This window comes from Aythya marila (genome assembly GCF_965140915.1).
Source record: "Aythya marila genome assembly, chromosome: 3".
NCBI classification, from domain to species: domain Eukaryota; kingdom Metazoa; phylum Chordata; class Aves; order Anseriformes; family Anatidae; genus Aythya; species Aythya marila.
In genome coordinates this window covers 14,495,737-14,567,825 of record NC_139044.1, presented here as the reverse complement: position 1 = coordinate 14,567,825, position 72,089 = coordinate 14,495,737, and positions in this window count along the sequence as shown.

Genomic DNA, 72,089 nt, shown 5'->3' with positions numbered 1-72,089 from the left:
GGTAAGGAAATCAAATGAAAACGAAAATTAAGCACTTTCAGTGGCTAGAATTGCTTTAATCATATTATGTACTCACTGTGTGACAAGGAATCACTGCAAATGGTACAGAGCTGGAGTAATTTTTAAATAAATAAATAAATAAATAAATAAGAAATGTTCTGCTAATCTTTTAACTGAGTTTCAGCCAAATTTTCAGAAAACAACACAAATGTTTTTGTATGACTTGTAGACTTCCTAACCAGAGATGAAATACATTCAATATTACATATCACATGCTTCACTTCTTTATCTCATGCCAGGGTTTCTTCCAGAACCTTCAAGCAGAGGGTAAAAAAGCTCAACTCTTTGACTGCACCTTGAAAAGTGCATGCACACACAAACATACCCTACACACAATGCCTACATGCCTACACACAAACACACCCTACACATGGTCCCTTGTACTGGGCCAGGACAGTGAAAAATGCAGTTTTAATTTTTATCCAGGCAGACTGTTGATATGAAATCTGTGCATTTCATAGTCATTACATAAGTGTTAATTATATCCTTGAAAAGAATGAAGCCAAATTAAAATGGTTTTAGTCTAAATAGAGGTTTAATGAAAAAATATGTTAAAAAAACAAAAACAAACAAACAAACAAAAAAAAATGATACCTTAAGGTTACTTGAAAAGGGTTTAATTGACCACAGAGATGTTTCTAAGTATAATAAACATGAAAGAAAATGGAAAACCTTGAGGGGAATAACAGAACTAGATTAAACCTTAAAGGAAACTGACTCTGAATTTCACATAAATTGCAACATACAAATATGTGTATTTCAGGGTTTTCCAGTCTTGCAGTTTAGATGAGATATGTTGCAAGCTCTAACTTGTATAAGCATTATATTAAATTGGAGGGTTCCAATACAGACTTCAGATGGTATGTGTGTAATATTTGGCAGACAGAAATGCTACACAGACTTAACAATCAGCAGACCATAGAGAATTCTTGATTCTATAAATTTTAACAGGCATGTAATTGTGTCTTCTCTATAGGTATTTGAAGTCATGCTTTCACTTTAAACAATGCAAATCCCCAAAATATTATTATAACCTTATTATCTCCTCTGTTTGTTTTCCATCACTTTCAGCACTGCAAGCCTCCCATTAATTCAAGCATAGCAGTTATAGCTTTTGAATTGTGATAAATACCCTTATGCTACTCTTCATGAAAATGGTATACCCAATTGCACTTTGCCTGCACATAATGAAGTTCTTAATGATAATAACCTATTACTAACACAGAACTCTTCACTTGAATGAAACTTTATGAATATTAAGTGAGACAAATTCCCTACCTGGAAGGGTTGACTGCTTAAAATAAGAAAGACAATATCCTTTTATTACAAGCCAAAAAAGCAAAAGAATCAGCTGAAAGAATAGCAGTTCAAGCCAGTTAAGAGCTAGCATTTCCCATTCATGCTCTTGCCAGTACCTATGGTTCTGAGCACCGAAAGGGAAAAACATTCTCAAAAGCAACAGCGGTAACCTTATATGAAACTTCTGATTAAGATGTAGTCAAGAATTCATGAAATTTAGATTTTTACTTTATTTCAATATTTTTAACTGTTTACTGAAGGAATAAGTCTATTGATTTCAGTGAAATTCTTGCGGTAGCAACCTGGAGCTGTTGTACTATTCATGGTAAGAATATCAGAACCTGTATTGTAATTATTTTTAATCCAGAAGCATTTGAAAACTTCATCTGAATGTAGAAAGTACTCAAGTGTTCATTTAATAGATCACAAAAATAGTTTTTCACTTTCTGCTTTCAAAACTAGTTGTACTTTGGACTACTTGCTCCTCCAGTTTTGTAAGTGACTGGTCAACAACACATTATCAGGATATTATACTCACAAAAGACAGGAGGGGAAAGCAGAGGAGGTGACTGATTATTTTTGTGAAAGACAGAAGTGAAATCAAGAAGAATAAGCTACAGGCATGAACCTCTGATTGATCAAGGAGCCTTGATCAAGGCTTATTAGGAGCCTTGCTTCATCATGTTTCTGAGGTAGGGAAAGGGCACAAGGCAAACAAGAAAGACTGAAGGAGAAAGATGCAGGGGGCATCTGTGCAACACAGGGGGTTGGAGAAAAAGGAAATGAAACAAAATAGGAAAAATAAACTGAGAATCATGTGGGAGCTAAAGTAGTTTTGTTAACATAGGATATCACAAGAGCAAAATTTTAGGCTGTGTACAGTAACAAGCTGGAGAAAAAAAGAAAAAAAAAAAAGAAAAGAAAAAAAAAGCACCTCCAAAATAGGCAGGAGAGGAATAAATTGAAGGGAAAGGAGAAACCCCTAGAGTGGGATTTAAATGGAGCATCCGTTCCTGACACTGTGGTGAGCAGTGACAGATGGGAAGAAATAGTGGGAGAAGAAAAAAAGGTTCGAAGATGATGCTGTGGATTTGAAAACAGGGTAGTCTAAAATATTTATATGAATTTCTCATGGAGAAATCAGTTTTATGACTTTATTATCTGTTTGTTGTTGTTTGTTTGTTTATTTCTAGCATATAATTGTACTGCTTTAGAAAAACAATGATAACCTGGAAAATAATTTGGAAATTTTTCTCTGAATGCATTGCCTACTTGCTGACTAGAAGCAGTTCTCAACTTCAGTTAGTAAATAATAAAGCAAAACTATTAAACATATGCTAACAGCATTTGTGGGTTTGAGATTCTGCAACACTGAAAACCAAGAAACCATAATCCCAGTGAAATATAGAAGTGTATTAATATTAAAATCAACAAAAGATCAAATAATCCTGGAATTTAAAACACAACTGGCTGAATATTCTGGTTGTTTGCAATAAGAAACCCATTTATCAGTTCCCTTGTTTCAGGAAATGAGTCCTATCAGCAATGGTCCCCTTAGAAATGCCCTTCCTGCAAAAGGAAACCTGAAGTGACCACTTTTCACTATAAATCATAAGAAACAGAACTGGCTATGGCTAAGTCAGTTATATCCAAAGAAAGTAAATTTTGACAAGACACACACATCTTGAAGGTCCTGTCAGTCATTGGGCAAATTCTGAATATTTCCCAAAGCCTAGATCCTGTCACATGGACACATGGAAAGGCAGAATTTAGTTTTATTTTCTCTTTCCCAGAACAGTCTGCAAAAATCTTTCTCTTCTTGTATCCCTCCCTATAAGGAAGAAACAGTTTTCTTACCCACATCTAGAAATATTTTCCAGGGTGAAAGAAATACAGAGAGTATATGTTTTATGACCACAGAAGTAAAACCAACCCAGAAATAGGAAAAATTTGATCATATAATAAAAAGTCCTACAATTTACAATCAGAACTAATTTCAACTATGATTTTAACAAGTAAGCTTTATTTGCAGCAACAATACTTAAAAAAGATTATCTGTATGCCTTTATTGTGACAAAGATAGTCTTCATCTATAGCCTTGAATTTAAAAATAGTAATAATAATAATAATATCAGATTATCCTCTTTTCCTCTTTGAATCAATACCCTTATTACTTTTAGTTAAAATGGAATGAAGAGGTGTGGAAACATTTAAATAACATCTGAATTAGGTGCTAAAGCTTCAAATTTTATTTTATTTTATTTTATTTCTTTTTTTTTGTAGTGACACAATATAGTGAGGCTTGTATTGCAGGCAAAGTTTTGCAGAAGTTTCAATAGTTTGAGTCTGGGGCTTTCCAAGGCATCTAAGGCATCTAAGATCATGTTTGGAATCCTTACTACTGAGAAATCTTAAAAGGCAAGATCTGCGTATAAGTTACTTTGTATAAAATTTGTATAAATTTGTATGAAATTTGTATAAAAATTCTTATCTAGTGATAACTAGCTATGATAGAGCACGTAATGAAAGTCTTTGCAGAACTTTATGCAAAGTAGGCATAATTTCATCTTGCTAACAATTTTACTAAATTGCTGCAATTTTGTAACATAAACGCCTGTGAACAATTTAAAAATAAACATCCGTGCTAGACTGATTGAAGTATCACTAGCCTGTGATAAGGACTCCTGTCTGATGGATAAAACAAAGGCACTGTACAGCATGATACAGCTCCCTGGACAGCATGTAGGTTACTTTTGCCAAAGGTACAGCTGGAATGGGCTTACAGAGAAAGCTCAAGTTGCATCAGAGAAGAAGTCAAAAGATTTTTGCTTTTGTAAATCTGTGTACAAGGATATCACAGACAGCAGTCTGTGGTCCCAGGAACTCTGTGCAGCTTGAGGAGCAGCAGTTCCCTCCTCTGGCAGTAAATGTCCATGTACATCCGTGTAATGTACTCAGAGCCACCTGGTAAAGGACATTCAGCAGCATCACCACCACAAACTCTTCTCATCTGGCAACAGTCAGCACTTAAGAAACTGTTAGTGGAATGGAAAATAAATAAACTGGCAAAACAAAAATAGTTTAATTTATAGACAGTCATTACCACTTCACGCCAGATGGGAAACACAATGAGCTCACAGGTGAGATGCTGCCACCTGTCAAAAACAGGTCATACGAAAACCTTCATTTTATTGTCACTCCTTTAGAAGCATTACAACAACAACAACAACAAAAAGTCTATGACACTGGACTTTAATTATGTATCCCTTTACTTGGCTCAGATGGATTTTTTTTCTTTCTACTCATTCCACACCCACAGAGACCAGCTAAAAATGGGTGATACAAAACATGGAAATGTTTCAAGGGACAGGGAAACAACATCCTTTACAAAACATTGACACTTTTCTCAGCACTTTGCCAGTGAGATCACTAAACAGGCATATTTAATGTATTTTGTTTGGCAGAAGTGGTGACAACAGTGAAATTCAGCGGTTGAAACTTCTAGGAAATTTGAAAATAAAGTAGCACATATAAAATGTCATCCCACAAATGTCTAGCATATATGGTACCACAAACTCAATACATTCTTCCAGTTTAGCTGGAAGGTGGAGGGAGCACAAAAGATGATAAGCAACAGTGACATGAAGGTTAACACCATGTCATAACAAAAGTACCTCAGCATAATGTGTCAAAAAATGAGGCATTTGTCCTTGGGAAAACAGAGTGATCCAGTTTTATATAAATATATCTATATATTTATAGATATCTTTATATATATGTATACACTCTGGCATACGCACAAATTGACTTTAAATACACACATACTCCCGAATAAATATACCACAGCTGTAAGCACAGCATATGATCTCAATCAAGCATTTCAAATACCCAGAGGGTTGTGAAAATCACTGGAAACCTGAGGAAGTCAAATGTTTTTCTTTCAGAATCCCTTAGAAAACATAAAGCATGGGCACATTGCATAACAAATTCAAATCCACGTGAATCTAAAACATCTGCTTTTGCTGCTGTTTCAGCTTTTCACCATAAGTTTTTGTTTGTGCATGTAGCCTCTTTTGTGAGATGGTGGATGGACACTGTCCTCTCAGGGGCTTAACCAGACTCCATGTCATTGGGCTCTTCACCTCCTCATCACACCTATCCACATCAGGTCTCTGTCACAGCTATTTTGTTTCTACATCACCTCCAGCTGTTGAATACTAGTCTCCCTGAATTTCTGACTCTACAAGTGCCAAGATTAAATTTAAAGGGTAGTTAACAAGCTTTTTGTTAAAGTGTTGCCATCACATGTATTTATAGTTTAATCCATCAACAGATTCTTGTTTCTATCTTCTCATTTTATAGTGAGCATCTTGCTGGGGAAAAGAGAATACAGCTATAGCAATAAGTTTTGTAATGACACTCAAAAACAGTATTAAAGTAAAAAAAAATCAAACCATCTATGTGTTTAATTATGCATATTTTTTTCTAGTGCTAGATCACTGAGGCTCAGAGAGCTTGCAGACATTAAAATAAAAGACTTCCTCTTACTGAAACAGTTGACACAGGTTCTTCTTAAGTTTGGGAAGCAGGAACACACATGATTAAGCACATCACTCTCCTGTAGTGCTCACTTCATATATGTACTTAGGGACTACACTCAGTTGGGATTTTTTTCATCACCTGCTGTCTGGAAGCCAAACTTGAAGAAAATATTTAGGCTTTTAAGATGATTATAGATGACTATGCAGGTTTATGAAAGGGTCTAATGGAGTTAGGTACCTCATTTCTCCTGACATTCAGCATTTTTAGGTGCCTATCTCTTTATGAGACACCACAATTTCATTTATCCTTCAGTTAGAATTTCTTCTGAATACCAAAGTGAAACACTTTCTTCCAGTAATTCTTCTAATTAAATGTTGTTTCAGAAAATATGTTGCATACATCCAATTTTTGAAAAAATAAAATAAAATAAAATAAGAACACAAGCATTTTTGTCACACATTCATATAAGACATTACATCTGTCTTCAGCACTTCCAGTACTACATCCTTTGGTTAGAAATAAAACTTTTTTATTTCTTTATATTCCTGGGGAAAAAAATCCCAAACAGTCCATTCCCCTCTAAAATGTCAACCCCTGTGATAACCAGAAGCAATATACTTGTTTATTCTTATAAAGTAGTATCAGACTCTGAACTCTGGTCCTCAATGAAATGTCTGCTCCAAGCTATCAGCTAAATATAAATCCATCATCATCTTATACATCCATACTATAATCCATACTATAGACATTTCCCACAACCTTTGGGAATGATACCTTCTTCCCTAACTCCTAAATAAATAACACAGATTTGTACCAGCCAGCTGTAAAATGTTTATACTTGATTAAAATTATGTCGTCCTTGAGCACACAGAAAACACAGCAATTGCCATATCTGATCAACTCAATGATCCATCTCACCCACTATCTCGCCTCAAGCCCTAGCCAGTACCTGAAGGGAGCATAATGAAGCTCCTTTTAAAAGGGTACTTGTTATCACTGTGCCCAGTGTGCCCCATATGCCATTAACAAAGAAGTAAACAGACTCTCCATCTTATTCAAATTACAGACAGAAGATACAGTCATTATTAGAACCTTCAGAATGTCATGACTTAAGAAACAGACTGGAAAAAACTAAGCTATATATTAGGACCTCTTTTTAAAAAGAAAAATAATAACCTCAAAATATTTATACGTTTTTTACTAACACCCATTTTGCAATACAAGTAGGGCATCAGGTAGGGACATGTTCAGATTTCATGCATGGCTTGACTATGAAGATTAAATTGTTACTCTGTGGCAATATTAAAAAAAAAAATGCACACAGATGTTTTATATACTCTGATACGTGCCATGGATTTCAGCTTTCAGAATGGCAGAATTTGCCCATAGCATTTCTTTAGCTATATAAGAAAACATTAAATAATCCAAAGATTGTGTAAGTAATTCCAAGAGGCACCAAATCTTGCTAACTCTCTCTTGAGTCACTTTGGAGGTTGCAACTTGCGTATATTAGACTAGCATAAAGCAACTCTGGAAGTAGAAATCCTGCCCCTTCCCTTCCTCCTTCTCATCTCGTCCCCATGAAAAGGTAAAGAAAGAGAAGACATTTGAAGGTAAGAGCCTGAGCATCCTTCTGTCCATCTCTAGCTGTTTGAATGCTCCTTGACAGAAGAAGAATTATGAACAGAGAACCTGCACTGCACTTCATGGCTCTCATATCAGGATGAGAAGATGTAAATATGTCTCAAAGCTATCCACTTGACAGTCTTTATTAAACTTAAAACCCTTAAATCCAGACAGTAAAAATAGTTAATCAAGCTTAAGAAAGTGGGTAGAGACATTTTAAGAAGAGATGCTACGATGAACAGTAATGGTTTCCATGAGTTACCTGCCACTAGTAGCTTAGTTACACTCCCACACCTTCATCAATGAGGCAGAGGTAGACCTTGCCCCCACCCTGGCTCAGACAAGGGCCCACAACAGTAATCAAGGCCACTGACACAGTTGCTTCCCAAATCCCTCTGGGTCTTTCAGGAGCCTGTTGTACACTTCGTGTGCATATACCACATAGTGAATATGCATCCCCTGTGATCACAAAGTTATTAGCCAAAAATATACCCTAGGAAAACACATACAGCTTGCAAGACAAAGTCTTCTGCCATTATCTCAATAAGATGTCTGTCTGTTTATTATTGTTATCTTTAGCCATCATAGAATAAAAATCCACAATGCTTACCATGCTAAATCGCATAACTGAAACTGATTCTATACTGATGAAATAAATTATGATCTATATATGCAAGTCCTCATTCCTGGAAAAAGTAGATTCAAGAATAACCTGTAATTTTCTTAATTGTTAACTGAAGGGAGTTATAGATAAACAAATGGTTTCTGTATTAGATCAAGTGTTAGAAATCTTACAAAAAATAATAAAAAGGAATATTTTCAGCCAAGATTTTTTAAAAAATGTGCAATTTCTGACATCTTAAAGTGGAAGAACATTGTTTTCACACTAAAAATAGATGCATTTAAGAGCCGTAGCTACTTTCAAGAATGGTCTAAATAAATAATGCGAGCATTTTACTTTGCCTGTGTACCAAATCTACTTTCAGTACTTGCAGTTTTTATTCTAGTTTATAATTTAAGAAAGTGTTAAAGTAACTATTTAATAGAGCCAGTGAAAGACGTGCTGTCAAGAATCCTCTTCTTGAAGACAGAATGGGATCCATGGTAGATCAGTATTGACAACTGAATTTAAATTTTCCTCTTCAAAAATAAATTTTGTGCATGCATCATCCCCTTCCATACTCTATAGACACTTGTTTTCACAGAGTGGCAACCTCTACCTGGGAGAAAAGGCAGTAAAAGAATCCTGTCCCCAGACTTACTCAGAACCAACAATTTAAAGATGAGACCCAGACCTAACAATTTAAAGATTAAAAATGCACGACATCTTGAACAGAAGCAAGCAGCAGATGGGAAACCATTATGAATCATAAGTGCAGCAAACCATTGCAACTGCCAGAAGGAGGTAAGCAACCATAACAACAGCCCAATTTGTTTTCCATATATCAAGCCTTAACAGTAAGCTGAGTCAAGAAAAACAGACAAATCCAAAAGAACTGAAATATTAAAGGATTATATTTCTAAGACAGCCTACATCTTGTAGGAGGAAACTCAGATTTTAAAGGGAGTCTTGAATATTCTGTTCATTTCTTAGCCTGCTCTTTCTAAACAGGTTTTCACAATCTAAATGGAGTAGCAAATCAATAATAGAAATAATAGAAAACAAAATGATAATATGATAGAAAAAATAGTAATCACTAATAGAAACATCCATAGGCAAATAGGTGGTAAAAATCATTTTAATGGTCAGCTGACCAAAATGAACCAGTCACTAGTTTGCAAAAAACTATGCAAAAGTGAGGAAGACTCCTGAAAATAGCGTTGTGTTTTTTTTTTTTTTTTCCTGTTTTTATTAATTTATTTATTTCCTATCTTTGAAAGAGGTTAGGAAATTCCTTCTCTAATTTAGTCACTGCATGTCCTAGGCATGACTGTGATCCATGGTTCATGTATTGACATCTGCTACGATTGAATCTACTAAGATTCTCAGAAAGGGCTTGAACTATTTTGACTACTCATTAACGATGATTTATTTGATTAAAACCCATTAAAATCAATTTTACTGTAATTTATATAACAATCATTGAGTCACAGGAAATGTATATTGTCGAAATTTGTTCTCAGAGACAACTGAAATTTGCTGTTCATACTAGCCTCCTCTGTACTGTACTGTACAAGAGATATACTTATCTTCTGGGAGTTTTACTCAGCTTGCATTCCATAGCCTGGATTATTTGTTGTGATTTAATATGATGTATTCTGTACCTAATAAACCATTTAATTCAAATAATTATTAGATTATTTAACTAAAATTGGAGCAGATAACAGTGTGTGGATTCCTCCTCTGAACTCATCCTCTCTTTAACAGTTTTCCAGAGCAATGTCATTTGAAGTAATCACTTTTTAGTGTTATAGCTAAGTAACCATAAATTATTAAAAACTCCTTTAAATGAATTAACGTGACATAAAACAATCTGCAGTGAAAGGGAAGGGTATTATTTTCAAGGAAGAAAAGGCAAGAATACTGTCTTCAGCAAGTTAGTCCATAAGTACACATTCCAATGGGAGGTGGAGCACCTATCTTTGCAAAACAAACTACAATGAAACATAATATACCAAAAGTTATTCCAAAATGGATGTGCCTATGAAGGGAGCAAAGACTGAAGAAAGACCAGAGCTAATAAATTTTCCCTCCCATATACTTCTTTTAACAGTAGCTGATAATAAGTTCTAAAAAATGAGTAGGGTGGAGATCACACAATGTAAAAGTAACTACCAAGGTACAGAAAAGATGAGCTTCCTTTTGTTTCATATTCCATAGTTTAGTCCTGAAAAGAGGTTTGTTCTCTAAAATAAAAAATAATAATAATAAAAAAAAAAAAAAAACACAACAGCATCAAGTGTTACTTCTGAAGTACTATTCAGAACGATTGTTAAGAAAAGGGTTTTAACCCTGGAAATAATACATGTACATGTTGAACACTAAATTGTGTTCTACCACAGTAGAAGGAATCTGTCAAAGTTATTTTTAAGAACCACTGCTTACAAACTATTTTCCCTCTATTTTAAAATCCCCCAGATTTTGTTATGGCTGATATTGCTGCCTCAGCACTCTAGTGTGACCTTCTTGTTGGCCTCACCTTTGAATTTAATTCCCTATGGTTGCCAAATGGCCAGCTGCGATATCAATTAGGAGGAAGCAAGGATAATGTAGAGCCATGGTGTCACAGCTTCTCCAGCTTGGAGAAGTCTATGATAATGATGAACCATATTGATGAGCCAAAGAACCATAGTACTTCAAAACATTCAAAATCATTTAGTTCAGCATTGCAGAACTAAAGAAAGAATTCCATTATAAATAATTGCTTTAGAGTTATACATGTCCAGTGACTGCAAAGTAAAACCCATCATGATATTTCCTCATTTAAACAGACTGTGACAAACATGACTGGGTGATTACAGCCATGTATATTTGGTAACCAGACAAGAAAATAGAAATTTTGGAAGTAGACTAGTGTTTGCATGAAATAAATCTAGAAGTGTGATCCATATGCAAGATGCTTCCCTCTCCCTTAAGAGGAGGAACTAAGAATGCCCTCATGTGCTACCTTTTGGACTAACAGAGATCTCTTTGGATTCAAATCAGGCTTTCAAAATAAAAATTGCAATGTTGAGGCAGTGAGCAAAGTCACACATTTTTAGGCCAGAAGAGACCATCAGTCTGGTCTGACATTAAACAAAATAGAGGCATAGTATTTTACTCACTGCTGAAAGGTTTGCCTTTCCTTGGTTCTGCAGGACAAGAAATAACCTTTCCAACTTGTCAGTGAATGTTTGGCTATTAAAAAAAAATAAAATAAAAATAATTAAAAAAAAAGGCTTTCCATAGCACATGGCAGCTACTGCCAGTTTATAGTTGTTATAGGAATAGAAAGTTGTGCATTTACTTGACAGTAGTCCAACATTTGTGCATTTACTTGACACACCAAAATCTAGAAACACTATTACAGGCTTTAGAAAGAAAGAGAACCTACGATATTTCTGAGGCATTCTTCAGGGGCTGGCTCCCATAAACAACACAGTCCAGAGACAAACAAAAACCCTAAACTCTCCCCTCTGTGAATCCATCTGTCCTATCCCCAGCTCTCTTCTTTCTGTTTCGTATTAGAATTTAATAAATCTCAAGCTCCAAGTAAAAATGTCACAGTAGAAGAGAGGGTTCATAAATGGCATCAAAAATGATGCCATTGAAATAAAAATAATTAGGAAATACACTCATTTTGGGTGCTGGTCAACGAAAGGTCAATGTTATTATAACAAAGATGAGTTTGGCTTATTACAGCCTTGGGAATGCACCTGTTTACAGGTTACCTTCATAAGAAGGAAGAATAAAAATAACATGGAGGAAAAACATTCATTGCCTCTCTCCTTTTGTCATCTTTTCAGGTTGTTTTTTCCCACACCTTCCATGATATTAATTCAATGATAAATAATTTGTAAATTAAATCAATATAATTGATTTCTTCTTATGTTCCAATACAAAGTCATGCAGAATCAACATTCATACAAATTCACAATAACAGCAGGTTCAAAGTCTCAGCACTTGGCATGGCTAAGTATGCCTCTTCCATCTTTCAGGCAAGGGAAATACATTATAATACAGACTCAGAAGATCCATACAAAAGTGCATTCTTTTTACCTACAAAATGAGTTCTACTTATTCTTAAGCAAATGTAAATTTAAAATTACATTTGCTGTAATGAGAAGAAGATAAGACTGGGGCTCTGGGAACATTTTCTCCATTATGGGAAGACATTCTTACAGATTAAATCTGCTGTAGACAAAGACAGAAGTTGACCTAGGAATGTCTGATGCCTGTTGGGAGAACTGCATGCACCCATAGATGAGACTTGCCAATATGGCTTACAGTTATAAAGTCAGAAAGATTTCATAGCTATTTTTGTTGAGTGATATATTTTTTTTTTAGTCATCTTTGCATTCTGATCCAAACAAGAGCAATTTTAGGAAACAGTGACTTTTAAAGAATAATTTTTTTGTCACTGTTTACTGGGTAAAAAGCTCTTAGTATGTCCAGGCCCAAAGGTTTACTGTGAATGGAGTCAAATCCAGTTGGTGGCCTTTCACAAGTGGTGTTCCCAAGTGCTCAGTACTGAGACCAGTTCTGTTTATTATTTTTATGAATGATCCAGATGTAAGTTAGTTTGCAGCTGACGCCAAGTTGGGCAGGTGTGTTGATCTTCATAACGGTAGGAAGTCTCTGCAGAGGGATGTAGACAGGCTGGATTGATGGGCTGTGTCCAATCGTATGGCATTCAACAAGGCTAAGTGCCAGGTACTGCATTTGAGTCATAACAACCTCAAGAAGCAGTATAGGCCTGGGGAATACTGGCTGGAAAGTTGCCTTGCAGAAAAGAACCTGGTAGTACTGATTAGCAGCCAGCTGAACACAAACAGGCAGTGTGCCCAGGTGGCCAAGAAGGCCAATGACATCCTGGATTGTATCAAAAATAGTGTGACCGGCTGGATGAGGAAAGTAATTGTCCCCTCGTACTTGGCACTGGTGAGACTGCACCTTTAATATTGTGTTCTGTTTTGGGTGCCTCACTACAAGAAAGATATTGAGTGGCTCAAGAACATTTTCAGAGAAGAAAAATGAAGCTGGTGAAGGGACTGGAAAAAGAAGACTTATGAGGAGCAGCTGATGGAACTGAGGTTGTTTGGTCCAGAGAGGAAGAAGCTGACAGGAGACCTCATCACTATCTACTACTACCTGAAAGGAGGTTGTAATGAGGGGGTGTTGGTCCCTTTTCTCAGGTGACAAGTTGTACCAAGGGAGGTTTAGATTAGATATCAGGAAGAATTTTTTCACAGAAAGGGTGGTTAGGCTTTGGAACAGGCTGCCCAGGGAAGTAGTAAAGACACCATCCCCACAGGTATTTAATTGATGTGGACGTGGTGCCTAGGGACACAGTTTAGTAGTGGACATGCATGCTTATGAATTAAATATATATGGGTAGAATGATACAAAAACAGTTATATTATTTTCCATTCCTCCTTTAAATGTAAGAAAAGCTTTCCTATACGGGCATTAGCAGAGCTGTCTTTTGAGTGAAAACTCTATTGTGCCAGGTTGTGTATCATATCCTGCAGCCTGAAGAAATAGACATTCACCAAAAATACCCAATAAGAGACTCATTTGGGATCTTCTTTCTTAGTTCTTTTGTTTAGTATATTTATTTAGTATTTTTAATATATGTCATATTTATATACGATAAGCTCAGGAAGTGCGGGCTAGATGAGTGGACAGGGATGTGGATTGATAATTGGTTGTATGTCAGAGCTCAGTGTTGTGCTCAGTGGTGCAGTCTAGTTGGAGGCTGGTAGTTAATGGTATCCCCCAGGAGTCAGTACTGTGTCCAGCCTTGTCAAACTCCATCAATGACCTGGATGATGGAATGGAGTGCACCCTCAGCAAGTTTACTGAAGACACAAGCTTGGAAGAGTGGCTGATATCCCAGAGGGCTGTTCTGCCTTTCAGAGGCACTGGCTGGAGGGTTGGTCTGAGAGAAACCTGATGAAGTTCAACAAGGGCAAGTGCAGGGTCCTGCACCTCAGCAGGAATAACTCCCAAGTGCCATTAAAGATTGGGGGCTGACTTGCTAGAAAGCAACTCTGCAGAAACTCTGCAGGGAGTCCTGGTGGACAGTAGGCTGACCATGAGTCAGCAATGGGGTCTTGTGGCCAAGAAGGTCAACAGTATCCTGGGGTGCGTTTGGAAGAGTGTTAACTTCCAAAGGTCAAGGTCAAGGTAAAGGTCAAGGGAGGTGATCCTCCCCCTCTACTCACAGAATCACAGAATCACAGAATTTATAGGTTGGAAGAGACCTCAAGATCATTGAGTCTAACCTCTGACCTAACACTAACAGTCCTCCACTAAACCATATCCCTAAGCTCTACATCTAAACGTCTTTTAAAGACACCCAGGGATGGTGACTCCACCACTTCCCTGGGCAGCCCATTCCAATGTCTAACAACCCTTTCGGTAAAGAAGTTCTTCCTAACATCCAACCTAAACCTCCCCTGGCGCAACTTTAGCCCATTCCCCCTCATCCTGTTGTAGTGGGTTTACGTGGCAAGGTTTTGGTAGCAGGGAGCCATAGGGGTGGTTTCTGTGAGAAAGATCTAGAAGCTGCCCCATGTTTGGGAAGGGCCCCATTGTTTTCCAGATCTGAGCCAATAAGCGATGTTGTTTTGCGCCTCTGTGAGAGCATATTTAAGACAGGGAAAAAAACGCTGCACCAGACAGCAGCCGGGAGAGTCAAGGGAGTGAGAAAACAGCCTTGCAGGTGCCAAGGTCAGTGTAGAAGGAGGGGGAGAAGTGCTCCAGGCGCCGGAGCAGAAGTCCCCTGCAGCCTGTGGTGAGGACCATGGTGAAGCAGGATGTCCCCCTGCAGCCCATGGAGTACCACGGTGGAGCAGGGTTCCATGCTGCAGCCCGTGGAGGAGACCACAGTGGAGCAGGTGGCCCTGCACTGACGGAGGCTGCCGCCTGTGGAAGACCCCTGCCGGAGCAGATTCCGGGCCGGACCTGTAGCCTGTGGAGAGGAGACCACGCAGGAGCAGGTGACCTGGCAGGAGCTGCTGCCCGTAGGGGAGCCAGGTTGGAGCAGTTTTCTCCTGAGGGATGGACCCCGTGGTACGGACCCATATCTGGAGCAGTTCTGGAAGAGCTGCTGCCTGTGGGAAGCCCACGCTGGATCAGTTCATCAAGGACTGTATCCCATGGGTGGGACCCCACAGCACAGGGGACGAGAGTGACTGAGAAGGAGCGGCAGAGAAGAAGTGCTGTAGACTGACCATAGCCTCCATTCCCCCGTTCCCCTGCGCCGCTCGGGGGGAGGAGGTGGAAGAGGGTGGATGGGGGGGGAAGGTGCTTTTGGTTTCTTTCCTTTGTTTCTCACTTCTCTAGCTTGTTAGTAATGAGCAATAAATCTTACTGTCTTCTTATGCTGAGTCTGTTTTGCCCGTTACAATAATTATTGCATGATTTTCTCGTCCTTATCTCAACCCTTGAGCCCTTTTCACATATTTTCTCCCCATTCCTCTTTGAGGAGGGGGAGTGAGAGAGTGGCTGTGGTGGAGCTCGGCTGCCCACTCAAGCGGAACCATGACACCTGTCACCAGGCACGTGTGAGAACAGACCAACCCCCACCTCGCTACAGCCTCCTTTAAGGTACCTGTAGAGAGCAATAAGGTCGCCCCTGAGCCTCCTTTTCTCCAGGCTGAACAAGCCCAGCTCCCTCAGCCACTCCCCATAGGACTTGTTCTCCAGGCCCCTCACCAGCTTCATTGCCCTTCTCTGGACTTGCTCAAGCACCTCGATGTCCTTCTTGTAGCGAGGGGCCCAAAACTGAACACAGTACTTGAGGTGCAGCCTCGCCAGAGCCGAGTACAGGGGGTACTCAGCCCTGGTGAGACTCAGCCCTGGTGAGGCCACACCTGGACTACTGTGTCCAGCCCTGGGTTCCCCAGTACAAGAGGGACATGGAGCTACTGGAGTGAGTCCAGAAGAGGGCTACAAAGATGACTGGAGCACCTGTTGTATGAAGACAGGCTGAGAGGGCTAGGCCTTGAAAAGAGAAGACTGAGGGGAGACCTCACCAATGCATATAAATATCTGAAGGGTGGGTTTTGAGAGGATGGAGCTGGTCTCCTTTCAGTTGTGCCCAGCAACAGGACAAGAAATAATGGGCACAAACTGAAGCACATGAAGTTCCAGCTGTATATGAGGGGGCACTTCTTTACTGTGAGGGTGACAGAGCACTGGGACAGGTTGCCTAGAGAGGTTGTGGAGTCTCTTTCTCTGGAAAAAACCCCTGGATGCCATCCTGTGCTGTAGGTGATCCTGCTCAGCATGAGGGTTGGACTAGATGATCTTCAGAGGTCCCTGCCAACCCCAGCCATTCTGTGATTTCTTATCCTCCCTTTTATTACCACAAACAAACTCTATGTATACTTGTCCTCAGTTTACTCTCTAAAATCCCAATGTTGTTCTCACAGATTTCCTTTTCCTGCAATTTTATTTTCATGTACCATGACACAGCTAAGACTATTATCATTAATGAGTCACACTTCTTTTTTTTTTTTTTTCTGGCTGCTTCTTCCAGATCACTGAACTTTAGTGGAAGGCAAACAGGCAAACTTCTATTTTACCGCTGATCATGTTATCATTATCAACAATGCTTTTCTCTCTTTCCACCAGTCTCCATCACACATCATTTGACGAGCTCTGTTTCTGAATAATACTGACATAAATTGCCATGCTCCATTATAATTTTCAATGGGAGATGGCTTACACAGAAAATAACTGCTTTTTAAAATCATAATTCAGTTTCAGTAGTAGTTATTAACAGGCTTTTTCCCTCTTCCTTTTATTTTCACACTTTAACTTTTCTATCCTATGTGGCTATATCTGTACTGAAAATTTTAAAATTCAACTTGAAAAACACAAACAACAACAGAAAGACCTGTTTTCAAATTTTCCAGCCAGTTGAGGGCTACCAATATAAATATGATTTAAGAGATTAAGTATTGTGCCATTGCTACAGCCCATTATTAATATCAGGGTATTTTCTCAGAAACAACAAACCATTAAAAATACAGTGATGAACAAACAGAAGATCAAATTCATCACAAATTTTATTTGTTATTGAGATACTAAGCAAGAAGTATTTGTCTTTCCCTTGCCTCTCACACATATCTTTAAAAACTTCTTATTGAAGTGTTAAATTCTAAGTGCTTTAATAGAAAAAGTACACTTGTCTTAGGAATCTGGCCCCAAGCCATATTACCAAGATACTTTTCTGGACTACACTAATTTGCTTATATTGCTATAAACGTCAGGAATGCTTTCGTTTCTGTTAGCAAGGCACAGTCACCAAATCTAAAAAGCTGCAGAAGAATGAATTGAACTACTTCTTAGCCTCCTTCCATCATCTCCACTCAGCAAGGCCCCATTTACCACAATTATGAAACTGCAGAGAGCTCATTCATTCACATTTGCACAGGACAGGATGTGTCTCTATAAACACACAATACTTTTATTTATTTATTTATTTATTTTCTTTCCCCAGTGAAAGAGTAAAATAACTTGAGATAACTCAGCAAGTCCTGAAAATTACATAATTTTATATCCAAGACATTTCACGCTTGGATATGTATTCTGAAGCAGATGGTAAGCCTTGGAAGAATATGAAGAATTGGGATTCAGCCACAGCTAAATGTTCTGGAAAATTAATGCAGATTATAATACAAAAAGTATAAAAGGTTGTGGAGATTGATGTATCAATTCTATGTGTTTTAAAATGAACTCATGCACAAGGTACACAAACATAAGGCTAGAACTTCATAGTCACAAAGAAGGTGTAATTTCAAATGTATGTATGGGCTCTTCTCACTCTTCCATAAATAGGAATCAACCCCTGCTTAGACAATATGGTTCTACTAATGTTTACCAAGCATAGTAATAACTGGAGGGTAACTTCCAAAGCAATCTCTTTGAGTCTAACATCTGCTGAAAACTGAAGCTTGCTCAGGTGTCATATCCAAGAAGATATAGCCTTATATTACCCTGAAATCATTACAGAAAGATCAGATTTCTCCACCTAAAGCATTTTCAAGTATCTTATTCAGTATTCTCCCTAGTGACCTATACAAACCTTAAGAATTCCAGTTAAATTGATGATGATCCATAATAGAAAAACATGAATACAGAGAGTTTGAGTAACTTACACTAAGAAATGATAAGTTTGAACTTGCAGTCCCAGAAAAGAAATGAGATTCAACTGGAAAAATACAAGCTTCTGTACAAGTAATAAATAGAATTACTGTTAAATGTTGAAGCTCATTAGGTGTCAACAATAGATGAAATGCAATAATGTTACTGGTTGACTACAGTGAGGTAGTACTATGGGAGTAGGGGCAGGAAGCCCTGGTGTTCTATTCATAATAAATTCTTTAGTCCTTGTACAGAATCTACAACAGATTTCTGTTAAAGAAGAGAAAACAATACTCCAAATTTCATAGAAGAGTAATATCCTTGTGAAGTATATCATTATAAGAAGGCAGTAATTATCTCCTACAGCAGGATTTTTACACTGCTATTAGCAATTACTGCAATGTCCTGAAATATCTTGCTTGGTAGTAGGTACAGAGGACATCATTTGGTTTTGCTCACTATTTCATAAGTCTAATGTCTGCATATAAGTATATGTTTGGTAGGTAAGCGTGTATAAGATATTTTAGTAAGACAAAGGGTAAGAGACATCAGCAGTAAAGCAGGGAAATAAGTGTCACTCACTGGCTGAGCTCTGGCCAGCAGTGGGTCCCTTTTGTAGCCAGCTGAGCTGGCTCTGATCTGACATGGGGCAGCTGTGGGACTCTCTTCACAGAGGCCACCCCTCCAATCCCCCCAGTACTAAACCCTTGCCACATAAACCCAATATACCTACCACACCAGCTACCCAGTAAGAAGAATTTATGTACTATTTGCAAGAGACAAGTGTTCAGTCTTTGACTATTTCTGTTGGAACATTTGAATGACTCAGCTAGACCTCAGAAATCCCTGCTGAACCCACCTGCTGTTTACCAACAGCTTTCTTTCAAGCAATATTCTCTCAGAATGAAGGTGTCTTGCTTCCATGTTCATCTTCCTTGAACTCTGTATTAGCTTTCAACAGTGTTGTTTGAGCTGTCCTCAAAAATATATCCTTCAAAGCTTTTTCAGCCTTTATCTCCCAACTCCTCACCTGTTTGTCTCTCTGCTCCCTCTCTTGGTATCTCCTTTGATGAATCAGTTTTCTATTTTAAATCTGATTATTTCTTCAGTGTAGCATAGACATTGTCAACATGACTTTAAACAAGCCAACTCACTTATCCAGTCTTACTGTAACAAAACAGTGCCCTTCTCAGCAATTTCCTTCTCCTCACCCCACTCCATGTTTTCATATTTGCCATATCTTGGGATTTTGATTATTTATTTTTTTTTAATTATTAATAAAGGAAATGCTTTGGCAATACTATCCTAGATCCTTTAGTTTAGTCAGATTTTTTAAACCTCCCTTCTACAAGCTATCTACATTGAAGGGAGTTAAGAGGAGAAGCAAATGAAAATAAAAACGTGTAATTTATAAATGATGCTATAGTATTTTTTCTTTTTATCTTGATTTATTTTTCTATTAATTATAATTACTATCTGTGCAAAGAGGTAGCAATAGACAGGAGACTCTTGGGCATATACAAAGACATTACAAGTGGAAAGCATTTAGTTCAGGATAGTACAGTGTGGATGCCAAAACAGAATTCATCCCACCCATCCTCACCAAAGATTTTTTACTGCCAACTTAAATCTACATTTAAGGTTATTTGAAACAAAGCCTCAGGCTTCAGTTTTGCAGCTGGAGATCAATCCTATTTGTATTAATGAGCTCTATAATTGTCTTGTATAACATAGCTTTCAAACCTGTGTACTTTCTAAAATTATTTAAATCTCATATTAAACTTACAGAAATATTTCATGGAGTCTGCTTGAACTTAACAAAAAAGACTCCTTCCTAAAATTATTTAAGCTATATTTCTTACTTAACAAGATAGTTTTAAAAGTCAAATATTGCATGCAAGTTTTTTTTTATTTATTTTATTTTTTTAATTAAGCAATTTTACTTCTCAACAAAATAACCTTAAATGTAAACATGGCACAATTTTATCCAATACTTTTCCACTCTTACAGCCAGGCTCTGAGCCATACCTCTATTATTTCTGCTGTTAGCTCTTCTTTCCAGCACATACCAGAGTCTGCAGGGATATGGGAATGAGCAAAGTCCAAGATTGTGCATGATAAACAGAATTCAGGCCAATTTACTTCACACACAGTTACTTTAGTTCAGATGTTATTTCTGGTGATATGCTGGCAAGAAAAAAAAAAAAAAAAAAAAAAAAAGTAAAAAGCTTGATTTTGAAAACATGCTTGGAAGTTAAAAAATATATATTGATACACACATTTTAAGTAAATGTTAATTGAAATTCAAATCTAAAATATGGCAATTACACACAATGATCATTTTAGCTAGCCCAAAAAACAAATATCCTTGCAGATCATCTTGACTTTAAAATGCAGAGGCTAAATGGTTAATCAAGATATTTATATAGTAACTCTGCATGATCATTTTCTTTTAGGGAAAAACAAAAACAAAACAAAACAAAAAAACACACAAACACACAAAAAACAACAACAACCTTGCAGCACTGAGCAATCAAAGCATTTTTCCTAATTTTACTACATTCATTATCTTAAGAAAAGTGTTTGATCTCAGCTCACAAATTAGAGTGACTTTAAAAAAAGCTTGATCTCATATTAAGAGGCCAGTAGCTCAGATGCATATTCCCGTCTGTTTTTCTGTAGTCTCCTTCAACATCTCTGGCTAAAACCTGGCAAAAATTCAATGAAAATAAAAGAGCCATCTGCAGAATACTGAAGTTCCTACAGAATTAAACAGTTTTTGAATTGCTACTCAACATTTTATATTTACTAGCAAAACTGGGAAAGTGCCAAGTTCTGCTCTTAGCTATACTGGTGAAAGCTAGGAGAAATTCAAATGATTTCAAAGCAAGATCCCTAGAATTACACTGACTAGAAAGCTTGTCATTAGAAACTTTGCTTCAACATTTATCCCAGTAAATTCTAGTCATCCGTACAACAGAAGATGCTCTTGTAGAGAAAACCTTGCAAATTGGTATAGGATCATCTGAAAGGTCACCTGCTATTTCTGAAATTACACACACATATATGCAAACGTGCTTATTTGCCAGTTTCCACTCTGATAAGTTAAAGATGTTCTCACTGTATTCTGTTGTGATGTATTCTAATGTAGAGGTCACAGCTTTGTGTTTTTTGTACTCTCCCATAATACCTAGCTATTCCTTGGGTTTTGTCTGTTTGCGTCTGTACTGGATAGGTACACTCTATATATTATATTGAAATAATATTTTTCCTGACTTTTCTATAATCAAGAGATATTGAACTAGTGAATCTATAAAAGTCAGTAGCAAGAAAAATAAAACAACACAGGCACAAGTGCGCTTTAGAATTATTACTTATTCTTTTTTACCTATTTTTTGAAGTATCTTCCTCAAATCCTTCAAAGTCATGTTCAAGTCTGCTTGCTATGTACAGTCATACCTGTCTGGCAATGATTAAAAAAAAAAAAAAAAAAGTATTGCTGTAAGAGGTTATGAACTTTTACACCTAAATAAGTTAATAGCTTTCAAACTCCATCCTCACAACTACATAAAATTCAGAGTTTAATAACACTAAACTGAAAGCTGGTACTCAAAGCTGAGAAGCATAGAGGTAAATTTTAATTAAACCAACAGGTCTAATGATACCTGTATAAGGTCAAAATCTGGCTCAGAGTGAAGCTAGGTTTCTTTTTGTTTCAGTAAGCTGGATGCCTTAATTGTCTATCTTCTTCCACCAAACATTTTTCTGTGTTCAAAGTGATAAAATGTTAACAGTGTATTTCTGCGGATGCAAAGGGTTCTGAGAGGTGCCCATCAATAAGGAATAACATTTAGAGCAAGGGAACCCAAGGGAATATCTTTGGTAGGCTATACTGGAAGAGCATTGTTTTTTCAAATATGGCCTTCCAAATAAATTCAAATTGTACTTAGAGGTCAACTGTACAATGTTGTTCAAAGTCTATGGTAGGCCCCTGAGATTAATATGCATGATTAATCTTTTTTTATTCAAATCTTCTTAAAGTCTTTTGATGGGAATCACTGCATCTAGGAAGGAAAGTGAAACAAAGGCCTTACCAAAAAAAAAAAAAAAAAAAGTGTTTTTAGGTTGGTATTTCTGTAGTGGGGAAAGAATTTTTTCTACTATTCCCTTTAATCTTTTATTTCTAGGAAAACATCAGAGAGTGAGTCACAGCTTCTAGGTTTATGCATGTGCTTAATATTGAGAGAGCACTTAAGAAGCGCTCAGTAGTACTGCCATCACAGCTCTGTCCTGTTATCTTCCCCAAAAACAGCAACCTTCCCCCACGGAGGGTGTGAACATGCTGTGCCATCTGCCCTGCATATACTTATGCTGTTTGGCAAATAAAATGTAACTGATCCTTCACCCATTAAAAGATAAGAGATGTTTCATGATTTTTGCTTTTTTAGTGTCCTGTAAATAGGAAGGACTGAGATTATTGAACTCGTAGTTTCTTTCCCCAGCTTTGAGAGGATGGCTTTTCTCTTGGCATGCAAGGCTTCCAACTAATGCAAACATCAAAAGCCTATTCACGGAGCAAAGAAAGTATCTCTTGTTTCATGTATCTGTTGATTCTAACAATGCTTTTGGCTACTTGCACATACAAGGCACCTGTGCTGGGAGCTATTATTCGGCATTAAAAAAATAAAATAAAATCATAAATAAATAAATAAACCTTCTGAACTTCTGTCTGGGACTTACTGGCCACCGCTATAGGCTTTAGATCATGGCAGGGATGACCTGTGTGGGCTGGGGATAAATATTTTCTTTCTTATTGAAGCATGGGCTAAGAAACTAGTCTAAATATATGATGGAAGTAGGAGGATGGAGAGAGAAAGGCTTCTTGAGGACAGATCTTACCGGAGTAGCAAACCTGGTATTTCAGAATAGGAAAAACACCTGATGGCTTTCTCTTGTATTCTGAAAAACAGGACTTATTTACAAAACAAATACAATGAGATTGCACCAAAAATAGTGCATGCTTGTGTTATCACCTACTCAGTGTTCTTGCAAAGTCTTTAATTTTGACTAGCTGTTCAGGTTAGTGGAGTGATGGTAGTAAATTCAGTTTCTTTTAGCATTTTAAAACTGCCTTCAACATAATGAGATAGTGCTGTCAGTATCAGTTAATCAGTGTTTTCCTCGACACCACAAAAGAGATTTCCTGATTTTATATAAACAAGGCTACCATATATAAAAAGTATTTTCTAAAGTCTTTGACAAATCTATAAAATTGCATTTGCAAATCAGCACAGGTTTGCATAGACACTTCAGTACTTTCTTATGCAGGAAGCTGGGCATTTTGTCAGATCACAGTCATAGATTAAATATCATGCTTAAGGGAATAGAATATGCTATTCTTCAAAGTAAAGATGATGTATTAAATATAAGCAACTCAGATATGACCCACAGAGGATGCCATGACAAACTCTGTACAAAAAATAATGTTCAGGTGAGTTCTTTAACACTGAATGAAAACATACAGTGCACCTGAAAGGTATGATTAAATTCACAGTGAAGTTTAGGGGGTTTGGTTCTTTTTTATTCTTCATCTGCTTGTGGTGTCTTTCTTCACTAAGTCTGGATATACAGATCAGGGGAAAAAAAAAAAAAAAAAAAAAAAAAAAAAGCCAGAGTACATTATAAATAAAGAACCAAAGTTAGGAGAGCTGATAAAATATGAATACCATTTCAAGTAGCTTAATGTGTCATAGCTGCATAATAGAAAAGGGAGTGAAGTGCATATGTGCCCCTGCTGCTTAACAGTAGGTTTGAAAGAGGCTGTAAAGGAAGCACAAGTGGAAAATTCCCCCGTTGGCTGCTTTCCAAGGCATCTATTCAGTTTATGAAAAATATGATGTTTTATTTGATATTGAGTGTATGGATTGGGTTTTGGGGGTTCTTTTTTTTTCTAGAGAAAAAAAAAAAAAAAAGAAAACAGAGTGGGACATTGGAACCCCACATGTTCTGCCTTTCCTCCTTGCTCCTCCCAGACATTTCTTTATTTTTAAGCCTCTCGTCAAATCTGTAAAATATCTTCTTTTTATAACATAGCCAGTCGTATATGTGACAGATAACATGAAAGTGCATTTCTGTGATCTTTCCTGGTCTCAGAGGTGAACAGTAGCCTAGTAACCAGGGTCTGCTAAATACTGATACCTTAATTCAGTGTAGCTCTGGTAAGCCTGCCATCTTCCATCTCCAGGGGAATCACTGTATTAAATTTACATTAAAGATGGCTGCATGACTGACCCAAGGGTCATATTAGCATTTTTACTCTGGTAAGTTGGTCAGCAGAACATTTCTGTACCATGACAATTATTCCAGTAGTCTATTGTTAGGAATTAAACATTTATGAGAAATTTTGTAAGAGCATATTAGAAAGAATGAGCTGGTAAGAATACTATAAGGGCAGAGCAGTATCAATATGTAGATCTGAGAAAGAAAATCAAATTGGATTCTTTTTATCTCAAAATGAAAGTGGACACTGGGAAACCAGCAGGAATGTGAGTGAAAAGAATGCTCTGTTTACTGGAAGAGACACAACAAAGGTAATTGTGACAAATGCGTTCAATCCCCCCTGCTCTTCCGCACTTATTAAGCTCTAGTCTCATACAGACCCTTTCATCAGATTCTAAGTTTGTCATAGAGCAGATAAATATAATAGACCTGAATCTCCATTTTTAGATGAGCATAACACGCAGAGCTACTTGGATTTTACACTCTTGAGATTCAATAATCGGCCACAAACCAGATAAGGGACTAATTGATGTTTATTCTGTATTTGAAAGAAAACCAAGAACTGTATGTTAAAAGGGATCAGCTGGGAAAAGATAGTATATAGAAAATGCTACCCCACAGCTTTATACATGCAGGAGAAATGAAAAGGAACCAGCAAGAATTGACATTCAGTAACGGAATAACAGCACTTATCACAGAACATTAATATCTATCTGTCTGTACCCTAGATAATTCCATATGGATGAAAATGACCAAAGAAAAGCACTTAATCTAATAAGCACTAATAATCACATTTCTTTTCAATACATATAAGACCAGTCCAGCAATTAATTCTATTACATTTAAAAGAGATTGGGATATTCTGGCGTCTAGGAAAATAAGCTTCTATTGGCAATATGCTAAGGTAATTTCAAACATCTCTCTTTTCCATTTTTGAAACAAACAAACAAACCAAACAAACAAAAAAGGTAGTTTCCAACCTGGAAATCTGGCTCTGCAGACATTACCTCTTGGCTTGCACTTTTGCCTCAATTGCTCATATGGAAAAGGAGAGAGGATTGGCTTTTTGATACTTCAACGTTTTGAGAATATAAGTCACACAAAGAACATGAGATGATATAATACTTGGAGAAGGGACCACCATATTTTTCTCAGAAAGTTCCTGGCTGGATCTTGAAGGAAAAGGAAGGATTTCTGCAACAGGAGAGGCAGAATTAAGTAAACACTATCAGATATAAACAACAGAATTGAAATACAGCTACTCTCATCAGATATACAGTGCCATTTCCTGGAATATCTCCTGCATTATACAATCACCCAGTCAAGAATATATTGGTTAAATAATGTGCTAAAATACAAGTGTGGAAGAATCATATGTGTTTAAAAAAATAAAAAATAAATAGAAAAAGCCTTCTAATCTCAGTTCAAGCCAAAAAGCTCTTTAAAACACATTATCTGATTTTAGCTGTAATGTGCCAACTTGCAAACTAAAGCAATATATTTGAAATGAGTGACTGAAATGAACTAAACCTCTGTTCCTGGAGTGTTTCTGGAGCACAAGGACTGCAAGAACCTGTAAATAACTCTTTAGTTAGCTTTGAAAAATCACTTTTTCTCTGAAAATTTTCTTTAACTTACAGTGCATTCCTTTCTTTCTACAGTTTGGTGGGTTTTGCTTTTGTTTTTCTGGGGTGGAGGGTGCTGTTGGAGTTTTTTATTTGTTTGTTTTTTGTTTGTTTGTTTGTTTTGTCTTATTCCTGTTGCATTCCCAGAAAGACTTGTCTCAGGATATTCATGCTTTATTTTTCCAGGGGATAGCCACATATTCCTGTTTTCTCATTTAACATCTTCAAATCACATCACTTCTCTCAATGCATGTTTGTATCCATTGAGACGCCTGCCAGTTTAAAATCTAATGGTACAGATTTGAGAGATCCCAAAGCCTTTTGAAAGTATTTGACATAAATTACTCTTACAAATGCATGCACAATCTCTTCCTGAAATGAGAAAACATTTTAGTCTGAGCTGGGACTTCTTGCTGACAGATGAATTTGCAAGGTAAGACGGTGTCATACTCACAACACTAGAAAGTTGCTATTGAATGCTAGAAATACTCTCAAACCCAGCAGTCATGCCATAGTGCCAGACTCAGAGGGATTGAGCCACCTTTACAGTGTTTACCTTGTGGGGCCAGCTCGTAACTGGCCCAATCACTGGCACAAGTCACAGGACACTAAAATGTTGCTCAGACTTACACCTGAACACCCACTGCTATGATAGCCTACTACGACAACAGGGATTGGCAGGGCTTGTAGGCGCTTCAGCTGTGACCCTTTTCTTTGAATTGCTTCCACAGCAAGAATACACACAGTAGAATAAAAGCCTAGATTCATCACCACCAGGAAATCCCTTTCCACTGAAGAGACCTCCCAGGGCTACATCCATGGTTGTTGTGATTGCTTTTGGCAACTGCATTAAGAGGGACATGGTCAAAACAGGCCAACAGCAAGTTTATTTGCAGTCTTCTACTTGGGGCAGCTGTTTTGCAGAAAGCAAGACATAAAGACATAAACCAACATTTCAATAGGAGGCTTTTTTTTTTTTTTTTTTTTTTTTTTAAGTATTTATATACCAATTCTATTTGGGTGTAATGACTGAAAAGTTTTATAACTTTAATGAACAAAAGTTTTTAATTTTTTTTTGTTTGTTTGTTGTTTTTTTTTGAGAGAGAGTCAGGTTTGAGGATAGGGCAGATTTATTTTTACTTCTGTTATTACAGATATCAGAAATTGGGGTCCATTTGGGTTAGGCTAGTCACAACGTCGTTTACTTAGCAATAATCTTAGACAGACCAGTTATGATTTTAACAATAAAGACTAGAATTTCAGGTGGGCTGCTTCCATGTCTAGTTCTTGCTGTTTTCCCTTTTTCCATTAGAATGCAGGACTTCACAAAAGCATGGCTAATCATTCAGGTTGCAAACAAAAAATAAGATGACCTCATTGCAGCTTTTCAGTATCTATAGGGAGCTTATAAAAAAGATGGAGATTAACTTTTTGCTCAGTCAGATAATGACAGGACAAGGGGGAACAGTTTTAAACTAAAAGAGGAGAAATTTAGATTAGATGTTAGGAGGAAATTCTTCCCTCAGAGGGTGGTGAGGTGCTGGAACAGGTTGCCCAGAGAGGCTGTGGATGCCCCATCCTTGGAAGCGTTCAAGGCCAGGTTGGGTGAAGCCCTGAGCAACCTGGTCTAGTGGGTGGAGTCCCTGCCCATGGCAGGGGGGTTGACAATTAGATGATCTTCAATGCTCCTTCCAACCGAAGCCATTCTATGACTCTATGATTCTAAGTGATTTCTCCTTTCAGTGACATGCACACAGGATACAAAAGCAAATATTTGACTCCATCCTCTGTTTGAAGGTTTTTGAACCTTCATCTCCTACTGCCCCAAAAGAAAGGACTCAGACTACCCAACTATGTAATTTTTCAGAGTAGCACTTTCATAATCTATGCTATAAACTATTTTAATTTTCATGAGAAATGGGATATGAGAAAATGTAGACAAACATGAGCAGTTTTTGCTGCATCCTGGTGACCTCAATCATCTAGGGAGGAGCTGACCTAGGAGAGCTTTTTTCGATGAACACATAATGTTCAGTACATACTAAAGCAGGGACATGAACCCACTTCACACTTCTCCCAGAGAGACCTCCTAGTCATTAGGCTGAAGTTGTATTTTTCTCTTCCAGCCCTATTAATTATTAATTACTTAAAGTGAAAGCAAAGGGAAAAGCTTCAAGTATGTCACTCAGACACCTGCCACTGCAGAACAGCAAGCAGTTACAGCACCCAGATTCAAAATGGCAGCAGATGCTCTAACTTTAGGCAAAGTGAGTAGAGGGTTTTACTATCACTGCTGACTTTTGCATCAGGGTTTCATTAGGCACTTTCCTCCACCCTTTCTCATACCAGAAGGAGGAAATCAGACTGGAGATGGATGGTACCCTGCAGTATACAGTTTGTTAACTTTGCTCCTGAGAGGATCAGGATTTCAGCTATATTCCCCACTCTGGCACTTTCTGCTGGATAGTCTGAGCTTTTAAAGCACTAGCTTTTTATGCATCCATCTCCCCTCCTGCATTATAGAGACAACTCTAGCACTTAAGTCAGCACTTTTGCGTGCATCAGGAACAACATATGTTAAAGCTAAAGCTGCAGTGTTGGTTGAGCCCTGTCACTGTACCTCTATGAAACAATATCAGTAATAATTCCCCCCTCATCCCTATCAAATGTTTCAAAGATCACCTTGGACAACTTGAAAGGCTTGAGACAAGCCATGGAAAATCATGATGCCTTCCTGGGTTTGTTAGTCAAACTATAAAAGCTCTGAAAAAGAAATAGTATTTGTTTTTATGCAGGCTACATGCTACAAATCTGCCTTCAATATCACTCTCCAGGGTTTCAAGCAAGATCTTTTGATCTTTCAGCAGGTTCCTTGTATAATCTCATAATGCTATGTACTGGGTCTGGCTGGAATGTTAACTTTCCCGGCAGCAGCCCATTCAGTGCCATACTCTGTACTTGTAGCTGGAACAGCAGTGTTATCACACCAGTGTTGTGTCTACTGCTGAGCAGCAGTGGCACAGCATTGGGCCTTTCTCTAACCCTCCTAGGGGGTGGGCAAAAAAGTGAGGAGAGAAACATCACTAGGGCAGCTGACCTAAACCAATCAAAGGGATATTCCATACCATGTGGTGTCACACTCAGCAATAAAAGGTGGAAACAGGAAGAAGAGGGGAGGGGTGGGCTCTCGTTGAGAAGACCTCGGTCCTCCTCTCGAACACTGGCTGCGTGCGTTGAGGCCTTGCTTCAAGGACGTGGTCAATCATCGCTCATTTGTGGGAAGTAGAGAGTAATTTCTTTCCTCTGCACTTCCATATAGCTTTCATTTATTTTGTTTGTTTGTTTTCCTCCCTTTTTCCCCTTTCCCTTTTATTTCCCCTTAGTTAAATTGTTTAGTTCATGGTAGTCTTTATTTAATTATTATAATTATTTCCCTTTAATTAAATTATCCTTATCTCAACCCGTGAGTTGTTCTTTGCTTTACTTCTCCCCCTCCTTATCTAAAGGAGGGGGAGTGAGAGAGCGGTTGTGGGGTTTAGCTGCCCAGCACGGTAAAACCACCACATGCTAATGGTTTTAGGCAGTGACAAACAGCAAACTGTGCCTGACTCAGCAGTCTCTCACTTTCTATATGTATCACCTCAATGAAAAATACAGCATTTCCCTGCTGGCTGCTCCTTTCTAACTTGGATTGTGCCTTCAAATAAAAAGGGAGAGAGGGGCAGTTATATGAAAACAAAAATAAACACAATTATTTTTGACTTGGAAGTCATCACACTGATGCACCTGCAAACCAAAAATCAAGACTCACACAACTAAAACAAGCATGTGCTGCTCACAGAAATTTAGGTCAGAGTTCTGCAGTGAGGTGGCTTTTTGGAACAGGAGAATTGTTTGTAGAAGCTTCCAACTACTTAGAGTGGCTGCATGCCTAGACACAACTGAATCAGAGCTTACAGGATAACAATAAAATATATCTGAAATTCAATAAGATAACATGTAAAATTCATATGACAATGGCCTACACAGGATAAGTGTTTGATAAATTGAGGCACTGAGGTTGTACTGAGAAAAAAAAAATAAATAAATCTTTATCTCTTTATCTCACAGCTAAGTCGTTTGATAACTTTACTTCACATCTGAATCTTCTGAGGCTCTTTAAATATATCACAGCATATTATATTGTGGGGATGCCCTCCTTAACCTCCAAAAAAAAAAATCAAAAAAAAATCAAGCAGCTCTAAAGACAGGTAATGCCATAAGAAACTCAGAAAGGCTATAGATACATCCTTCTGGGATTGTGTTTTTCTATTTCCCCCTAGAACGAAATTTTAAGAACTGAATGCAAAGGCTATATTAAAGGAATTCAGAGGCTACAGAGTGGCAATTAACTTTAATATAATTTCACAGAAAAGTGAAAAAAATATTCCAATAGCATTTGGAAATTAAAGCTATTCTTTCCTCCCAGTCTTTACAATAAATGAGATGGTGAGGTAAAGACCCATTCTTGCTTTCGGTCAGAGCAATCACTGAATCTTCAGACAGTTTAGAAAAATTTTTGTTTCAAACTTTAAACAAAGCCTTCAGCTTTTCTATTTTACCGATGTCTCATCTAAATCTGTCTTTTCTCACTATTCTGATTTTGAAGTATTGCACACAGTCTCTGCATTTTATAGATTAGATATGCCAAGAGATTCTACAGCTTGGTGGTAACTCTAGTCATTCATCTTGTGGTTCTGGTTTTCCTGACACATACCTCACCTTTACAGTGCCAAAATCCCACTGATTTCACTGGAGATAAAACTGATTTACACATATTGCAGAGTTAAGCCATGTCGTTTCTACATAGCTTCTTAGGCTGTGGACAGATTAGAACCTGCTGAAACACAGTGGAGTAAATGCCTTTTCCCCTGCCAAAGTCATAGTGAAGGAATTATCACATTGGGTTCAGCATTGAAGTAAGGATAAATGTCCACACTCTGTGGAAGATTCATGTTTATAAATGTGTAGAAATACATGCAACCCTACTTCCCCTTCATATGAATCACACATCTTTTATACTAGACATTATATCTGTGCCTGCCTGTGTGTGAATACATCTGCTTCTGTGCAGAATCCCACCAGTGGCACGACCTTTTCTCAACACCAGCCATTTTGTCATAGCAGGGTCCCCAGATCTGAGAACAGGTAACACCAGTGAAAATAAACTGTCTGAACACTACAGCTACTATCATATGATGCATGATCTCCACGAAAACTCAAAGGTTAGGATTTTAATAGGAGATATGGACAGCAAAATTAAGACTTCTTATGATATATATGGGGCGCTGTCAGCTCAGCAGAAGTAGAAACCTGTTAAAAGAAAAAAGTCTTTCCACTAGCAGAAATGTGCTAAGTGACAACTAAAATCCTTTCAACCAGAAGAAATGTGCTAAGTGAGGACTGAAATTGGAATGCACATTTAGAGAAAGCTCCCCAGGAGATGAACTCTCCAGGAAATTAGCAAAAAAAAATGGCAAATATTCATAGAAATGCATTATCAAAGCCATTCTCTTTGGATAAAACAGACAGGAAGGAAGTGAGGCTGAGAGACCTGTTTGAGACCAAAGAAAATGAGGAAATGTTGAGTCAAAGAATGCCCAGGGCAAGCAAGACTAAGCTGCTATCTTCCCAAAGTCATTTCATATGTCTGTTCTCAAAGACAGTCTCAAACTGGGGCTTTGTGGATTCAGTCTTGAGCTAAAGCATCTAAAACAAGTCTCAGCCTTATATAAAATTTGTTGAAAAGATTTCTTTCAAATTTATTTTAACCTTACATTTCCCTACTTTTGTCCCTTTTCCAAAAGCCTTTTCAGCTTTGTAGTCAAGAGCTTATCTCTCATTTTAATCTTAACTATTGTTTGAAGTAGACTCAAGTGAATCTGACAGTCTCAAGACACACAGCTTTTATGAAAATGACAAATCCAAATAAATTGGTCATGCTGACAAACCCTTTGGGCAATCTGCAGTGAAAGCTGCATTTGGCAATCCCATAGGCTAGGCCAGTCTACACCTCCTGCAAGCTTGCAAAAATCAGTTTGAGAGAGATACTGCAAGTTACTGTATAAAAAAAATGATATTTCCTCTGGCATATTTTATTCAGTACACTTTAGGAAAACTCAGACAGTGAAGAAGAAAAACCTTTGCCCTTCCAGCATCTATGTAGCTCAGAAACTCCTAACTCCTGTGCTTCACATACCATTTTCTCCTCCTAAAGGAAGCTGGGTTCTTCTGTTTGATATTGCATTTTCCTAAATTGTTTCAATATGACGGCTAAAACAGCCCATGCATGAAGTTATGTATATTTGCATTATGGGCATATGGTATTGCTATGTTTATAGAGCATCAAGTCTTTTCTTTAAAGCATCAGTGGAAGAGAAAGCATTGAAGCAATGGCATGCCAAGGGGTGTTGGGAATAGGAGAGCTGCAGACTTTAAGAACAGCGGAAATAATGGCATAATAAGTGGGATTCTGGAGCTTGAATTAGCATTTGTACAGCAACAGGTTAAAATAAGATCAGTAATTTGCAGTTACGTCTTCTATATCAAGACAGTTGCAGTACTTCAGTATTATAGTATTTGCTCCTGTTCAACTACCTTTAACTCTATGATAGTATTAGACCTTAACCTCAACAGACATTGAATCCTAATATTCAGGAATCATATCTGGGGAAGGAGTACCTCCTGTTTTCTTTCAGTCTAGTTAGAAAACAACACATTCCATGTTTTTCCATTTCCCTGTTTGAGCTGTCTTCAGTGTTGTTATTTTTAAAGCAGCTATCATCTTCAGCCTGTTTACATCTGCCAGTCCATGATCGTGCATCCTCCAACTCTCTTCCAGTCATAAGCCACAAATGCTTCACACCCTCTGAATGCAAATGACACATTTTATAGTGGTTCTGGTAGATATTAAAACATCTCCTTGATGTCTCGTCTCTTCCTTTTTACCAAGATTTTACGCTTTTCTTTTTAATAAAAAACCTTCAAGCTCCCTAGAAAAGACTCATTTAAAACTAATACTGAGACTATAAACAAAAATGGCTTAGAATAATATTTTACTATAACTATCTCACAAATCAATTTTCTGTCTAGTTTGAGTATCTTTGTGAACAGAAACGTAAATGATTTCTGTTATCAGATTTTACCTATTTTTCTCTATAAAGAACGTAAAGAACATGTATAGTGCCTCTATTTCACTACTTGCAGGACTCTTGAGAATGTTTCTTCTATATGTAGCTCATTTATTTGCTATGAACCATAAGCTCTGAGTATGTAATCACTGAGCACTCCATGAAGCTGAGTAGTGTTATTTCTTTCTTGAATGAGCCAGACAGAAACGTATGCATTTAAAATAGTGCAATCTACTTAAAAAAAAAAAAAAAAAAAAAAAAAAAAAAAAAGTTATTTGGTGAAAACCTTCAAAACCCACCAATTTCTCATAAGTATATGTGACAACCATTGTGGCAAAACAACAAAAAGTTGGAAAACACTGTCTAGGTGAATTTTAATTTTCAGCTTAGAATAATGTTTTCATGATACTCTTCCCACTGCTATTGCAAAGAAATGTCACTGTATAAGGCTTCATTCATGGTTTTCTGCCACTACTTCTTAGGAAAAACAGCGTTGAAAATGTCGACAAAAAAGGCTTTCAGAGGAACAGCTATAAACACCTCAGATTAGAGAGGATCATCCTACAAATGTCTCAAGTAAAAACAATCTGTATAAAACACTTAAATACATCTTTTTGAGAGTGTGATCTGATTAAATTAATTAATGTATTCCCCACTTTTTTTTTAATTATTATTATTATTTTTAGTAATCTATACTATCAGTTAATGTAATCTGATTAAATTAGAGGTGCAGACACTCAAAGTTTCTTAGAAAGAAGTATCAAGAAAGTGCTTACACTCACTCTCTTACTGCAAGCATATACAGAACAGCAGCAAGATGTTTGAGCAGCTTAGAAAGCTAGTCTTTATGTCTTTTTTTGTTTTGTTTTTCTTTTTTCTCAAAGAGTCCATACTATATCACGATTTCAATGATATTACTTTTTGGCAAAGTTGTTACATTTCCAAAGCCCTGTGGCTTGGTTAACTGTGTATATTCTTTTTTTTGAGAGAGAGATTAGCAATACAGCAATTCCTTGCTTCTGTCAGTTGCTATACGTTACATTAGATGATAAGTTTTTATCATTTGAATAGAACAATCAGCATGTGTTATTACAAAGCTTGAAAAAGGCAGGCTCTGAGAGGACTTAGATCCTCTTCAAATTATCAATAGGGGAAGCTCAGCAGTTTGCAGTGCAGAAAACAACCTGAAGTCCCAAATGTGTAATAGGGATCAGATTCTCATCTGGTGTAGATCATCACAAGACTGCTGAAGATGCTTTGCACTAGTCAAGCATCTGCTGCCAGTAGTTTTAGAAAACTGTCCAAACTTCTTCTGCATGCATAATGGGTTGGCTGTCAAGCAGGAGTGGATGTATTCCTTATGTTCCCGCTTCCACTTCGAGCAACCATGATGCAAGACTGGCTAGCTTCAGCTTATGTAGGTGCAATTGCTTCCGCTCTCAGCAAAAGATGAGAAGCACTGCAGTGCTCAGAAGTGGGAGAGGGAAAGGACTGTCTGGGCTGAGGAATTCCACCACACTTTCCTAAACAGAGAACACTGGGCCCCAACCTGTCACTCGTCAATGCCAGGAACCTCATCAGAACACAAAACTTGAATTCAAGCACGGTACCTCACATGCTCTGCATAAAGTTCAAGAACAAAATGAGTGCAGCCTACTTTCTTTGCCTTCTGAATCAACTGCTAGTGTAAAACAGATTTCCTGCAAAATGCAGAAATGAGACATGTTAATTATCTCATTGAGGGTGCCAAGAGGAGCAGAATACAGCAAATCCAGTATCAAATGCAACAGCTTTTTTTTTTTTTTTTTCCTGACATTTCATCCACCATTGCTGAAAGCAGAAAAATATAACCAACAGTCTTCAAAAAAAAAAAAAATAAATCTTAATTAGCACTTGTATTCAAACTTGAGAGAATTTCTTGATACGAAATTGACTCTGTGGATTTCTCCATTCCAGAGAAAATGCAATAAGCCCACTCTACTGTCTCTGAGTAGACAGAAAGTCTACAGTATTATTATTTGAAGTCAAAGAGTGAGAAACAAGGATGTTGGGGGAATTAGACATCAATTAAACCTACTCTTGTTGGACCTTAGAGTAAGCATACCTATTTCTTTGACTTCTACTGAAAGGGAATTAATGAAGCAAACTGTACAGATTATTTAAAAAAAAAAAAAAAAAAGAGGGGGGTGGGAGTGAGCCCAGCATAGAATATTGTTGTGTCTCTGTATATATGCACAGAATGCCAACATCTTGAATAATGCAGGTAGTCCTTGTCCACCTTTTCCAAAAGGCTACAGTAGAACTGGAAAAAGTTCAGAAAAAAGTGACAAGAATGCTGTGGGTGTAGGACAGCTTCCACATAAGGGATGAATAAATGTGCTACAGCCTGAAACAGAGATTTCCAAAGGGAGTTATGATGGCAGTCTGTGCCATCACTTGTGGCGCACAAGCACTAATAAGACCTAGCAGTTCCCTGCCTTTCCTACCGCAGGGCATCAGCAAAGCCAGCAGGAAGCAGGAGGTGGTACAAACAAATAAAAGGAGGTGATTGATTGCATAACAGGTACAGAGGCTGTGGGGTGTCTGTACCCCATAGCGATGTGGATACTACAGTGTTACACATTTCCAGAGTAAAATCTATACAGGGCTATTAACGCAGAGATGCTGGAGATGAGCTGAGTATCCTGAGGAAGTGCCACCATATGCTCACTCAGTTTTTATACTCTTCATATAGGTACCTGCTATAAGTTTCTGTTTAAGATAGGAACCTGGACTATGTGGACTTGTGATCTGACCCACAGCTGCCATTTCCTTATTATGTGCTTTGGCTGGGGATCATTCCCAAATGCCTCAGGTCCAAGAAAGGAAGGACTACTGTCCTCTTCTGATGGATTAGTTTGGTTTTAGGTTAATTTAATCTGTGTGGTAATGTTTGTTTTTTGGGAGGGAAGAAGGGGAAAATCAACCTACATTTTTGGTTTGCTTTTGAAATCAAGTTAAATTATTTTGTGGGATGCACTAACAGTTCTGGAGGTTAAACCTTCATATTGAACAATATATATTAGAGTGTTTTATTCTTTCAATATCCTTCTAAAACTTTTGGAGGTAACTCCTTGAATATCTGCTCTCTGCATAAGAGAGTGTAAATGTTAATGCAAATGTAAATATAAATGTAAATATAAACATATGACAGAACAGTTCAAGTAATTTTCACATACAAGGTCTATATCATTCTCTTATTCTCTGCAGGGTCACCATTAAGCAACCTGATGAGGTAAAATCAGTGAAGCCTTTTAAATGTTAAGAATGGTGCAATTCATATTCAATAGGAATGGTCCTCTTTCCACCCAGAAAATGAGGAGTATCATGGTACATCTAGTTTTATTCTGGCACAAAGTGCACATGTGAACAGCATCGACTCTTTTCTTTGAGCTGTAGTTACTGATGCTAGTCAGACAGCAGCACCCCAGTAAACAGTCATCCTACGAAACAGCAGCTTATAATCAAAATGTCTGTACCCTAGTGAAAACTGCTAGATCAGCTGAGGAGTCTGGCCTAGATCTTCTGCTTATATGACTTGCAGTAGATTCAATTTACACTGGTTTGCACCAGCTGAGAAGCTAATCTTTTCTTCATCATAGCTTATTCAAGGCAATGAATGATTCAAGGGCAAGAACATGAAGGTGCTTTGTTAATCTTATTTTAGTAAGAATGCTACACTTTGATACTAATCTGTGACATATACATATGTAATATATACTAATTTTCCAGCTGAAATTCCCATAATTAAAGCTCCCATTATTAAAATTTGCTTTCACAAGTGAAAAAATTGTTTTCGTATAAGTGGTCAGTACTGTATGAACTGGAAATTTAGACAGACTTATGATGATAGTTATGTTTCACCAGTCCTTTGCAAACTGAAATTACCCATGTGAACTGAAATTCTAGTACCATCCTTGGGTACCATTTTCATCTATTTTGACGTGACTCCCAAAGACAGTGGGGCCACTCTCTGGACTCCACCATGATAAATTTGATGCAGAAACAAAGGGAACTTTATACCAACTTTTTGGCTGGGGTTTATTTAGGGACTAGTCCATGTGTGGCAAGGCTGAAGCAATCCCAAGGTTGTCTCAGTCTAAATCATCACAACCTTAAATGTCTCCTAGAAAATAAAAAACAAAACAAAACAAAACAAAACAAAAAACCAGTGATGACACATGGAAGCTCCTTGTTACAGAACCACATTGAGGCATGGGATTACCACAAATATTTATAACAAATAGTTTTCTTATACTTAGTTGGTTTGCAATATATACCTAGATTACATTATATTACATTATACATGTATATTGCAATATATACCTAGAAAAAGTGAAACTTGTTCATACTCACGACTTGACAAGACAATTTGCTGAGTAAGGGCTACTCAGAATGAGCAGGACTTTTACAATCTCACTTGTATACGCCAAACATGATGATGATAAAGATCAGTTTATGTTCCAAAGAACATGTACATTGTATGTACATGACACTTAATTTTTATCTGAACATAAAAGAAACAGTGTTATATCAGTATATAACAAATATTATGTGCTTCCATCCAAAATCCCTTCATGGGAGAATTGGCTCATCAAGAAACTATTTAAGCAAAACTGTTCTTGGTCTGTTGTCATCTATTTCAGAATTTTAGCTTGCATCAGTTACTGGAAATACTGCATTGGACCAGCAATTTTTCTTCCACCTATGCCTCAAAAACCTATCTGTAGTGATGCATAGAGGGGGAGTGAGGGATGGTGGAGCCAACCTATCTTGTGATGCCAAGTAGACATCTGCAGCTCTGTTCTGACTGCTTTCCGTAGTCTGAGTAGGACAGAATGCCCAGGACAGAGGAAAAAATGCTATCCCAATATGTGAAAACTTATTCTAAATGCTATAAACAGTAACACTTCTGCAGTTATTTGTGCTCATTTTCTCCTTGTTTAAAAAACATGGAATAAAAAATTTACCATTCCTACAGATGGTGGAAAACAAACAGAAAGCAAAACAAAACAAAACAAAACAGGCTCATCTACTGATAACACTTCTCCCCTCAGTATTGAATGTAAAGATGTGTTACACTTTTGGCTCCAGAGACAGTCATAAGGATGTTGAGTTCCCAGAACTTCTTTATTCTGAGAGCATGATTACATTAGTATAAAGATAAAGAAAAAAAGGGAAAAAAAAAAAAAAAAAAAGAGAGAGAAAAACACTCATCCTTTTTAAAAGAAACTATATGTTCACAAGAATGGAAGACTGCATCTTGCACTATAATCATAAGGGAGAGAAGATCCTTGAGGAAAAAAATGGACTTAATATTAGTTTAAAAACAAAATCCACTATAAATACGTTTGAGTATCGATAACAGGTTTTTCAAGGTTTAACTGCAGCACAAAAGAGTCCCATTGGAACAGACTACTTCACATGATTTTGCTGCTGTATGTTCTGGTCTACCACCAAATGAAACTCTCTTTAGCTACAAAGTTTAGCTACAAAGTCCTGTAGCTAGCAGTGTTCTCCAGGGGTCAATACCGGGTCCAGTCTTGTTCAACTTATACATCAATGGCCTGGGTGATGCAACAGAGTGCATTCTCAGCAGCTCTGCTGATGACACAGAACTGGGAGTCCGATACCCCAGTGGGCTGTGCTGCCATTCAGAGGAACCTCAAGTGGATGGAAGGTTGGGCTGAGAGAAACCTCATGAAGTTCAACAAGGGCAAGTGCAGGATCCTGCACCTTAGCAGGAATAACCCCAAGCACCAGTAAAGGCTGGGGGCTGAGCTGCAGGAGAGCAGCTCTGCAGAGAGGTATCTGGGATTCCTGGTGGACAGCAGGCTGACCGCAAGTCAGCAATGGGCCCTTGTGGCCGAGAAGGCGAACAATACCCTGGGGTGCATTTGGAAGAGTGTTGCCAGCAGGTCCATGGAGGTGATCCTCCCCCTTTACACAGCCCTGGTGTATTGTATCCAGTTCTGGACTCCCCAGTATAAGAAGGACATGGAGCAAGCTGAGCAGAGGGCTACAAAGATGATTAGGGGACTGAAGCATCTGTCATACGAGGAGAGGCTGAGAGAACTGGGCCTATTTCTCTTGGGGAAGAGAAGACCAAGAGGGGATCTTATCAATGTGTCTAAATATCCACAGGAAGAGTGTCAACGGGATGGGGCCAGACTCTTTTCAGCATGGCCCAGAGACAGGACAAGAGGCAATGGGCACAAACTGAAGCACAGGAAGCTGAGCATTAGAAAACACTTGAGAGTGACAGAGCACTGGAACAGGTTGCCCGGGGAGCTTGTAGAGTCTCCTACTCCAGAGAGGTCCAGAGGTCCCTTCCAGCTTCAACCATTCTGTGATTCTGTGAAAGTTAATCTTACCATTCTCTAGAATTAGGTGGTACCAGCCTCTAATTCACAGACCATTTACTACATGGGCATCATGCCTGCATCACATAACACAAATCAGTAAACAAGCTGAATACATGCTCCACTGCTGCTCTGCTCACACATGAAACAAAATAAGACTTAGCATGTGTTCCTTCTTGGTCTGGGTAGGTCCTAAGGACTCAGCAGCATAGTGGTCTGTTGTGTTTCTGACAGAGCAGTCTGGCAAAAAGATCTAGTAAATAACCTCACCCCTGTCCCTATTCCCAATGGGTCCAGTGGTGGAGGCATTGTGCAAATGGTGGAGGCACTGTGCAAAGCTCCCCCAAAGCCTCCCAAAAAGCACTGAGGGGATAATAATTTAAAGCAAAAATTGGCTTCCTGTAAAAAAGAAAGGAAACAATTTCCAAAGAGCACTAGAAAAGATCAGACTAATATTCTGAGGTACCTGGACACTGTAATGAAAAGATCAAGGACTACCCACAAACATATTTTGGACAGAGACAGTATTCACAATTTTTTTTTCTCCTTTTCCAGCCATCAGACAATAATCAACATTTTTGAGGTAAAAAACAAACAAACAAACAAAAACACCTATATATATATTTAGTTATATATTATCAGGAGATCATAATTCACACACTCTGGGCACACAACTTAATAAACAAATGGTGCCAGGGTAAATATCGTCAGTTCTGTCACTTCTGAGTGGAGGGGAAATCATCCAATTGGGAAAAAGAAATCTGACAGAGGTTGGTCTGTGCTGTAGGGAAATCTGCTGCATACGTTTTTTAACAGTCCTCTTCCCCAGAAAAAAAAACATAGAATAATACTAACAGAATCATAGAATTGTAGAATGGTTTTGGTAGGAAAAGGACCAATTAGATGAGAGAATATATAATTCCACTCCCCTGCCATGGGCAGGGGCACCTCCCAGTAGATCAGGTTGCTCAAGGCCCCATCCAACCTGGCCTTAAAACACTTCCAGGGATGGGGCATCCACAACTTTTCTGGGCAACCTATGACAGTGTCTCACCACCCTCTGAGTATAGAATTTCTTCCTTATACCTAATTTAAACCTACCCTCTTTTAGCTTAAAGCCATTACTCCGTGTCCTGTTACTATGCTCCCTGATAAAGGAGCCCTGTTCAGCTTTCCTGTAAGGCCCCTTTAGGTACTAGAAGGCTGCTATAAGGTCTCCCCAGAGCCTTCTCTTCTCCAGGCTGAACAACCCCAGGTCTCTCAATAATAACTCAAGAGGTAGCACTTACCAGTGCCATTATGCCAGATGCAAAATACACTGCCATGAGGAGCGGATTTTCTCCTCAATCCAAGGTTATCCTCAATCCAAGGTTGAGGAGAACTGATATAATCAAAATAAAGTATGATAACATCCACACAGCATAAAGGGGATTCTGTCCCATTTAATTCTTGATATTAAAGGGGGCAAATCTTCATCTCATATAAACTGACATAGTTCCACTTCCTACCATAAAGACCTGCTGATTTTCCATCAGCAGAGTAGCAAGTAGTGTAAACCATTTTCAAACAGAAACACCTAACGAGGAAATCAGTTTGTGAGGCTCAAATTTTCAGTCTTGCCATGCAATTAAGTAGCGACTTGGATGGAAAAATAGTTTATTCTGTCACCCTGCTTTTCTGATAAAAACAGGTCCTGTCTCAGTTCAGGTGATGAGATTTCTCTATAAAGAAGATCCAACTATAAGTCTGTGAAATCTTTTTATTAAAGCATTTACTTTCCCCAATATATTTTACATCTCTCTTATCCAAAACTCCAGAATGACTTGATTGGCTTAGTTTCTGTTTCCTGGCTAGATAAGTAAGATGAAATAAGTTGTTAAGCTGCACCTCTAGGAAGCACTTGAAGCATAATAATATATACATTTATCCAGACAACAGAAAGGCTGAAAAATAGGTTTGCAGCTTTATTGGTATAACAGTATTAATAAACTACAGGGAAGAAGATTGCTCTCATTGTGAGGAGAGCCCATAGATCTGCCAGATGAAGCTCTGCCTTGGCCCTCAGAAGCATAAGGAGATTCATCTGGTCAGTGCCATGCACAAAGCCAAGTATGTCAACTATTGAACTGTTGTCCACTGCTGCAAAGCACAAGTAAATGATCACACCCCTCTTTCACATGACCTAAAAATCAGTTATTTTTCAATGTACTTTACAAGTTAGTGGTAAAGATAAACAATTTTGCAAATACTATCTTGTGAACACCTGTGCCAAATTGAAAAACAACATGTAATTAATGACTTGCCTTGCAACAAAATTGCCACACTGATACCAGGATTAAAAATACACAACATGCTCAAAAATAAGAATGCAAAAGCTAAATTCACCCACAAAATGGATGGAAATCGCCATTGTGAGAACACAGCTGGGGAAGGAACAACTATACATAAGAGATCATTTCAATTCTGCCCTGTTGTTCAGATCCATTATTAACCACACATGGGCTTCCTCACACAGCCAGACACAAACTCACAGAAGTTGCCTAAACATGACAGAAACCTGTGGGGCTGCCTCTCTAGTACTTGTTAGACCTGAATCTGGGGCTTTACAGAGTCATCTCTCTGTAAAGCCAGAACTATCTGTAGCTGTCCTACTAATTGAATTTTTTGTAGAAGCATAGCCATAGAAAGACTGGAAGGGAACATCTTTCATATTCTCAGCTATTAGAGATGCATTAGCACAGAAAATGATTTTCCAGCCTTTAACTTTGCTTCCTTGATTGTGAAGACCCTACATTCATCCAAAACACTAGACTTCACATACTTGGTTCATCCACCTCTCCCAGCTAACTTAAGTGTCAACAATTATATTACTTGAAAGCAATTATGTTATTTAGGAGCTTAAACCAATTGACTTTGATGTATACACTGTGAAATATGACAGCTAATCACTCAAAGCAACTGCTTATGAAATTCTGAACCATATCTAATTTACAGTGATATTCCAGGAAACTTTTTTTTTTTTTTATTAGACATTCCATAGATGTCAGTGAAGTTTCACAAAGATGAATTCCAGCAGAAAAAAAATAAAATTAAAAAAAAAAATGAATAAAGTGGTAATATAAAGGCCAGTAAAGTCTGAAGACATCCTGCCAATGAACCAGGTGAATAAGAGTGAAAACAACTTTACCAGAAACCTTAGGCTACCCTCATTATTAGGTAGCTTCATTTTGATCTGTACAACAAAACGCTATATCAGTACATAGAAAAAAAATGATTTAGTGCTTTTCTGCAATTTACAAGTTTATAAAAGAGCTACATTCTGGGATTTAAATGACTCCAAGGGCACAGCAATGATTTGCTCATAGTATGAGAAGAGAGTGCCTCTGGTAAATCTTTCTTGTCTATCATAAAAAGGCTTGCATATAGATCTTTTGCAGACTCAATAGATAAGAACACACAAATACTTTTGGAACTGGAGGTGACTCAAATTTCATTCCCATCACAATCCACACAAGTTGTTAGATGAGACAGATGCTACTTCAAAAATTTTATTCTACAGGGTTTGGCAGACATGAGCTTGAACTAATAACCAGTTAGCACCACAGGAAAGGGACAAAAAAAAAATGTTACTTCATTATAATTTTGTTGCCTTCTCAAAACCTGAGAAAAAGCTTGTAAGGTATTATTTATTATCTCACAGTGCCAACAGCATGCACTGAAACATCACAAAATAAAAAAAAAAAAAAAAAAAAAAAAAAAGACAAATTGCATTTATCTTACTAGCAAAGATTTTTATTATAACAAAATGAAGAATCCTGCATTCAATGTAATCGTTTTTTAAATTAGAAGCTAAAGGGGAGCACCATAGAGGAAAGAAGGTGCTTGAGGATAAGGCATTAAGGACCTGACACCTCAGTTAATTAAAGTCTTGCCTGAGTAACGAGTGCAGTATCAAGACCTCATTAGTCCCAATTTCATTCAGGTAGGCAATCACCATGACAGGACCATCAGAATCATTTTCTTTTTTTGGCACTTTAAAGCTTAAGGCCAGCAATATAAGAGGCCAAGAAAAGATTTTCATTTCACTGAATTTAGTCTCTGTACATGAGGATGCAGGCAGCAACACTATATGTAAGTGCCCTCTGCTACCATGAAGGGCCCATAAAAACACAGATTTCCAGCCGTGCTGCTCACTGCCCTGCCACTCCAAGAATAACAAAATACAAAGGATGAAAACGGCCAGAGGTACTCATGCCAGATAGCCTGTTTATTTTCTCAGCATATTTACAGTGAGAGTGTTTAAGAACTGAAGAAAGAACATTTGAATAAAAGCACGTATTGCTACTAACCAATGAGTTTAACTTAGATGGCTTCATACACCTTAAACCTAATGCTACATGTTATTAGTTAAATTCAGCTCAATTCAAGATTTGCACTTATTCTTCAGGATTAGAGACATTTTTTCCATTCTTTAACAGGAAAACTCTATTCCAATACCATGAGATCAGCCTCTATACCACAAAAGCAGCCTAAGGAAACAGGTTAACACGTTAGGATGTGTTCCTTTTTATTTTAAACTTTTCCAGTTTTCATGTTATGCTCTGCTCTTTTCTTTAAAATCCGTTGAAGCAGCAGATGTCAGCCAGTAATAACTGATCTTGCTGCTCTAATTGCAGGACATGCAAATTAAATTAAAATGAAGGTTTATCAGGAGGCTACATACAGAAATATGCAAACAGAATTTCTATTAATTTCTGCATCTGAGGTAGCACTGTCACTTTGCAAACAAATCTGCCTGTGGATGAATTTGTCTTCTGAGAAAACACTCCAGACTACATTATTTTCATACACTGTCTCCTAGCTAAGGTTGAAAATACTCTTGTTTCTGGTGTTAATATTTTGGTGGCATGAGGCATTTGGGAAGCTTGGAACTATTTCAATTCATTTTTTCTGATGATATTTGAAGTGATAATTGATGAAGTATCCCTTCTTTTTACTGGGGTGAAGGAAGTGGAATGTCAGGGTGTGAAAAGGACACAGTATGGGAAAAAAAAAAAAAAAAAAAAAAAAAAAAAAAGTACAGAGAAAAACTGCAGAAAATAGGTAGTTCAAGGTGTTATATACTACAGAACAGAAAAATTCTAAACCATATCATCTGTTGATTCAGTAGCATGTGGCATATGGAAGTATTTGGGAGGAGAAGGCTGCATGATTTCATTGTACCCAACCTCAAAACCATTAAAACAAAAAGTCTTGTGATTCATTCAATAGCACTAGAATACTGAAAATGAATCTCATTTGTGCTTTTTTGAGCAATAATATCAAATATTAATTTTTTCTCTCCAAAACTGTAAAACCAGAAAGACTAATTTTCAAGAGGTGTATTTCACTGCTTTTGAATCATGAACAGGAAAGCAAATGTCAACCGCACTAGATCTGGCCTAGAGCTAACTCAAACCCACAACATGAAAATCCATACTTTTAAAGGAGCAATGTGCCCTAACTGAAATCAAGCAAGTCCATTTTGTACTATTCAAGACTATGCCTTTTGTAAGACAGTAGCGAGGTAACAAGAAATAATGAAAAGTGAGCTCAATAGCACTGGATTTAGCAGATCCAATGAGAGCGAAGCCAATGAAAAAAAGTACCTAATACCTAAGGGTATGAAGACGGAGACTGTCTGCTCCTTTAAGGGTACCTGGGGTACGGCCATTTCCAAGGCACCCAGGGATAAGAAGAAACTTTTTTACTTGGTTCTTACCAGGGCAGACCTTTTGGGATATTTTTGTACAAATATCCAGTGAAATAACAAACTTATTTTCTTTTCCAGTGGACAAACAGACAACACACTTTTCTTTTCCTGGACAACAGAGAACAAAGACAAAGTTTGGCAGCCCAAATGATATACAAAAGGTATGATATACTATATCATATGTATATATAACTAATGATGCTTAACCAAATGTTTAACCAGAATTGAAATTTGTCACTGCACTCACTCCAATAGGTAGGCAATGGTGAGAATGAACTGAATTAACTCAATTTCTGGACATTGGTTTATTAAGCAACCTTTATGATTCAGAGTGTTCCCCAGTAATAAATGGACCCAAGGACCCTTAAAAAGTATTCTCTGTAATGATTGAAAACTGGACAATAAATAGATTCAATATAAACTTTCTCTATGAAAATGATCAACTGAATGGACAATTTTGAAGGAAAAAAAAAACTCTATGAAAAGAAACTACCTAAATGGAAACACCTTTTTCACTACTTTAAAATGCAAAGATTAATCACATATTTCAGAATGTCTTTTAAATAGTTATAGAATCATAAAATGGCTTGAGTTGGAAGGGAGCTTAGAGATCCTCTAGTTCCACCCCCCACACGCACGTACACCATAGGCAGGGATGCCACCCAGTAGATCAGGTTGCCTGGGGTCTCATCCAACCTGCCCTTGAAAACCTCCAGGGATGGGGCATCAACAGCCTCTCTGGTCAGCTTGTTTCAGTGTCTCACTACCCTTACAGTGAAGAATTTCCTCCTAACATCTTGATCTAAATCTCCCCTCTTTTAGTTTAAGACCATTCCCCCTTGTCCTATCATTATCCACCCAAGTAAAAGGTCTTTCTCCACCCTTTTTATAAGACTTCTTTTTATAAGAAGAAGAGTTCTGCCAGTCTATACTCCTGTCTGGGATTGCCCTGACACCATGCACTTAAACTTGTCAAACCTCATTAGGTTCACATGGGTCCACTTCTCATGCTTGTCCAGATCCCTTTGTATGGCATCATCTCTTCCTTCTTTGGTTTCAACTGCACCACTCAGCTTGATATCTTCTACAAACTTGCCGAGGGTGCACTCAATCCCATCATCTATGTCACTGATGAGGATATTGAAAAGCACCAGTCCCAAGACAGACTCCTGAGGGACACTGCTTGTCACCAGCCTCCACTTGAACAAAGAACCATTGACCACTACTCTCTAGGTGCGGCCATCAAGACAATTCCTTATCCACTGGATGGTCCACCTTTGAAATCCTAATCCTAAATCTTTCCAATTTAGAGATTAGGATGTCATGTGGGACCATAGATTTGTAGTTATTAAGTTGCACCAGGAGGTCCCAAACTTGCTCTTCACTTACAGTGGGTGGGACTCTGCTTCCCCAGCACTTGCCTAGCGGTTCAGGGACTCAGGAGATATGGGAAGCCTGACCACTAGTGAAGACCAAGGCAAATAATTGTTAAGCACCTCTACCTTCTTCACATCTGTTGTTACCAGTTCTCTGTCTTCATTTGTGAGAGGTGATACAATATCCCTAGTCTTTCTTTTGTGGCCAATATACCTGTAGAACCCCTTCTAAAGACCAAAATGTTTCACCTGACTCAAAATAAGAAAAGCTATTCTATGATGTCACATCAACTCTAAGAATCTAGGATTAAAAATGTGAAATGTGAAATTCCCAAATAGTAGAAAATCCATACTATCCAGTTCTGCTTCAAGCTGCACCAGCTCCAGAGCTACATTTGGCCCAACATTGCCTTTTTTACAAGGTTCACAAAATGCAAGAACTGGTTCGTTGATAAGAGAGGTGTTAGAGACAAGAGAAAGCTGAAGAGCTTGGTAAGACTGTGGGGCAATGGTCTGTGTATCCATGGCTGTTGTCAAAACACTTCTTAGGGTAGAAAAAAAAGACTTGGATTGGATTTCAAATTCCATGCCCTTCCCTGCATATCTTTGGTGCTTCATACCTGATGGGATGGGTAAAGCCCCCTGCACCATCCTACATAACTCATTTATAGAAGCTTCACAAGACATGCAGATTTGGCCCTTCCTCACAGCACAAAAACACCTTAAACATTCCTCCTCAAAATAAGCCACCAATCCTCCATGCAGGTGGGTAGTAAACACCAAGCATAGTAAAACTAGACTAACATCTATGGTGGCTGATCTTATGACGTTTTAAGAACCTTTTTTGGACCACCATCAAGACTAGCAGATTACCATGACCACAGTCTGCCAGGCAGGCTGCAAATTAACTGTGGGTAGCATGTGGTCCATCCCACAAAGCTTCGGTCAAAAAGTATGATTACTATGTGAGGAAATATCTATCTAAGAGAAGGGACACTTCGGGTAAAATACTTTTCCTTTTACTTCTCCTCAAGAATGGATATCAAGTGCCAGGTAGCAGGCTGACATGAAAAAATGTAAGTCTCAATAGGAATAGCCTGAGGAGTCTGTATGAATCATAACCTGCCCATTGCTTCTGAGACATCTGACTGGAGACCATGGTGGAAAACAGCACAGCCTTACAAAACTGAGTTTACCCAGAGTAAAACTGTTATGGAAAATTCTCATTTGCAGGTGGCGCATTGAGGGAGAGCTGAGGAAGAAGTTTGAAATCAGCTCCCCATCTTGGTAGGGAGTGTCCCAAGGCAGACATCACCACTGGGGACAAGGACAAAACAGCTACAGGACTGGGGCAAGCAGCACATGTTTTTGTTCTGCTAAGCGTTCCTTACCAGAGTGGCATAATCTTGCCACCACTTTGAGGCAGTGGAAATGACTGATGTGAAGGAATGACAAAAACAAGCAAAGCATATTAAACTTTTTATTTACTGTGGCTGACAATAGAGGAAAATAGGGAAGCAGCTGTGAGGATGGGCACAGTACTTTCAAATACCACCAACTACTGGCAAGTTATGTATTGTGCTTTGCTTTGAAATAGAAAACTGCCTATTAATTATGAGTATGTAATATTAATTGCCCTCCCCAAAGCAGATGCTACAGACAGAATAACACACAAATACATGCATAACAACTGAGTGATACAAGAGCTCAAAAGCTCCAAAATGAGGAAAGCTCAATTAAGATGTCTCTTGAGGTTTTCTGGCTTAGATGCCTAAAATGATATGACTGAATCTCTTCTCAGATATGTGGGTTTTGATCCCTCCAGCTGCCTAGCCTTTTGGACCTTAATAGGCTGGCTCCCTTATCATCAGTAGAACTCAGGACTTAATACCCACTTCTAAATTTCTCAAGTTTACATCCAATTCAAGTATAAAATATAATACACAATATTCCTTCTTAGATTATTTAATTAAACAAGTTCTTTTTTTTTTTTTTTTTTTTTTTTTGTTCATTGTGGGAAAGGAGCACAAAGTAAATTTAACTTTTAATTCAAAAACAAGGGAGAAATAGGTAAGCATAAAAAAACAGAGAGATTCATAGTTAAAAGCCTGAAAGTAATGAAGAATCATTAATAAGCCTTTCTGCTTCTGTTAGCACTCACAGCATGACACTGTTCTTTAAACGAGGAGCTCACTACAATAAGTATATCTCATCTGTAACAAAATCCAGAGAGGTGGTGAGGCACCAGGAAAAATGGTATAATTTTTTAGTGTTTAAAATAAATAAATAAATAAATTACTGGAATCTTTCTTGGTGGCATCTAATTGTCAGACCATTATTCCGAGTTCAAACATGCAAATCCATCCAGAAAGGGCTTTACTCAGAAATCTGGTATGTGTAAACCATCTGAAAAAGAAATCTTTTTCACTTCCTTTCTTAGTTGCTCACTAAACTTCACATGACATTGTTTATCTTCATTTGCTTCTTTCTATTTGACATTCACCATCTCTCATCATTCATCTCAATTTGTTCATGTCCACTTAACAATTGTCTTCCAACATTGTTCAGCTTCATTTGCATCTTGTTGGCTTGACAGTCATTATCTGACATTACTCATCTTCATTTGTTTGGCAATAATTTCGTTGACATTGTTCTTCTCACTGCTTTGAATTTCCATTTTTTTTCAATATGTCAATAAATCTATCAATAAATATTCCCCTCCTTTACCATAACAAATTCTGTTTCCCATTTTTACTTCACAAGGAAAAAAAAGACTAAATATTATTTTGTTTTGTATATAAATATATATACAAATATGTATATATATATATATATATATAGTCATAACTTCCAGGAAAAACAACAAATATAACTCAGATAAATAATGTATCTTTTGACCTTCAGCCCTCAGAGTAGAGAAGCTGTCAACCAGCAGTACTGTATTTAGAAATACAGCATATTTCAGCGTTTCTTAAACTGAAGAGGGCATTGAATAATTCATTATCCTCTCCTGCTTTCATAGTTTTGAAATAATAATAATAATAAAATGACTAAATAAATGGTTCATAATAAATACATAACCAATTATGGCATCTCCCCTATTCTTGAATTTTCTTCAACTACTTCCTATTTTCGACAAAGTAGCTTCTCAGAAAATACTTTTTTTTTTTTTTTTTTTTAATCTGAAGATGATGACAGGACCCTTGCACATTTTTAATTCCTCAGTCAAATTTACCTGAATCTTGTCTGTGAACAAAATAACGTTTATACTACGCATAGCGTAACTCTGAGATTCAGATGTCTGACATACATCCAAACATACGTGCAAAAGTTTCCAAAACTCTCTTAAATATGGTTCTATGAGTAGTCTGCAGATTAATTTGTTTGCCAACTTATTCGCAGAAGGTGACCAGAGAAGACAAATAAATAATTTACAAGATGTATAGAGAGTTATTGTAACTGTTTCATAAACTGTTCCAAATAGAGCAAATCCGTCTTGCCTCAAGGCATCCATTACAGTTGGTATAATTTATTCTGGTCAAAGACTTGGTCAAAGGCTCCAGAAGCTGCATTTCAAGGTTTCTTGTGATTAGAGGTTACTCAATGTACTTTAAAAAAGGAAAACCAGAGAACAAGATACCACTAGAACCTCCTCAAATATGACTGCTACTGCTTTCATGTATTTTATTTCATGCCACATACACATAAGTTCTAATCATATGAATAAGATTAGTAAAATCACTCCTTTTTCAGATGACTGACACCAACCTTCAAATAAAGACAAAGGCTAGGTACAGGCCTCCCTCCCTGTGTTATTTTTTGCAGCTCCTCCTACTTGAATATGGATTTCTTGCTTGCCTTTTCATAGAATCTTTTAGGTTGGAAACAACCTCTAAGATCATTTAGTCCAACCTAGCACCGCTGAGGCCACCATTAAACCATGTCACTAAGCACTACATCTACGCACTTTTGAATACCTCCAGGGATGGTGACTTAACTACTTCCCTATGCAGCCTGTTCCAGTACTTCACAACCCTTTCAGTGCAGAAATTCTTCCTAATGTCCAGCCTAAACTTCCCCTTTTTCTTCTTTTCCTCTTGCCTTATCACTTGGTGCTTGGGAGAAGAGACTGACCTCCATCTCGGTATGGCCTCCTTTAAGGCAACTGTGGAGTGTGAGAAGGTCTCCCCTGAGCCTCCTTTTCTCCAGCCTAAACAACCCCAGCTCCCTCAGCCACTCCTCATAAGACTTGTGTTCCAGACCTTTCACCATCTTTGTTGCCCTTCTCTGGACACACCTCAATGTTCTTCTTGTACTGAGAGGCCCAGAACAGAACATAGTACTCGAGGTGCAGCCTCACCAGAGCAGAGTACAGGGTGATGATCACCTTCCTGCTCCCGTTGGCTACACTATTTCTAATACAGGCCAGGATGCCATTGGTTCTTGACCACCTGGGCACACTGCTGGATCATGTTCAGCTGGCTATTGACCAATACTTCCAGGACCCTTTCCTCTGGGCAGCTTTCTAGCCACTCATCTACCAGCCTGTAGCACCACATAGGGTTGTTGTGTCCCAAGTGCAGGACCCAGCACTTAGTCTTGTTGAACTTCATACAGTTGGCCTTGGCCCATTGCTCCAGCTTATCCAGGTCCCTCTACAGATCCTTCGAACAGATCAACACCTGCATCTAACTTGGTGTCATCTGCAAACTTACTGAGTGTGCACTTAATCCACTCATCCAGATCTTTGATAAATATATTGAAGAGAACTAGACCCAACACTTGGGATTGGCCTCCAACTGGATTTAACACTATTCACCACAACTCTTTGGGACCAGCCAGCCAGCCAGCCAGTTTTTAACCCAACAAAACATATACCCATCCAAATCACGAGATGTCAGTTTCTCCAGGAAAATGCTGTGGGAGACAGGGTCAAAAAGTCTTACTGAAGGCTAGGCAGACCACAACCATAGCCTTTCCCTCATCCACTGAACACATCACCTTGTCATAGAAGGAGATCAGGTTCGTCAAGCAGGACTTGCCTTTGGTAAACCCATGCTGACAGGGCCTGATCACCTGGTTGTAAGTTCCGCATGATAGCACTCAAGATAACCTCCATGAGCTTCCCTGTCACCAAGGTCAGATTGACAGGCCTGTAATTTCACAGATCCTCTTTCCAGCCCTTCTTGTATATGGATGTCACATTTGCTAGCCACCAGTCAACTGGGATCTCTCCTGATAGCCAGGACTGCTGATAAAGTGTCTTGGCGAGCATTTTTGCCATCTTCCTTGGTACCCTCAGGTGGATTCCATCTAGCCTCACAGACTGATGTACATCGAAGTGGTTTAGCAGGCCGTTAACTATTTCCTCACAGATTATGAGGGCTTCATTCTGCTCCCCATCCCTATCTACCAGGTCAGGGGGCTCAGTAACCAGAGAACAACTATTCGTGCTAAAGACTGAGGCAAATCTGAGGAAAAATCTGTACACCAATTCTAGTTTATAATAAGCATGTCGTAAAGCAAGCAAAATGCCTTTTTTTTTTTTTTCCTTCCCACTTCTGGAAGGCAAGACAAGATGAAACAGACCTGTTTCCTCAGTTCTTATTCATAACCATTTAAAGATGATGGGGCTGTTGCTTATACAGACCAGCATAGACCTATGAAAGGTAAATGAGATACAGATTGGGACATTGCACCCTAAACTATATTACATTTTCAAATTTCTGATTTGCATTCAGCTCAGTCTCTTTTCTTTCAATTATGAAAGAAAATTATTTTCAACACACACAAGCTAGCCCTGTAATACCTATTAATTTATCACAGAATTATTAAAGAAACTTTATTTTCTGTAAAGCTTTAAAAAAAATTTAAAATCCTATTGCTAGGATATAATTCTGTGACCTTCTCATGCCCTCCAACTGTCACAGTATAAGGTTCTCAGCATTACTGAAATCAATGAGAGAACGTGCATTTCTAATTCTCTAAGGACAAATAGTTTTAAATAAGCTTAGTCCTCCACCTCCTATAAAATCAAGTTTCTTAAAACCAGATTAAGCTGGCCCATAAAAAAGAAGGCACAAGTGTCACCTAGAATAGACTCAAATAAGTGTATTTCTATTATCATATATCTTGTTAAATCCAAAAGATTTCATAATGATTTTTTGATTTCAAGAACTTGAAGAAATAATAATAATTCAAGAACATGTGAAATAATCTTCCATAATAGGTAGTAGAAATGTCATTATTTGAGATGCTCAAAAGAAAGCAAGCACAAGTATTAGAAAATACAGAATATGAAATAATCCTTCATTGTTAAGAGTAGGTTTGATTGGACAACCTTGGGGGACACACCACTTACCTTGTTTGTAGTATCTAACAGTTTTGGAAACAGAAGTGTAATAAGAACAGGCTGAACTAAATCACAAGGTACTTGGATTGTGTGGGGGAAAAGAAAGATGTGGAGGAAATTAGCCACAAAGCCACAAAGCTCCCTGTGAAGCTTAGGTTAGTCCTATGATTAGGTGGGAAGACATGCTCTAGAAATGTATTACCAGCTACTGTATGCTTAAAAAGTGTTCCCAAATATTTCATTTTCTCTACACCCACCTCCTCAAATGTGCACCCTTGCTATGTTTTTTGTTGTTGTTGTTGTTGTTTTGTTTTGTTTTCTTTTTAAATATGATAGAAACATGTACAAACTGGATAATTTCATGACTATCTGTAGATTAACCTAGGGGGACCTATAGGCAGCACGCACAATTTGCTAATTTGTGCAAGACAGGATGGGTGTTTAGTGTGTGCAAAAAGGATATGTGTTTGGGTTTTTAAATTAATTTCTCAGCAATTAGCAAGCATCTCTGCCTCAAGTGAATTAAATCAAAGAGCTCACAGATCACAAGTTTCCCAGTGGATAATGACAACCCTTTGTCTAAGAATTTTTTTTTTTTTTTTTTTTTTTAGCAAATCACTCTTATTTCAAGCAAGTGTATTTCGCATTTCAATTTAAACACATCCTGTGTTGTTGTTTTGTTGTTTTTTTTTCTTTAGATTTTTAGAATAGATTTCATGCATTTAAAACTAATTTCTAGATCAACAACAACAAAACACACCCATAACCAGCTGCATAGAAAGTGTCTTCCTCAAATTGAACACAAAAAACCCATCCTTAACTTGTTTCCATGTCTCCTGATGCTTGAGCAATTATTTTTCAAAGCATTGTCTCCAGGAAAGTGACACAGCATGGAGACCTTTCAAAGAAGCTAAGCTTCAAATGAAAGATAACAGGTGCTGAACACCTCCACCCACTAGAAACTTGTTAATCCAAGCTAAACTCCTTTCTAGCTCAACACCTCCCACAAGAAAATGCAAGATTTCTTGCTCCTCTCAAGCTTGCCTGCATATGAATCTGTAGCAAGGGGAGTCTGTGCAATTTTACAAGTGCTGGCACTATTTCTAGGCAACTAATGCTCCAGAGAAGGTTCTTTACTATCATTCTCATCTAGCATAACTGATTTCAGTACGCTCTTTCAGAACTGGCTTTGGTTCTGGTGTAGTTCAGGTCTCCACCACCATCAAAGCAGGATGTGTACTGTTAGATGCTACATAGCATTCAAAACATACACTAACATGTAGACAAATTGCATCTCTTTAAAAATCTTTCCTATACTCATCAAGAGAGCAATTCTCTCAGCTCTCAACACTAACTTCAGAACGCTCAGTGTGCAGAGGGTTCCCAAAATCTATAGGACTGTTTAACTTGCATTGCAGGATAAGTGCCCATATAACTAACATCTATCCTGCAATTCAGTTCTGTTGCAGAAAAATGCATGTAAGGAGGGCAGTGACAATTGGATACATTTCACAGATAACTGTAGTTTCATTCAAGCCTTAAAAAGACAGGTAAGTGTTACTTTTCAACCTTCTGTTGATATAGGATAAAATCTAATGTCCACTGTGGCAACATTCACCATAGCTTCCTTAGTTATGCATTAAATTTGATCATACCTGGGGTAGTGGTTTGGTAAACAGGTCCAATATTTCAATTGAATCCTTAATTGTTTTTGTTACAATTCTATTCATTCTAACTCCAACACAGAGGCTGGGGCTTAGAGAGGTTCCTGTGGTGGACTTTTGCTTACAAACTGTGTTCTGATATCCTCATCCTGCATGACCATGGCTAGTGAAAATGCTGGTCAGATTTGTAGGGTAGTCTGAACTTTGTGAAATGCCTCAAACAGTGTCTAGTTTAACCAGCATTCCTCATTTGCTCTTGCACACTATTCCTTATTGTCTGGGTATGATGAACAGGATGTTCAGAGTAGCGTCAGAGCAGAGCCACTAGCATTGAGACTGCAGCTCCTCCAGTCCTGAAACACACTGTCTTGATAATTTACTCAGCCCTCTTCCAAAAGCTATGCTTAAGATTCTGGAGGTTTAGAGTATAAGGAGAAAGAAGAAAGACGATTCATGCCTTATCAGGCAGGTTAGCTATTCCTACAAATAACAGAGTGAAAAACAGTTTTCCACTGTCACTGAAACCCCACTGAACACAGGATTTGAGAATCCATTATCCATCTTACTGAATCTCAGTAGCTGTGCTGGATCAGATGTTTGCCTTGATCACTACATATTAGATTATACCCCCAAAATAAAAACAACCAAAAATCACTTTGCAGTGCATTCTCAAAACAGAAGCAGAGCACAGAATTTAGAAGCCTTTCAAGTAATACATTTTGTTGATTTATTTTTTTTAATCACATTTAATTTGACAGTGCTGCTCATGAGTTGGGTATAACAACATTGAAGAGGAAACCACATACATTTGTAGTTTTAACTTGGGAAAAAAAAAAAAAAAGAGATCAGGAATAAAACAAATATCAGAATTGTCTTTGCCTCTACAGAGATGCTTTTGGAAAAATTAGAAACAAGGATATTTGGAATTGACAGGGAAGAACATGTTATTCCATCACCCAATGAAGTATGTGTTAAAATGCTTAAAGAAAAGCAAACAATCATTAGCAGGAAGACGCTGTACTTTCATCAAATAATATTATTATTAATAATAATTGCTGCAATGAAAACAATAGGTTAATGTTTATGTTTAAAATGTTGCTGTGAGTACTTGGGCCCCTAGCTTCTTTTGATTTCTTTTCCCACCTGTTGAAATGTTGTTTTTGTTTTCAGAGTACGGGAACTGCTGTAAGAAATCACAACCATAAACTACCCACACAGCACCCTCTCTCTGATCCCCAAGTGACAACCACTAACCACAACCAACAGCTAATTGTCATTTAGTCTCAGTTATGAAGCCATGGCCAACCAAAAGCTCAAGTCCAAAAAACGTCTGCTCATGAAATGGCACTGCAGTAAAATTACAAGTTGGGCTGGAGGATGGGTGTTACCTGTTCTGAAAGAGATCGGTGTCTGTAGGCTTTAAGAGATTTAGTTTCACATGAATTGAACCTGATGTTGCATAAAAATGTTTCATGTCCAAAATAAAGCAGTCATTCATATACACCTATTTTTTGGCTTTAACACATCATAAGAGGAATAAAAAAAAAAAATAAAATAAAAAAATAAAAATAATCCAGGTTCTATGTCTCTCCAAAGACCATATTGGTAGTTCAAGCCACTGACTAACTAGATGAGCAGCATCTATTAAGACATTAAAATATGCTGTATTTATGCTGCTTAAAACATGACAGCCATTATAAAGATTAACAGTCATATAAACCATATGATATATAATCATAATAATGCTTGAAAGCATGAGGCTTTTGGAAAAAATATTGTTTTATAAAAATGACAGCTTGATGGTGCCTATTCAAAGATATGGTTTGTTTTGTTTGTTCTATTTATTAAGGAGAGTTTTTTTTTTTTTTTTAGAGGGTTAACATTTAGGTTTTCAATATATGTGCATAAAAATCCCAATTTTTCATGCAACCTGGTCACTTGGCAGCATCTCATACTCTACCCAGAACTTTAAGCTACCCCAGAAATTAGCAGAAATTTAACTGAATTTTAGGATCTGATCTCTGATGCACTCAGACTAGACAAACTGGATTTGGACTATTGGTCAAAGCCCATGTCACAATGACCTTTCCATTAAGCCCCTCAGTTGCTACTTGTAGAAGTAGCCACTTCTAAAACCACATCATTTTAAATCATCTGAGCTCGAGCCAATATACATTTACCACCTGAGTATAATGCTAAATTTCATCATACCTTGTAAATAACAATTTTTGGACCTGTGTAGCTCACAATGAAATCCAACACACCTAAACTCCCAGTCTATCTTTCAATCCTTAGGCTAGTCCTCACAGTTTCACAGTTTGTATGAGACAAAAGAACACATTTTCTTGAAGGATTACACAAAGTAATGATCACTTCTGCTTTAGTAAAACAAGGTTGTTACAGAATGCAGAAAGCATGTGTACCTTATTACATACACTGGCAAGTAAAAGGACCTTCACACTCCTGGAACAGCAGCTATTCCAGGAGTCATCACAGAGAACCCTCAAACCTTGCAAAACTTCTGTGGCAACATCATTTTTGAAATACATAGATATGTATATTAATATTACTTTGTGAATTAATTAATTAAATCAATCAAGTGTTTTGCACAAGCATAAACTAAGAAATTCTGTTCTATGAATTGCTGAATTACAGTTTACTAGTTCCCAAGATTCTTGTTTTTGATTTAATTTCTATATTTATTAACCATAACATTTGAAAACAATAATCAGAGTTTTTCTTACACAAAGCAGAATAGACCCAGAGAATACATTAGTTGATGTTAAACAAATTCTGGACTCTCTTTAACATTACTCTACAATTTATGCAGTCAGTTTTTTAATGAAGATGTTACCAGGGAAAAACATTTGCCAAATTTCAGAGAAATGGTAGTATCCTGGGTAAAAGTTTACATAAGGCATAGTGGATCACAGACACAGACTCCAATGCATCATTCACACAGGCACAAAAACTCCAGGATGCCTTCACTGTCAACTGTCTATGCCAATCCAGCTGTTGTTTTTGTCTAGTCTCTCATTTTTTCCTTTTCCTAAGGAACTCCAGAATTTCAGGAGCACTAATGAAAAGGAATGTGCTTGTTGTGCCATGTGTGTCAGCTCTACAACCATAATTGACTACCAAAAATTCCCTTTAAACTGCATCCTTGCACACAAAAAAGATGCATTCTGCACAACGCATGAAGCAAAGCCAGTGTAGCAATTTTTACTCTTTTTCCTTGCCTCTTTGTTTTGATACAGTACCATGAATAATTCCCAAAGGGGGGAAAAATCTAGTTTGTTAATATTTTTCAATACAAAATTAATGTTGATAGCAGTAGGCTTCAGAACCTCACAGCCTTGAAAACTGTGGTGACATTTACACTGTTCCACTTAGCTTTAGTTTGAATTGATAGTAGCTATATGATTCCTTCTAAGAAGCTAAGGAGTGCCTGTAACACTGAGTGAAAAAGAAACATGAACTGGAAAAGAGCTGTTCTTTGGTTTCTCATAGTTTCTGTTGCCAGGGAAACAACTTCCCGTCAATGGATGGCATGGGGTCCGACCAGCTGCTTCCTCCCAAGACTAGCTCCCTGACATCAGAAGGCTGTGCTAAACAGAGTAGGAATAAAACAGAATAAATGCACACCACTTTAAAAATAAAATAAAATAAAAATAAAAAAATAGCAGAATTTTCTAATTATGTCTTTTTGAATATGGCACCAGAAGAAATGTCTTTTAGAGACATAATAAATCTAAGATCCTGACAAAACATGGTCACTAAAGATCCCATGCCAATTTTTATAGGATGAAACATATTGTTAGTCTCACTGTCTTGGCTGTGCTCTGAGTTGAGTAATTGCATTCAGGGTAACATACCTAAATTCCCCTGACACTTAAACATGACATGAAGTTTCCATAAATTCCTTTTGTAAAGCACCAGGGGTCATTGTTGGTGCCATTATAATGGCTTTATGTCACCAAAATGCCCACAAGAAGTGACACGCTTACTCCCAAGACAACACAAACAAATACTTATAATTTAATAGATAGCAGTAACATGGTTTGCTACACTAAAATGTATTATATATGTTTATTTAAACCTACTACAGTTGTGGGTTTTTTAAGCAACAATAAAAGTAGACATGGATAATGAAAGATTTTAAAAAAAGAAGTGAAGAATCAGTAAACAACCCAATAAAGTTCTTTGATACTCCCCCTGAATCTAGTTACATTTAGGTTCTGACATTTCTTCAGGTCTCCATATCACTCATTATTTGGAACATAAGTTCAATAGTTCAATTTCTGCTTCTGGGAACATACATTAAATGTTCCTCTTAAAGGGCAATGAATATATTGCATTTTGTCCTGGTCAGCAAGTGTGGTCATCTGGTCAGTGATACAAGACAAGAACAAATTCCTTTCTTGACCCCATAGCTGGGTTTTTAGCTACTTGACAGCATTGGCAGAACATGAGCAGGTCCTTACTCCTATGGTTCATTTCCTAGCATTTGTTTGATGGTACCAACCCATCATGAAAACTTAAAGCTTGCAAAGAATGTAATGTGCAACAGGCAGCAGAAGGAATAGACTGAAAACAAACCACACCAAATAAACAAACAAGACACAACTGATTTTGTTTCATTTTGTGACTTGTTTCCAACAATTTTCATGTTTACATATACATGTATGTCTTAATTTATAGAATCATAGAAACACAAGGTTGGAAAGGACCTACAAGATCATCTAGTCCAACCATCCTCCTATCACCAATACTACCCACTAAGCTACTAAATCAGTTCTTGTAGCACCTTGTCCAGGTGCTTCTTGAACACCACAAGGGACGGTGACTCCACCACCTCCCTGGGTAGGCCACCCCAGTGCCTGACCACTCTTTGAGAGAAACAGTTTTTCCTGATATCTAATCTAAATCTCCCCAGGTGCAACTTGTGCCCATTCCTTCAAGTCCTATCATCAGTTATCTAAGAGAAGAGGCCAACCCCCAGCTCTCCACCACTTCCTTTCAGGCAGTTGCACAGTGCAATGAGGTCTCCCCTGAGCCTCATCTTCTCCAGACTAAACAACCCCAACTCCCTCAGCTGCTCCTCATAAGAGTTGTGCTCCAGACCCCTCACCAATTTTGTTGCCTGTCTCTGGACATGCTTCAGGGTCTCGATGTCCTTGTATTGAGGGGTCCAAAGCTGAACACGGAACTCGAGGTGTGGCCTCACCAAATCTGAGAGTACAGGGGGACAATCACCTCCCTGCTCCTGTTGGCTACACTATTCCTGATACAGGCCAGGATGCCATTGGCCTTCTTGGCCACCTGGGCACACTGCTGACTCATGTTCAGCCGAGCATCGATCAACACTCCCAGGTCCCTTTCCTCTTCACAATCTTCTAGCCACGCTGCCCCAAGCCTATAGCATTGCATGGGATTATTGTGGTCAAAGTGCAGGACCCAGCACTTGGCCTTGTTAAACCTCATCCCATTCACCTCAGCCCAGCAGTCCAGCCTATCCAGATCCCTCTGAAGGGCCATCCTACCCTCAGGTTGATCGACAGTACCTCCCAACTTGGTATTGTCTGCAAACTTACTGAGGGTACACTCAATCCCCTCGTCCAGGTCATCAGTAAAGATATTGAACAAGACAGGCCCCAGTACTAACCCCTGGGGGTCACCACTTGTAATGGGATGCCAGCTGGACTTAACTCCACTAACCACTACCCACTGGGCACGGCCTTCCAGCCAGTTCTTTACCCAGATAAGAGTGTACCTGTCCAGGCCACAGGCAGCCAGTTTCCCCAGGAGAATACTGTGGGAGACCATCTCAAAGGCTTTGATGAAGTCTAAGTAGACTACATCAACAGCCTTTCCCTCATCTACCAGTCTGGTCACACAATCATAGAAGGAGATGAGGTTGGACAAGCACAACCTGCATTTTGTGAACCTGTGCTGGCTGGGCCTGATCCCCTGGATGCCATGCAAGTGCTGGGTGATCTCACCCAAGATGATTTGCCCCATAACTTTCCCTGGACTGAGGTCAAGCTACAGGTCTGCAGTTCCCCAGGTCCTCCCCATGGCCCTTCTTGTAGATGGGAGTCACATTGGCAAGCCTCCAATCCTCTGGGACCTCTCCAGATAACTGGGAATGCTGATAGATGGTGGAAAGCGGCTTAGCAATCATCTCCGACAGCTCCCTCAGCACCCTAGGGTGGAGTTTGTATGGTCCCATGGACTTGCGACATTCCAGGTGGAGGAGCAGGTCTCTAACTCTCTCTTCCTGGATCACGGGGTGTGTGGGGGGGTAGGGGGCATTCTTTACACGAATCACAGGGGACATCCAGGTCATGGAGTGAAGTACCCTGAAGATAACTGATCCAGCTATTAAAGACAGATGTACAGAAGGTGTTGAGAACCTCAGCCTTATCCTTATCCTCAGTGATCACATTCCCTGCTGCATTGAGTAAAGGATGGAAAATTTCCTTGGTTCTTCTCTTGTTGTTAATGTATTTATAAAAGGATTTCTTGTTCTCTTTTACTGCAGTGGCCAAGCTGAGTTCAGGCTGGGATTTTGCCTTTCTAACTTCCTCTCTGCACCTCTTAGCAAATTCCTTGTAGTCGCCTCAAGTAGCCTGTCTCTTCTTCCAGCAGACATAGACTCTCTTTTTCTCCCAGAGTCTCAAAAAATTCTTGGTTCATCCACACCAGTGTTCTTCCCCTCTGGCTCACCTTATGGGACTCAGGAACAGCCTGCTCCTGTGCATTTGAAATTTCCTTCTTGAGGAGTGTCCAGGCTTCCTGGACCCCTTTGCCATTCGGGAGTGACTCCCAAGGGACCCCTGCAACAAGCGTCCCGAATAAGTCAAAGTCTGCCCTTAGGAAGTTCAAGACAGTTTTGCTAGTTACCCTTCTGACATCACCAAGGACAGAAAACTCCACAATTTCATGGTCACTCTATCCAGGACAGTCCCCCGCTTTCAGATATCACACCAGTCCTTCTCTGTTAGTGAAGAGAAGGTCTAGCGGGGCACCTCCCCTGGTAGGCTCTTGGACCAGCTGTGTCAGGAAGCTATCTTCCACACACTCTAGAAACCTCCTGGAATGGCTCCTCTGTGAAGTATTATACTTCCAGCATATATCAGGGAAGTTGAAGTCTCCCATGAGAATGAGTGCTGGTGATCGTGTAACTTTTGCAAGCTGCTCACAGAATGCCTCATCCATTTCTTCATCCTGATTAGGCGCTTTATAACAGACACTTACCAAGATGTCACCCCTACAGGCCTTCCCCAGATCCTTATCCGTAGGCACGCAACTTTTTCATTCCCAACTGGAAGCTCTTCAACATCAAAACACTCTTTAATATAAAAAGCCACACCATCACCCTTCCTTTGATCCCTGTGGAAGAGCTTGTAGCTGTCCATCACAGTATTCCAGTCGTGGGAGCGATCCCACCATGTTTCATTTATTCCAACTAGGTCGTAATTTGCCTGTCACACAATCGCTTCCAGCTCCTCCTGTTTGTTGCCCATGCTGCATGCATTGGTGTAGATGCACTTCAGATGAGGCATCTGCCTCACCCTCAGCTTCAGCATTGTTCCCCCAGGCACTTATCTGGTGAGCCCTGTTTTACCCTCTTCCCCTGTCAGAGCTAGATTAAAGCTCTCTCCACAAGTCCTGCTAGCTCCTGTGATAGAATTTATTTCCCCCTTTGAGACAGGTGAGTTCCATCCATTGACAACAGGCCAGGAGTTGAGTAAACTGCCCCGTGGTCAAAGAAACAAGTTCCTGTCTCGACGCGAGCCTCTCAGCCAATTATTCATTACTTGTGTTTTCCTAGCCCTCTTCATGTCCTTAACCTCCCCAGAAGGAATAGAACAAAACACGACTTGCACTCCCGCTCCTTGAACTATTCACCCTAAACCCCTGAAATTTCTCTTCACAGTTTGCAGGCTTCTCTGAGAGATTTCATCATTGCTCTCCTGAACTATGAGCAATGGGTAATAATAAGCATGGTGAATCAGCTCCATGAGTTTTCTAGTTATGCCCCTGACCTGGGACCCAGGTAGGCAGCACACTCCCCTACAGCTCGGGTCTGGTCTGCAAATGGGACCCTCTGTTCATCTGAGAAGGGAATCACAGAATCACAGAATTTTCTAGGTTGGAAGAGACCTCAAGGTCATTGAGTCCAACCTCTGACCTAACGCTAATAGTCCCCACTAAACCATTTCCCTAAGTTCTACATCTAAACATCTTTTAAAGACTTCCAGGGATGGTGACTCCACCACTTCCCTGGGCAGCCTGTTCCAGTGCCTCACAACCCTTTCAGTGAAGAAGTTCTTCCTAACATCTAACCTAAAACTCCCCTGGCTCAACTTAAGCCCATTCCCCCTCGTCCTGTCACCAGGCACGTGGGAGAACAGGCCAACCCCCACCTCGCTACAGCCTCCCTTGAGGTACCCATAGAGAGCGATAAGGTCGCCCCTGAGCCTCCTCTTCTCCAGGCTGAACAAGCCCAGCTCCCTCAGCCGCTCCTCGTAGGACTTGTTCTCCAGACCCCTCACCAGCTTCGTTGCCCTTCTCTGGACCTGCTCAAGCACCTCCATGTCCTTCTTGTAGCGAGGGGCCCAAAACTGAACACAGTACTCGAGGTGCGGCCTCACCAGAGCTGAGTACAGGGGGACGATCACCTCCCTAGCCCTGCTGGTCACACTGTTCCTGATACAAGCCAGGATGCCGTTGGCCTTCTTGGCCACCTGAGCACACTGCTGGCTCATATTCAGCTGACTATCCACCATCACTCCCAGGTCCTTCTCTGCCTGGCAGCTCTCCAACCATTCCTCTCCCAGCCTGTAGCTCTGCTTGGGGTTATTGCGCCCCAGGTGCAGGACCCGGCACTTGGCCTTGTTGAACTTCATGCAGTTGACCTCAGCCCATCGGTGCAGCCTATCCAGATCCTCCTGCAGAGCTTTCCTACCCTCAAGCAGATCGACACACGCACCTAACTTGGTGTCATCTGCGAACTTACTGAGGGTGCACTCGATGCCCTCGTCCAGATCATCGATGAAGATATTAAAGAGGACCGGCCCAAGCACCGAGCCCTGGGGGACGCCACTAGTGACTGGCCTCCAACTGGACTTGGCTCCATTCACCACGACTCTTTGGGCCCGGCTATCCAGCCAGTTTCTAACCCAACGAAGCGTGCGCCAGTCCAAGCCAAGAGCAGCCAGTTTCTTGAGGAGAATGCTGTGGGAGACGGTGTCAAAAGCCTTGCTGAAGTCAAGGTAGACCACATCCACAGCCTTTCCCTCGTCCACCCAGCGCGTCACTTTGTCATAGTAGGAGATCAGGTTCGTCAGGCATGACCTGCCTTTCATAAAGCCATGCTGACTGGGCCTGATCGCCTGCTTCCCCTGCAAGTGCTGCATGATGACTCTCAGGAGGATCTGCTCCATGAGCTTTCCTGGCACTGAGGTCAAACTGACAGGCCTGTAGTTTCCCGGGTCTGCCCTCCGGCCCTTCTTGTAGATGGGCGTCACATTTGATAGCCGCCAGTTAATTGGGACCTCCCCTGATAGCCAGGACTGCTGATAAATGATGGATAGTGGCTTGGCCAGCTCCTCTGCCAGTTCCCTCAGTACCCTTGGGTGGATCCCATCCGGCCCCATCGACTTGTGCACATCTAAGTGCCGTAGCAGGTCACCAACCAGTTCTTCATGGATAATGAGGGCCACATCCTGCTCCCCATCCCCTTCCACCAGCTCAGGGTACTGAGTATCCAGAGAACATCTGGTATTGCCGCTAAAGACTGAGGCAAAGAAGGCATTGAGCACCTCCACCTTTTCCTCATCTCTTGTAACTAAGTTTCCCCCCGCATCCAGTAAAGGATGGAGATTCTCCTTAGTCCTCCTTTTTGTGTTGATGTATTTATAGAAACATTTTTTGTTATCTTTAACGGCAGTAGCCAGATTGAGCTCCAGATGAGCTTTGGCCTTCCTAATTTTGTCCCTGCACAGCCTCGCTACTTCTTTAAAGTCCTCCTTAGTGGCCTGCCCACTTTTCCAAAGCTTATAAACCCTCTTTTTCCTCCTAAGATCAAGCCAGAATTCTGTGTTGAGCCAGGCCGGTCTTCTTCCCCGCCAGCTCGTCTTTGGGCACGTGGGGACAGACAGCTCCTGCGCCATTAAGATTTCCTTCTTGAAGAGTGCCCAGTCTTCCTGGACTCCTCTGCCCTTCAGAACCGCCTCCCAAGGGACTCTACCAACCAGTGTCCTGAGCAGCTCAAAGTCAGCCCTCCGAAAGTCCAATACAGCAGTTTTACTGGTCCCCTTCCTGGCCTCACCAAGAATAGAGAACTCCACCATTTCATGGTCACTCTGCCCAAGGCATCTTCCGACCACCACATCTCCCACCAGTCCTTCTCTGTTTGTGAAGAGAAGGTCTAGCGGGGCACCACCCCTGGTAGGTTCACTAACCAGCTGCGTCAGGAAGCTATCTTCCACGGTCTCCAGAAACCTCCTAGACTGCTTTCTCAGGGGTGTGTTGTGCTTCCAGGATATGTCAGGGAAGTTGAAGTCCCCCACGAGTACAAGAGGTGACGATTTTGCAACCTGTCAGCTGCCTGTAGAATTCCTCATCTGTCTCCTCATCCTGGTTCGGCGGTCTATAGCAGACCCCGACCAGGACACTAGCCTTGTTGTCCCTGCCGATCCTAACCCAAAGGGACTCGACCTTGTCATCCCCAACCTCAAGTTCTACAACCTCGAAAGACTCTCTAATATAGAGAGCCACACCACCACCCCTTCTATGCTGCCTGTCCCTTCTATAGAGCTTATAGCCAGGCATTGCAGCACTCCAGTCATGAGACTGGTCCCACCACGTCTCCGTGATGGCAACCAAGTCGTAGCCTGCCTGCTGCACGATGGCTTCCAGCTCCTCCTGTTTGTTACCCATGCTGCGTGCATTGGTGTAGATGCACTTCAGCTGGGCCATTGCCTTATCCTCCGGCCTTGCCATTGTTCCCCCTGGCACAGCCCCAACAATCCTAGCCTCAGCCCCATCCCCCTTCCTACCTAGTTTAAAGCCCTCTCAATGAGCCCTGCCAGCTCCTGGCCCAGGATCCTTTTTCCCCTAAAAGATAGGGACCCGTCTGCGGCCATCAGGCCAGGTGCTGAGTAAAGTGCCCCATGATCAAAAAAAACAAGATTTCTGTGTTGGCACCAGTCCTGGAGCCACGTGTTTAAAAGGTGGGCTTTCCGTGTCCTCTCTGAACCCCTCCCTGCCACCGTAGGGATGGACGAAAACACCACCTGCACTCCCGCTCCATCCACTAACCGACCCAGTCCCCTAAATTCCCTTTTGATAGCCTTGAGGCTTCTCTCTTCGATGTTATCACTGCCCGCCTGGACTATCAAAAGGGGGTAATAGTCAGAGTGGCGTACCAGGTTAGGAAGCTTCCTGGCAACGTCCCTGACCCTGGCCCCAGGGAGGCAGCAGACTTCCCTACGGGTAGGGTCAGGCCGAGGGAGTCACCTACCACAACCATGCTTCTTTCTTTCCTGGCAGAGGCAGTCTGAATGCGTGGAGTTGACTGCTTCGTCCTTGGTAAGCTCTTTGGGGAACCTTCCCGCGCCTCCCCACTGACCTCCCCTTCAATGTCCAATGCTAGAAACCTATTGCTTAGGGGGACCTGGGGATGTGAGGGAAGCAGATGGGGGAGGTGGGGGGGGTTACAAGCTCTCTGCCTGGGGGAAACCATGGCAAAATCTACGGTCAGAAACTGCTAGCAGATAGGGTGGACTCGAAAAAGAGGGACAGAACCCCCATACCCCACCACACAAACTCCCACAGCCACCACCACAGCACACTGCATGCTCCTCATGCCTGGCAGGCACTGCATGGTGCTACCCTCCCGGGGCCATTTTCTAGGCAGAGGACGGGGGCGCAGCGAGAGCAGGCAGGTGTGACTTGGTCATGCCACTGTCCCAGGCCATCCCTGGCGAAGCATGGCCCAAATCCCCCTGCAACATGTGGTCAGGTGCTGTGGCAGCTCCAAGGCAGCCATCCTTGAGCACTGAGGGATGGTTCTGACTTTCAGTCGTTTAAATTGAATAGTAGCTCTTAGTTTTTAAATCACTTGAAATGTAAGTGCTATCATAATTTGTCCAATATGAGTTGGGGCTGTTTGTTTGTTTCTTAGCTTTTTTCCCCAAAGAACCCCTGCCCTGCTGTCGTTTATCCTGGGAAATGAAGAAATGACAGAAAAGTAGTCTAGGCTTACATAATTGTCAACAGGATCACAATCTGTTCCTGGTTTTCTCTTTCTCTATTGTGACATATTCTGTTCTTTAACTAGGCACATGATGAGATGTAATTTGAATTTACAGCATGGAAAAGAATCCCAGAGCACATTACAAACTCATCTGCCAACTGCACACAGCGATCATTCCTCTCATTTTTGAAACTCAACCACTTCTGCTGGGAAGCACATTGACTTTTAATGGCATCACAACTGTTTAAGATGGAGAAGAAGACAGACACCATATCCAGCCATAATATCCAAGAGATTTTCAACCTGATCTGTGTTTCTTTAGTCCCTCTCAGAGCACTTCCCAATGGCCTGAGTGCACTGGGCAAATCTTCAGTTATTTTTAAGTCTCTTTGGAAAGAAGAGCCTGCTGCATGTTTTATATTTGACTCATGTAAGGAAAAGACACAACCAGACAGGGGATAAAAAGTCATATTTTTTAGTAGAGGAGACAGTACAAAAGAAGAATATAAATGTGCAGAGTATTACTAGAGAATGGCACAAGCTGTGGGATTATTCATGTCTGCAAACTTTCTTGAGCACATTTATGTGTGTCCACTAAATCCTATAGCATTTGTCCCCAATTCAACAATTAGCTGCAGGAAATATTTTTAAAGTCCCAGTGAAACCAATTAAAAGGTGTTCCTGAACTGAGGCTCGAGTCACAATTAAGTTTCATAAGACTTTCTCATACTCAACTGAGTTACTAAAAAAAAAAAATGAGTAACCAGAAATGACATTTTATTCCCATTTTGGCAGCTGCAAATCATTCTGGCATATGAATGGGCCCCGTAATCAATGACATCAGCAGACCGAAGTACCTGCTTGTAGGATTTGTAGGAATTTTCTATGGTCAGAAGAGCCCTTTTATACACACTTATCAATGCTTCCTTGCTTGCTTTGACGGCATGCAGGGAGAACTCGGCTGTATGAAAGATAGGATTTTGCAAGCATAGTTGCTGGGTCTGCATAACAGAAATGCAATTGAACAATTTCTGATTTGTTCAAGTTATAGAAGCAGTAGAAAAAATGAGCTACATATCATTCTTCTCCTGAGTAAGGGAAGATTTGAATATGTTAGGATTAGCAATATTAGCTCCAGAAAGAAGCAATGCAGAGAAGTTGCAAGCTGAAAATAAAGTCAAAAAAACAAATCACCCCTTTAAGAAAAAAAAAATAAATATCTATAATACTTGGTAAGAATGAGATGATCCTTTACTGCCAGTACAGAAAAGCAAAAAGATGCTGTTTCCCCATCAGCAAAGAGATGCTTGTGTTGCAGAAGAATGAACATTGTTGAGGAAAGTAGAGCCAACAAGTTTCCATTGCATTTAGTTATGGCATCACAGGGAAGCACAGAGTAAAGGCTGATCAGAGCTTGTAGTCCTATGACTTAGGACATGATGATTTTTGTGGTATGACACTGTACACTTAGCAGAAACAAAGTCCCTGTAAATCCTGGGAAAACCCAATAAGCTTACAATTCCTAACAGCTCCTCCAGTTAGGTCTTGATCTATATTCATGCAAGAAAACATACAAAATGGCAAACATGAACTAATCCTCACTCTTTCCCAGTTTTAGCTTCCTGCTGCCATTCTCAGATATGGTTTTATCATTGTACTGGAGGTATGATGATGGTAGCAGAGAGATGAACAAGGTTGCAGAGTTCAGTCCTTCGTTGCTGCTGCCTCTTCCCTTGTTGTTTAAGGGAGATGGTTGCAGGGCTGGGTCTTAACCCATCAGCTTATATTTCACAACACCTTCATAATGACAAAAAAAAAAAACTAACTAACAAACAAAAACCAGATTTTAGGTTTTACAGGGAGTTAGAACAAAAGGTGATACTAAGCAACCCACTGCTGACTGTATCTGAGTCCTTTGCCAAGGCTGGCTACTGTAAAAAAACAGTAGGAGGATATTTTTCTTGATTATTTTCAAACCAAATTTTTTATAGGAGTCGATATAGAATCTGCTTGCTAAAAAATACTTTATCATTCACTTTAAAATAAATCAAGTGTGCAATGGTAGTTTTTATCAAGCTGTCACCAATCTATAAATAATATTTCAACAGTTTCAAAAATATGGCCAGTTCTTTTTTGCTAGGCAATTTCTGCAATTTGTGAAATTCTCATTTTTCCAATACTGAGGTGAAGTGCACAAGTTATTCCCAATAGGGTGGGAAAGCAAATTATGGTTTAAAAAAAAAAAAAAAAAAAAAAAAAAAAAAAAAAAAAAGGCAATTCATCACTTACTAAAAACCCTGCTTTTTGTTTGAATGTCTAAGTATTTTGCCATTCACTTTCCTACACCTAGGTACACTGCAACAGATATTAGCATATTTTCACTCATGCTGCAAATGCATTTGTTAGTTAATAACCATTTTGCTATCCCAGTTAAAAGCTGCACTACATATGTGGCCATGAACATAACACCATTAAATAAAAGATATAACTCTAATACTACAGAATAACCTTTGTGAAAGACTACTGATATGAAATACCATCAACCATACTTTTACTATAAGAATCAGGTAATGAATTGACATATATTCAATTCTTTTTCAAGACCTAAAGTAGTGAGGAAAATAGTCAGGGCTTTGTTCTGACTTGTAGATGAATTCCCATTACACCAAGCTGCAAGAGTAAAAACAAGACATCCAACCTTCACTCTCTTAGCTTAAGGTCCTCACAGCACCTTTCTAATAGGCATATATGAATCAGCTTTGAGTTAATAAGAATGGCCTAAATAGACCAAATTATCTTGAGATCAAATCCATACTGAATCTCTTCTGAGATTCAAAATATTTTATTTTCACTTTCTCATAGCTCTTCTCATTTTAGATTTGCCCCCAAAGGAATATGTTGCTATGAACTACCTATTCTCAAAATATGTTCCATGCTTGAGAAAATTAAGAAGTCCCAAGAGAGGTTCTGCTGTGAGATTTCCATGTGAATTTTCTATAGCATGGAGGTTTGATTAAAAGCTGAAAACACAAGGTGTGAACAAATCTTCCAATGCCACACTGCAGATTTGAAAAGAAAAAAAAGGTCACATATGTCATCCACGTACTGTGGATCAGGTTTGGCAACTCCTTAGGAGCAGAAAGTTGACCATACAGTCTGCCAACTATTTCCAACAGTGATAAACCCCAAATAAAGCTTACGCTGCAAAAAACTGCACCTGGATATTACTATCAAATGCTTTTTTATTCTCTAACAGTCAGATTACTAGAAGAAGGAAAGGAAACCTCATACGGTCCCATCAGATTTGCACCTTAGTATATCCCTGACCTACACACTATGGCTAATAGTAGCTGATTTCTAGAACTACAGGGAACTGTTAACCTTCCCCCACAAGCCTCGTGTGGCTGCAAACTGAAGTCGATCCAATGCTTTGGTCTCCAAGGTCAGTGAAGTTTAGATGGGGTTGCATCACAGCAAGATATTCACCTGGACTGTACAAAAGTTCTAGATAAAGTTTTGTTTGTTTGTTTGTTTGTTTGTTTTGTTTTGTTTTGTTTTCCTGCTAGATTTATCTCTACCTTTCTCTCAAGTTCTATTCAAGGTCTAGATTTATTCTGGAAGGTTTTAATTATCCAGGGACAGCATAAGCAGATCCTTTCTCCCAATACAGCATGTTCTTATAACTCTTCCTCTGTTCCCAAGTCTCTTTGTACCTTAGCCCTGATACATATCACAGTGGATATACCCTAGGAAATCTGTTTCCATCTTCTTTCCTGCACCTTCACCACATTTTTGTGTAGCTTTGTATCTTAGGGCTTGTCCTTCAGTTCTGAAAGCTTTATCAATATTTCCCATGGATAAATGACAAGTTTCTTTTTTACATCATGTTATTTTTCCCCATTTCTACATCTTTAGTACTTTAATATCACTTCTCTTTCATGTCTGAGGGAAAGAACCATATTTACCTTGTAAATATTATTTTTTCCTAATTGTCAAGAACTCTGTTTGTGTTCACTCTCTTTGAAAACCTGCCTCAGCTGTCCAAAATCACAAGCTGGAGAGTTACCGTAAAGAGACAGGGCAATCCTGATCTCTGTGTTTCTTAGCTCCTTTTGCTGTTACACACCCCCACCACACTCTGAACAATGCATAATGTAGAAATACCAACCACTGGGACAGGACAATGAAAGAAAGCATGATTTACTGTTTTATTACCTAAGGATAATACTTTTAATAGTGAAATTGAAGACTTATGGACTAAAAACTAAATGGACTCATCCCATAATCAAAAAATGGTGGGGGAGGAGGGACACTAAATAAAAGGTAGAAAGGGCCTCTGCTATAAGTGAAAGATTCTTTAAAAAAAAAAAAAAAATCAGCAGGGCTAAGCAGAATTAAGCAGAATTGTCACAGTTAAGGATCTTGCACACAGATAAGGTAAGGAAGAAGAAAAACTCTGCCATTTAAGACATTTTCCAGAGCATTTCCATGCACATGAAAAAATGGACATCTACATCTCATGTGGACAAAGAATAGTATGAATATCCTGTGAATTACATGTCATCTGCATGTACTACATATCAATTCATTAATGTGCTTGGTGTGGTTAAGCCATTTTTCGTGGGAGGTGGGGAAGATGTATTAGCATTGGTAATGCAACATTCAAAAGGCAGAGTACCATTTTCTTTTTCCCATTTTCTGTGGTAGAATCAAAAGCATTAATAATTAAGAGAAATGAGACACTCTTACAAGGTACTGAATGGCATGGTACAGGACGGACATGCTGAGCTTTGTTACTCAGCAAAACAGAATATGTACAAACCCTTGCATGCTTTTTGTTAGTGTTGTAATCATTCACTTTCTATCGCAGACATATTT